The sequence below is a fragment of the Lithobates pipiens genome, unplaced genomic scaffold (genome assembly GCF_037356315.1).
Source record: "Lithobates pipiens isolate NorthernLeopardFrog02 unplaced genomic scaffold, aLitPip1_a1.2 Scaffold_22, whole genome shotgun sequence".
In the NCBI taxonomy this organism is placed as follows: domain Eukaryota; kingdom Metazoa; phylum Chordata; class Amphibia; order Anura; family Ranidae; genus Lithobates; species Lithobates pipiens.
The window spans coordinates 24,639,225-24,692,264 of record NW_027507784.1 but is presented as its reverse complement, the minus strand read 5'-3'; the positions used below and the strand labels follow the sequence as shown (position 1 = coordinate 24,692,264).

At 46.4% G+C, this 53,040-nt stretch overlaps 2 protein-coding genes across 2 annotated transcripts in view; both read right to left on the bottom strand.

The window, feature by feature from the left end:
• Window positions 1-166, bottom strand: part of LOC143923430 (microfibril-associated glycoprotein 4-like) — a 16,342-nt gene extending 16,176 nt beyond the window's left edge. The window contains exon 1 of the mRNA XM_077447091.1: window positions 26-166. Within this exon, the coding sequence (XP_077303217.1) occupies window positions 26-52 (27 nt within the window). The 5' untranslated portion in view covers window positions 53-166. The remainder of the gene's footprint in view (window positions 1-25) is intronic.
• Window positions 167-17,053: 16,887 nt separating this feature from the next.
• LOC143923426 (microfibril-associated glycoprotein 4-like) lies at window positions 17,054-50,992 on the bottom strand. Its single transcript, XM_077447085.1, has 7 exons — window positions 50,859-50,992; window positions 50,533-50,620; window positions 33,803-33,948; window positions 33,613-33,709; window positions 20,355-20,537; window positions 18,193-18,713; window positions 17,054-18,103 (listed from the first exon to the last, which is right to left on the bottom strand). The coding sequence occupies exons 1-6, from the start codon at window positions 50,862-50,864 to the stop codon at window positions 18,466-18,468; spliced, it is 768 nt and encodes a 255-aa protein (XP_077303211.1). The 5' UTR covers window positions 50,865-50,992; the 3' UTR covers window positions 17,054-18,103; window positions 18,193-18,465.
• Between the last annotated feature and the right edge of the window lie 2,048 nt (window positions 50,993-53,040).

Sequence of the window (53,040 nt, the reverse complement as noted above, 5' to 3'; positions counted from 1 at the left end):
CAGAGTTGGGTTAGTGAGTACTCACCGTCCAGGGTCCATCTTTTCCGGTCATATCACAGTACACAGGTATTGGGGTTTTGAGCCCCCCGGGGTAGATGAGATATACTCCATCTGTCCTCAGACCTTGAGCCCACACATCAGAACAGTCATGGGGGTAACAACTTTCAGTACAAATATTAACTGGAAACAGAGGATACAGAAGGCATTAAAGTAGACCTGAACTCAAAAAGTAAAGATTTGCAGAGTTATATGGGAAATTTGAAACATTTATTGTGCGTAAACTGTACCCCGAGAAAATAACAATTATAGAGCGTGGGAAGAGGTAACCAACCTCACGGGACTTTTAACGGTATCGAAAATTACATATTTGTAAAGAAAATCACATAGACATCACTCACGATAAGCTTTAAATAAAAAAATTCATAGAAATGTATTATGAACAAAACAAATAATAACAAGTTTTGCTAAAAAAACACCTGCACAGATACAAATCCACACAATACATGATAATTTTGAAGAATAAATTTAGAACTCAGTCAGTGTGCTATGATGCTCAACATGTTTCACTCATAGACAAGTTTCTTCAGGAGCTTTAAATATCATTGACATGTGTAATACTGTATGGATAGACATATAAAGAGAATTGTTAGATATAAGGTGCATATACAGTGTTATAGTCATGGTTTCAAAAAAGAGACCAAAAATGGATATAAATTACTACAAAGAACAACATATATATATATATATATATATATATATATATATATATATACCACCAGAGCTAACTTTCGCTCTTGCTTCTGGTTTGTTTTTTGTTCTTTATCTCTATTAGATCAGATATGTCTTTTGCACTGTGAATTGAATCCTATTCCGGGTCTGAGTGGCTGGGGGTTATATCTCCTTATGGAGCCGCAGATTGGCTATGGTTGCCCTTTTTTTCTCACTTGTTTGGGTTTTTATCTATTCAATTGATTCTATCAGGTAATTAAACTATTTACTTTTTCAGATCATTTATTTATTTCATATATATCACTAAATCTGCGATCCCAAATGAAAATATCATTCTCTATAGATTATAGTTCTTTTTGTTTATGTATCTAGACTGATACTCTGAAGAGTTTCCCTGCAAGCACTTATTGGCCTGGACGTTCCCCATCTATTTATCACTGAGGCTCTCCATTATGGTTTTCATTTCATTCGGTTATTTTTGATCGAATTACTTTGCGAATATACAGTGGGTGAGTATGGGATCTTCCAGCCCTTTAATCTTGAACGACTTAGATGCCCTAGTTATTGTGTTTATATATATATATATATATATATATATATATATATATATATATATATGTTGTTCTTTGTAGTAATTTATATCCATTTTTGGTCTCTTTTTTTAAACCATGACTATATCACTGTATATGCACCTTATATCTAACGATTCTCTTTATATGTCTATCCATACAGTATTACACATGTCAATGATATTTAAAGCTCCTGAAGAAACTCGTCTATGAGTGAAACATGTTGAGCATCATATCACACTGACTGAGTTCTAAATTGATTCTTCAAAATCATCATGTATTGCATGGATTTGTATCTGTGCAGGTGTTTTTTTTAGCAAAACTTGTTATTATTTGTTTCGTTCATAATACATTTCTATGAATTTTTTTATTTAAAGCTTATCGTGAGTGATCTCTATGTGATTTTCTTTACAAATATGTAATTTTCGATACCGTTAAAAGTCCCGTGAGGTTGGTTACCTCTTCCCACGCTCTATAATTGTTATTAAATGTTTGGGATGTGGTATCTTTAAGTTTTGGTGGCTCCACTTCGTTACGGAAATTTTGTACCCTGAGAAACATGTAAATGTTGGCTTTATGTACAGTTAAATTAATATTCCCATTGAGATACTATGGGGCTTCTTCTATGGTTATAACTTTTGGCTGTATTTGGGTTTTAAATTGTAACACACATAGACATACAATGATTGTGGTTGTTGGGTTTTAGAACATCAGCCATGTTGCAGATGACCTATTTAATAATTGAAGGAAGCAAATGTTTAAAGGAGATGCTGGCAATTGTAATAAAGACCATATCATAAATATCTGATTGTACATACTGTTGTCTAGGTTCCTTGGCACCTTTTCAGCAGCCTGGTAGGCTATGCGTATGACCAGTAGCACAATAAAGGGGGTGAGAAATGATCCCCTTAGACCCATTTTTCACCTGGTGAGAAATGACATGTTTAGGCCTATCATAATGTCAGCCAATAACAGCAGCAATAACTGTAAATACTCACAGAAAACAAGGTGTAGTTTCCTTTAAATTTGCGTCCTGCAACTTAAGTCAGTATGTTGGGTCGTGTCCGGGTTCTGGGTTGGGCTCAGTTGGTACCTTGGGTTGTGTCCTAGTTCTGGGTCTGGATCAGACGATATGTTGGGTTGCGTCTGAACTCCAGCAGCGAACACACGTCATATTTATATTCAGTGTGAGCCTGTATATCACAATAGGACAATGGTTGGGACACCACACCTTGAGAAGACACATCCTTTCTCCGGGTACATGACTTCCCTGTTACATCCGTGTCCTGTTTACTCTGGCGTGCATGTAAAAGATCCTAAAAAATTGGAGAATTTGATTATCAATTAATTTTAAAATAGGTAATAATTGAATTTACTGATGGAATGCAACATACCAATTAGTCCACAGATGCTCCATCAGCACCAAAATGCAAGAGACATTGTACTAATTTGTTATGCAAAATAGATCCAGTAAGGGAATTGCAGGCTCAATAGTGGATGGAGATAAGGCTGAAATGGCCAATGGACCAGCGTAAGGCATAGCTGAATTGGACAAGAACTGAAGACAGGCTTTAGGATGGATCTCAACACCTCTTGCACAGAGATCTTGAGCTTGACAATTTGTTTGCACAGCTGATCAAGTGAGAATTGTCTCCTGTTCCCGGATGCATGGGTCCTACTGTTATGGCCCTCCTGAGCATACTAAAATACTCCTGCGCACCTACAACCCCACCCAGAATACAGAGGAGTAGTTTAAAGCTTGTGGGCCCTGATGCAAAAATTTACCTCCCCCCCACTAATACCTGCTGCTCCCACCACATGCTAAGATACCACAAGTAGCCAAAGAGTTAGTTCCAATCTTTATAAACATATTTAGAGGGTAATTCAAAAGATTTTGGAGAAACTGTCCACATTTTGACATACCTCTCTGATTATTTTGAATACCCTGGAGCAGGGGAAAGCAACCTTTGAGAGGTGGAGATCTACATGAGCAACATGAAAGAGATCAAAGATCACCAGGGTTCAGGGCCGGTGTCAGTAGAACAGTGGATGGTGTCAGTAGAGCAGTGGATGGTGTCAGTAGAACAGTGGATGGTGTCAGTAGAGCAGTAAACAGTGTCAGTAGAACAGTCGACGTTGTCAGTAGGGCAGTGGATGGTGTCTGTAGAGCAGTGGAGGGTGTCAGTCAGTAGAGCAGTGGATGGTGTCAGTAGGGCAGTGGACGGTGTCAGTCGGTAGAGCAGTGGACGGTATCAGTAGAGCAGTGTACGGTGTCAGTAGAGCAGTGGACGGTGTCAGTAGAGCAGTGGACGGTATCAGTAGAGCAGTGTACGGTGTCAGTAGAGCAGTGGATGGTGTCAGTAGAGCAGTGGACGGTGTCAGTAGAGCAGTGGATGGTATCAGTAGGGCAGTGGACGGTGTCAGTAGAGCAGTGGACGGTGTCAGTAGGACAGTGGATGGTGTCAGTAGAGCAGTTGACGGTGTCAATAGGGCAGTGGACAGTGTCAGTAGAGCAGTGGAGGTGGTGGAGGCCATTGCAACCCTTGCAACCCCTGATGCTACGCCAGTGAAACTACCCTGAGATGCTTTTATTGGGTAAAATTAGATCCAAAACACCCTCTGTGGTAAACAAAATGTTATCAAAGATACTGAGAGCCAGTGACTCTTTGGATTTACTCTACAAACAAATGCATGGAAGCAAAAATCAGGCAAACTTTACTTACAGTAGAATTCCAGCCTAACTCTAACAATGTTAAAAAAATGCCCTCCCATCTATCCTGCATAGCCTGTATATAAAAGATCTTTGTACTTATCTTGGGAGCCTATAGGTGACATCATGGCTCCTGGAATTCCCAGCCATTGTTGTATGCTCTCTCCTCTCCCTTGCAGCTGCCGCTCATTGACACAAGAGGATCATGTGACCTGACCGCAGCAGACTACAAATAGGTAAGTATACAGATTTTTTTTTCACAGGGTAGGCAGCATAGGTAGCAGGAGGGGGGGAAGAGACATTTTTAAACACAGTGTTAGGCAGGAATTCCAATTTAAGCATTTTTAATCTTTAATCTCTTTCGTTTTACTCTTGCTTATTGTCTGTTTTGTAATATATTTTCTGTAAATAATTAAAAACAAAATTTCAAATTGGTAATCTCTGAATGCTCTAATTATAAATAACTTTTGTCTCTTTGAAAAAAACAATTGTAATGTAATCTCTATTACTGTCAGGGTCCAAATCTAAACCTGCAACTTCTGCTGTGTCTGGCATTATCTCTACTTTCTGAGCCACCAGGGATGCTTGACAGCCCCCTGCCTGATTCCTTGGACAACCTTGCCTTGTTTTTTGTTTCTGGTAAACCTTGAACCCTTTGCTCCAGGCATGTACTTCCTATTCAAGCCATGCCTTTGCACTTCCTATTAGCCAGATTATTGTGCTCCAGTATGTGACTTTGTGCTGCTATCCGTAATCTTCACTAGCACTCGTTACTTTGCCTTGTTCCTTGAATGTGCTTCTGATTGATTTCAACCTGCAACCACTTGTTACTGACCTTTGGCTTGTTTACTGACTATGCTTCTGCTTGATCCTTACCTTCTGCATCTGCTACTGGACCCCGGCTTGCCCAACTGGTGGGGGCGATCCTGAGGATCATGACCATGACCAGTAGAGATGGCCTTGCGGTTCGCCCGGCGGTCGGTTCGCTGCGAATTTTGCGCGTTCGAGATTCGCCAAACCGGTGGACTTCTGCCGCTGTTCGCGCGGTGGACATATGCGTTTACATTGTGAAAGAACTTTGACCCATGATGACACAGGACAGCCAATTGAAACATTTCAGCACATGGACAATTGGACATACCCCCTACCTTATAAATAGACCTGATCTGGCGGCCATTTTACATTCTGTCTTTTGTCAGTGTAGGGAGAGGTTGCTGTGTGGAGCAGGGACAGACTGTAGTGACACAAATCACTAGCTATTAGGTCCACAAAAGTGCTTTAAGGACTGGTATAGGTGTACAGTATATAGGGTTCTGGTGCACTGCTGCTGATTGCTGTACTGCTGATTGCTGAGTGCACTGCTGACCGATTCTGCAGCTGTCTTTTGTCAGTGTAGGGACAGGACGCTGTGTGGAGCAGGGACAGTCAGTTTAATCACTAACTATTACTATTAGGTCCACAAAGGTCCTTTTAAGGACTGGTATAGGTGTACAGTATATAGGGTTGTACACGTATAATATACTTTCTTTCAAATATAGAAAGCCTATTATACTTGACTGCTGACCGATTCTGTAGCTGTCTTTTATCAGTGTAGGGACTGAGGGACAGTCTGCAAATCACTAGCTACTAGGTCCACAATGGTCCTTTTAAGGACTGGTATAGGTGTACAGTATATAGGGTTGTACACGTAAAATATACTTTCTTTCAAAGATTCAAAGTATATTCTGTATACTCTCTATCACGGTGCTGGTGTGGTGTCAGTGCTCTCTATCTCGGTGCTGGTGTGGTCTCAGTGCTCTCTATCACGGTGCTGGTGTCAGTGCTCTCGATCTCTGTGCTGGTGTGGTGTCAGTGCTCTCTATTTCGGTGCTGGTGTGGTGTCAGTGCTCTCTATCACGGTGCTGGTGTCAGTGCTCTCTATCTCAGTGCTGGTGTCACTGCTCTCTATCTCGGTGCTGGTATCAGTGCTCTCTATCTCGGTGCTGGTGTCAGTGCTCAGTCTCTATCGCGGTGCTGGTGTCAGTGTTCTATCTCAGTGCTGGTGTCAGTGAGGGAGATAGCAGCGGAGGATCAGCACTGGACTGGCACCTCCGGACCACCGCAGTGGAGCCCTGCATAGGTGGGGGTAAGGGTCGGGCAGAGGGAGGGGCTCAAGCACAGGTTGGCACACTGGGACACTGGCACAGGACTGCGCTACCCTGACTGTGGCACTGATCATCTCCTGCACCCCCTTCAGAGCCTGGCCTGACCTTGCCTCTTCTCCATGGCCTTCATGTGCTCCTGAGTCCTGAATTGTCAAATTTTCACAGATAAAAAAAGAATGCTTGTCATTGTTGATCCCAGATTCACTTACTACTTTTGTTATGTCAGTGTCCATGTTGTGGGACTATGTGTGCACAGCTAGTAAGTATTTTGTGGCTGAAAATATGACCTGGAGGTTTTAAAGGTTCGCCTGACATCAAAGTCAATGGGGTCCGCCGCAAACTTTGCGGTTCGCAAACTTTTGGCTGCATTCGCGGTTCATGTTTACGAAACGTCCCGTCGGAAGTTCGTTCATCACTAATGACCAGGACTGAGGACAGTGACCTGGTACTAACAAACAGCAAAACACATCTCCACCATCAGGAGCTCTGGTGAATACTAGTTAGTACTTAGACTCCGTAGCTCAGATGAATCGCTTGAAAAGGTGAACTAGCACCGTACACTCTCCCTAGTTCCTGCTGTACCTCTGGAGATGATTAGCTTTAATTGCCCAGGCAGCCGGTGGAGAAGTCCAGGGGTTTTAAAGCTGGAGCCTTTTTCTCCTTCTTTCCTTAGGGATGTCAGGACTGATCAGAGTGATTCTGATTGGTCACAGTGGTCATGTGTGAGCAAGTAACCAATCGCTCTGATCTGTCCCGGAAGAAGACCGTGGCTATCAAATCCTTGGACCCCTGCACCATCTGCATGGTCAGTGAAAGCTAATCATCCACAGATGTACAGTAGGTGCAGCGGGCACCAGGTGGGGTGAGGTTTGGGGAAGGTTTAGGGTTTCAGTTAACCTTATCACTCTACTGGGGATGTCTGGGCTTCTGGTGGTGTGTTTCTGAATCCAGGTGAGCCTGTTTTCTGTTTGTGCATTACTATATATTGTATGTCTCAGTTGTAGCACCCTCCTAGGTAGTTTTGGTCTTTCTGCTTACCGTGAAGATGGCCAGGTAAAACTTAGAGTGATCTATGCCTACCAGGGAGCAGGATCTATTGATCGGTTCTGCTCATTGTGCTCAGGTGCAGCTCAGCTTGTGTGGCTGTCCCCCACTGGTCCAATAGGGAGGCATATTGGACAGTGGGAAGGGACCTGACAAGTGAGTGCACAGGCTTTGTTATAGTCCTGGGGGCAATTGTCAGAGGAAAAGTGCTGCACTGCATGCTGGGATACTGTATAAAAGCCCAGGGCACATGTGCTCAGAGTTAGTTGAGTTGGGGAGCAGAGGCCAAGAGTGAGGGGGCAGCTGCCCCTCCTCTGTGGAGGCTGTCGTGCCGTCTTGGGTGGTCGACCCAGGGGCCTAGAGAGAGAGGGAAGCTGAACCCAGAGGTCCTGCAAAGCGGACTGGAAGTGCGACAGCAGCAAGGATCTGATTCTGCCTACTGTGAGTACAGATTTGTGTCCGTCAAGGGAGGACCACACCGTTGAGATAGAAGAGTCAGTGGACGGGTGTCAGTAAAGGGGATACTAGAGAGTATCCTGAAGATAATTTAGTGCATCAAATTGCAGTGAGAGTAAGAAGACTTAATTCCTCCATACATGTGGCAGTATGGTTAAAGCAGTGTGTAATTGGCAGTGCTCTGCGCCCCGAGCCTACCCTTTTTTTGAAGCCTATTAGAGCCTCTGGCTCTAATCGTGTGCTTCAAAACCCCCCCCCCCCATTGGAATCCATGCATTTGTCGCCCTGCGTGTAGATTAGGCGCCCGTACGCCCCTAATGGACGGACCACCACTGCCTTCCCACCTTTTAACTTGCTACAATGTTAAAAATGTGACAGCCTTCCTCCTCCATCATCTCATACTAGGCAAAGCCAATGACTGGAGCTCAGAGATGGCTTTTTGACGATAAAAGTCGGAGCTCCGTTGTTGTTGATGTATGTTGTGACCTTTCAGAAATCTACTGCAGACCACTTTAAGATTTCCTAATCCAGATATTGGGAAACTCATTGCATGAAATGTTTCCCGTTGAACTGACTTCCTCAAAAAAAAAAAAAAAAACAATTCTGATAACACGGAAGGGGGAACGTGTGACCTTTATTACTATTTGCTCTGCATTGTGCAATCTGAAGTTGCTCTCTATTTATTCTATGCCAGGTTAAATCCTATTGTCATTATCAGAACATAATTTGCATCGCAGCAAGACAATCAAAAAGTATCAAATATTTAAAGCTGAACTCCCAGCAAATAGCTAAATGTACAGGTGAAGGGAATATACCGATCAGCCATAACTTCGCCCACCCAATATTGAGTAGGTTCTCCCTTTTGCTGCTAAAACAGCCCTGACTTGTTGAGGCATGGACGCTGAGGTATCTGGTATCTGCCACCAAGCTGTCAGCAGTGCCAGGACAAAGTCATCTAAAGCCCAGGGCGATCATGCCAAACTGCCCCCCCCCCCTCCCCCCAAGATGTATGAGCATTATGTGCAAAATCTCCCCCCACAAATAGATCGGGCACTTATCTGCATGCTTACCCCTTATCCCAGTACAAATCTTCCTCCCTTGATAAATTCCTCCATCTCAGCACAAATCTTTGCCCCCTCCCCCAGCTCAAATGCCCCCCCAAAAAAAACAATCACCCCTCCTAGCGCAAATTCTCTACCCTTAAAATTTCCCCTCCAAGTACACATCTTCTCCACCTAAATTCAAATCCCCCCTCCGAGCACAAATTCCCCCACCTAGCACACATCATCTTCCCCCATCCCTTTTCCAACACAAATTCCCCTAAATCACCACTCTTAGCAACCCCCCCCCCCCCAAATTTCTCTTCCTAGGACAATACTTACCCCCTGCAGCCACCCAAATTCCACCTTCCAACACAAATCGTCTCCCCCTAATCTCCTTGTGGCACCCCCCCCTCACATAATACCACAGTGCCCAGGGCAGCCGCTCCTCCTGCCCACCCCTTGTCCTGACCCCGGCTGTCAGTATCAGATCCTATAAGTCCTGTAAGTTGCAAAGTAGGGCCATGTTTTTCAAGCACATCCTTGAGATCTGGGGAATTTGAAGGATAAGTCAACACCTTGAACTTGTTGTGTTCCTCAAACCATTCTTCAACCATTTTTGCATGGCAGGGCACAATATCCTGCTGAAAGAGACCACTGTCATCAGGGAATACTGTTTCCATGAAGGGGTGTACTTGGTTTGCAACAATCTTTAGGTAGACGATACGTGTCAAAGTAACATGAATTGCAGAACCCAAGGTTTCCCCAGCAGAACATTTCCCAAAGCATCACACTGCCTCCACCAAAACAAACATATATTGTTTAGAGCAAAGCGGAAGTAATTCTATTCCTAATGCCAAAAGTCCCCATTTGTAAAGTCCTTAAATGTGTATTGATAGGGTCTGGATATACTATAGGACAGTGATGGCGAACCTTGGCACCCCAGATGTTTTGGAACTACATTTCCCATGATGCTCATGCACTCTGCAGTATAGTTGAGCATCATGGGAAATGTATTTCCAAAACATCTGGGGTGCCAAGGTTCGCCATCACTGCTATAGGATCATCCAGATAGAAAAATCACAGAGGAGGGGGTTGTCCACTGTTCAGGGCCAGCCTTGTATAAGGGAGCACAAGCAATCTCCAAACATGCAAAGCTACCTTACATTACAAGCTAGGTAGGTTGACAAAGGAGCTGCACTATCTCCGATCCCTGAGTATGCATGCTCCGAAACGCGTTGTGAACATGCCAGTGACGCTATTGCTCCCAGCGCTGCGGTTTAGCGCGTGTCCCAGCCCCCGCTCTAGGCTCTCTCCCATTTTACCATCATCCAGCTATGCTAGTGGCAGTGACAGCTCCAGCACATGCCCCTGACTGTCATGGTTATGCAATAGTTTGTCTGCTTACCTGTGTCCATGTGTTCATCTCTAGAGACCAGCCGACCCTCACCTGACTGCTTTTGTAATCCATCCTCTGGCATGACTCCACCCTAGCTCCTATCAGAGAACTCTATATTAACTTGTGCACTGCAGGCCAGCCCTACTGATCAACCATTGTGTATTCCTTTGTGTGTTTAGCTTCCTGTTACCTGCCGTGTGCTCGTCTGTTGTTCCGTTACCGACTTTGGCGTGTCCTTGACTATCCCTGTCTGCTTGTGGCCCCGACCTTGGCTTTGTCCCTCACTATCCCTATCCTCCTGTTGCCTACTGTGGGTGTGAGCTGAGGGACCCTGGGGGTCGCGACCTGGAGACAGTTGCAGCCAAGTCCATCCTCACCACTAGAGGCGCTGGTGAACACCTGCTGGCTCTTAGACTCCGCGCCCCAGGGAATCTTACGCTCTAACCCCAGTGGGATCTGTCTCCCATCCACAGCAGTCAGCCGTAGGGTCCACAACCTTGCGGTGCACTCCTGATCCCTAACGGTGTGCATCTGTCACCTCGCCTCAAGGTGACCTGACACTGACTCTTCATAAACACTGGCCGTTGAGCTATTTGATGTGCCTTTTTTAAACTTCTAACATGTGAGTGCTATTTTACTGTGTGGATTAAATTTGATTATGTTTTACCCTCAGAGGCGCCTGTACCCTTTTTCTGTCATTACCTCCACCGGCTTGCCTTCCTCCCATATTGCATCCTGGTACCATCTCTTCCCCTGGTAAGCGACGCACGCACACCCGGCCATCCACATGATGTAAAACAAGATGTAATTCATCAGACCAGGCCACCTTCTTCCATTGCTGCGTATTCCAGTTCTGATGCTCACATGACCATTGTAGGCACTTTTGGCTGTGGGCACAGGTCAGCATGGCAATCTGACCAGTCTGTGGCTAGGCAGCCCCATATACATCAAACTGCAGTGCTCTGGGTGATCTGACACCTTTCTATCAGAACCTTTCTATTTGAAAGTTGTCCAGAAGACAGTCATTGACACCTTCCACAAGGAGGGTAAGTCTCAAAAGATCATTGTTAACCACTTACAGACCGGACCATTTTGCCGGTCAAAGACCAGACCACTTTTTGCGATTCGGCACTGCGTCGCTTTAACTGACAATTGCGCGGTCATGCGATGTGGCTCCCAAACAAAATTTACGTCCTTTTTTTCCCACAAATAGAGCTTTCCTTTGGTGGTATTTGATCATCTTGTATTTTTTGCGCTATAAACAAAAATAGAGCGACAATTTTGAAAAAAAAACGCATTATTTTTTACTTTTTGTTATAATAAATATCCCCCAAAAATATATAAAAAAAACATTTTTTTTCCCTCAGTTTAGGCCGATACGTATTCTTCTACATATTTTTGGTAAAAAAAAATCGCAATAAGCGATTATTGATTGGTTTGCGCAAAAGTTATAGCGTCTACAAAATAGGGATAGTTTCATGGCATTTTTATTAATAATTTTTTATTATTTTTTTTTTACTAGTAATGGCAGCGATCAGCGATTTTTATTGTGACTGCGACATTGTGGCGGACACATCGGACATTTTTGACACATTTTTGGGACCATTGTCATTTATACAGTAATCATTGCTATATAAATGCAGTGATTCCTGTGTAAATGACACTGGCAGTGAAGGGGTTAACCAGTGGGTGGCAGTGTAGGGGTTAAGTGTTCCTAGGGGTGTGTTACTAACTGTGGGGGGGTTGGGCTTTCATTTAGTGAACACTGATCTCTTCTCCAATCACATGGAGCAGAGATCAGCATCGCTAGTTGCTAGGCAGAATGGGGAAATGCTGTTTACACGGCATTTCCTCCATTCAGCCGTCCCGTGGGACGGTCGCAGGTACGCCCGCGGCGATCGAGTCCGCGGGACCCGCAACCAGACTCACGGGGGTCCCGACCAGCACCAGTGGTGCGCTCGCGATGGCAGGGTGGCATTGAAGATTGGACGTACCTGTACGCCAATATGCCTGCCCGTGCCATTCTGCCGACGTACATCGGCATGCGCTGGTTGGGAACCGGTTAAAGAAGCTGGCTGTTCGCAGTGCTGTATCCAAGCATGTTAATGGAAAGTTGAGTGGAGGGCAAGAGTGTGGTAGAAAAAAAGGTGCACAAGCAACAGGGATAACTAGCAGCCATGAGAGGATTGTGAAGCAAAGGCCATTCAAGAATTTGGGGGAGATGTTGCTCAGTGGTCCAAAGTCCTCTTTTCAGATGAAAGTAAATTTTGAAAATCAAGGTCCCAGGAGAGGTGCAGAATCCAAGTTACACGAGGTCAACTGTGAAGTTTCCACAGTCAGTGATGATTTGGGGAGCCATGTTATCTGCTGGTGTTGGTCTTCTGTGTTTTATCAAGTCCAAAGTCAGTGCAGCCCTCTAACAGGAAATTCTAGAGCACTTAATGCTTCCCTTTCATGAGCAGCTTTATGGAAATGCTGATTTCATTTTCCAGCAGGACTTGGCACCTGCCCAGTGCCCACACTGCCAAAACTACCAATACCTGGTCAGATGATCATGGTTTCACTGTGCTTGACTGGCCAGCAAACTCATATAACCTAAACCCCATAGAGGATCTCTGGGGTATTGTCAAGAGGAAGATAAGAGACACCAGACCCAACAATACAGACGAGCTGAAGGCCACTATCAAAGCAACCTGGACTTCCACCACATCTCAGCAGTGCCACAGGCTGATCGCCTTCATGCCACGCCGCATTGATGCAGTCATTCATGCAGAAAAAGCCCCGACCAAGTATACTGTACATGGACATATTTTTCAGTAAGCCAACATTTCTTTACTAAAAATCCTTTTTTTTTTATTGGTCTTATGCAGAGCCCTGGGGTTTAGTCAGGGAGCTTCTCACCAAATTCCTTAGCAGGGGTAGCTATTATAGTTAAATTGTTAGAGATCCATTGATTTCTCCCTAAGTTTGGCCTTGTACTGTTCTCTTCTACCACTAGGTGGCCAGGCACTTGGTGGTACTAGATATGAGAAGGACAACTCGAGGTCAGGTTATGGGTATATGGGGTATCTCAGGCAATGAGCAGGGATTTTCTTGAATCCATTGGCCTGCTGAGAGAGCCTATACACAGTATTTGGGTGGAGTCAGGTGATCTATGTTCTGTGCCACCCAGACTGCCATCTGCTGGGACATGTGTTGTCTACCCCGGGCTGCTAGGTCAGAGATTGGGCTTATCCCGGGGGCATCTGGCTGCCAGGCTGTGTGAGGGCCTATCCAGAAGTAAGAGGGCAGCGTAGGGTTGGGACTGCGGCTTGCAGTCCAACCAAAAGTTTACGGTTCTATCAGCCGGAGAACCATCAGTGGTCGGAGGTAGAAGGGAAGCTGTCGTCATGACGGGACCAATCGCCTTTACTAGGGACTAACTAAAGTGAGTAACTACAGCAAGTACCGGAACCATATTCTCACCAAAGGGCACAGTGTATAATCAAGAAACTTCAGGCGGTGATCAAGTCAGGAGGAGGCGCTTGCAGAGCAGCCTTGTGTGTTAAGCCAGGGTCCGAGCCAGTTAGCAGGGGTGAAGCTTGAGGAGTATCTTGAGTACCAAGCTTGGGAGCCGAGAAGTGGGGGTGACGCTTAAGGGGATACCACTGCCAACCTTGGAGGAGCTCAAGGGATTCATAGTCAGTGAATCAGTGGGTCTAGTGAGAGACCAGGAGCTCAGTATTGAAGAACTGCAAGGAGCAGGTGTAGTGGAGCTGAAAGAAATGATATGTTGAGTTAGGAACTATTAAAGGACTGTTACTATAGGAGACAGCAATCCTGCACATGCAGAAGTGACGCCTTGCTGGGGCCTTTACTGCTGTCCTCCTATTGAAGTCTCAGAATCTGCCAATTGAGTTTGCAGCTATCTAAGGGTGTCCTGGCCCTGACCCTCTTTCCCCCAAAATATATAAAAAGGACTATCAAAAGAAAAATAAACTCTTTTACATCCAAGAAGTGCCTGGCGCCCAATGACTTTCACTATCTTTGTACCCACTATGCCTCACAACACACCACCTTTTAAAGCAGCCTTTCTCAACCTTTTCAACACAGAGGAACCCTTGAAATAGTTCTCCGGTCTCAGGGAACCCCTGCTAAAAATTTGAAATCTACAACTCATAATGCATTAGTGTGATGGTCAGTGGGACGAATGGTCCTTACACTTGTGGGCATTGGGAAGAATTACCTCCTTACAGATAGTTAGAAAGATCAATGGTGTCAGTGGGAACTTATCTGAGAGCCAGAAATTGCCCAATGCTGAAGGAACCCCTACAACCTCTGGAGGAACCCTGGTTGAGAATCACTGAATTAACCACTTGACCACTGGGCACTTAAACACCCTTAATAACCAGACCAATTTTCAGCTTTCGGTGCCCTCACATTTTGAATGACAATTACTCAGTCATGCAACACTGGACCTATATGAAATTTTTGTCCTTTTTTCACACAAATGGAGCTTTCTTTTGGTGGTATTTAATCACCGCTGGGTTTTTTATTTTTTGTGCTATAAAGGAAAAAATACCGAAAATTCTGTAAAAAAAAATGAATTTTTCTTTGTTTCTGTTATAAAATTTAGCAGATTAGTATTTTTTTCTTCATAAATTTTGGCCAAAATTTATACTACTACATATCTTTGGTAAAAATAAGTACAAATTGGTGGATATTATTTGGTCTTTGTGAAAGTTATAGAGTCCACAAGCTATGGTGCCAATATCTGAAAATTGATCACACCTGAAGTACTGACGGCCTATTTCAATTCTTGAGACCCTAACATGCCAGAAAAGTACAAATACCCCCCAAATGACCCCTTTTTGGAAAGAAGACATTCCAAGGTATTTAGTAAGAGGCATGATGAGTTTTTTGAAGTTGTCATTTTTTCCCACAATTCTTTGCAAAATCAAGATTTTTTTTACTTTTTTTTTTCCCAAAATTGTCAGATTATCAGTTTATTTCTCACACACAGCATATGTATACCACAAATTACACCCCAAAACACATTCTGCTATTACTCCTGAGTATGGCGATACCACATGTGTGAGACTTTTACACAGCGTGGCCACATACAGAGGCCCAACATGCAGGGAGCGCCATCAGGCGTTCTGGAGCACCCAGGCCAATTCTGACATTTCTCTCCTACATGTAAAAATCATCATTTATTTGCTAGAAAATTACATAGAACCCCAAAACATTATATATGTTTTTTTAGCAAACACCCTGGAGAATACAATGGTGGTCGTTGCAACTTTTTATCTCGCACGGTATTTGCGCAGCAATTTTTCGAATGCTTAAAAAAAAAAAAACACAGTAAAGTTAGCCCAATTTTTGCATAATGTGAAAGATGAAGTTACACCGAGTAAATAGATACCTAACATGTCACTCTTCAAAATTGCACACGCTCGTGGAATGGCGCCAAACGTTGCTACTTAAAAATCCCCATAGGCGAAGATTTAATTTGTTTTTACTGGTTATATGTTTTGAGTTACAGAGGAGGTCTAGGGCTAGAATTATTGCTCTCGCTCTAACGTTCGCAGCGATACCTCACATGTGTGGTTTGAACACCGTTTTCATATGTGGGCGGGACTTACGTATGCGTTCGCTTCTGCATACGAGCACATGGGGACAGGGCGCTTTAAAAAATATATATATTTTTATTGTTCATTTTACTTTATTTATTTTAGTTTGACATTTTTTTCCCCAAAAATAAATTTTTTGATCACTTTTATTCCTATTACAAAGAATGTAAACATCCCTTGTAATAGGAAATTTGGCATGACAGGTCCTCTTTACAGTGAGATATGGGGTCAATAAGACCCACATCTCACCTCTAGGCTGGAAAGCCTGAAATAAAAAAATAAAAAAGATTCTGGCTTTGATCGTATTGGCGAGTCGGTAGAAGCACCGGAGGGCGGCGGGAGGGGTGGGGGGGATGTCTATGGCTGGGTATTGCAGGGTATCACCGAGTATAGCTGGGTGTCTCAGAGTATGGCGTTGCAGAGTATTGTGTTGCAGAGCATTGCAGGGTATTGGCGGGTGTTGCAGAGCATTGCAGGGTATTGGCGGGTGTTTCAGAGCATTGCAGAGTGTTGCAGGGTATTGGCGGGTGTTGCAAAGCATTGCAGAGTGTTGCAGGGTATTGCAGGGTATTGCAGAGTGTTGCAGAGTATTGCAGAGTATTGCAGAGTATTTGCAGGGAATTGAGGGGTTAAATTTCAGTGAGCAGCGATGTGGGCACTGCAGATGCAGCCCACAGCGCTGCTGACACCGATCTCTTCCCCCTCCGCTGTACCGATCGGTACAGAGAAGGGGAGGGAGGAACCGGCGTCATAACATGACGCCGGTTTGTTTACAAGTGATCACTCCGTCATTTGACGGAGCGATCACATGGTAAACAGCCGCGATGAGCGGGCGTTTACTGCGATCCGTGATGCGCCGGGTCACGGATGCTCTCGAGTGCGCGCCCCAGGGGGCGCGCGAGAGCGGAATTCTGGGAGGACGTCATATGACGGCCTCCCAGAGTTAAACAACTGCCCTGTAGCCGTCATTCGGCTATGGGCCGGTTGTTAAGTGGTTAAAGGATGTTAGCTATCTTTGGCCTTGTAAGTTTCTCATTAGACTAAAAGAGGTAAAACCTTGCTACACTTTAATATTCAAATTTTCTGAGATACTTTGGGTTTTTAATTGCTGTAAGCCATAATCATCAAAATTAAAAGAAAGAAATGCACTGAATATTAAAATATACAAGTTTCACTTTTTGAATTGAATTACTGAAATAAAGTAATTTGTTTATAATATTCTAATTTTTTGGGGTGCATGTGCTTCTGGGGGAATGGTGCTTTAGGTGAATCTGTTGCTTTGTCTTGCAAGGGCTAAGCTAAGCACATGTTCTTCATTTTAAAATGTAATAAAAAAAAGAAACATCAGTCTCATGTATAAACAATATTTTAATGTGAAGGTAATGCTGTGCAAATCTTTTTGTTCCTGTATGAGTTATTAAATACACATTTTGGGAAAAAAAATACTTTTATATGGCAGTGGTAACTACTGAATGCTGAGAACATTAGGGACGGAGGCATGCAGAGGGGATTACTAAGCAAACAATAGACATAGAATACTGTCTAATGGAACTTCATCTCAAAGAGTAAGGGTCAGTTATTCCCCACAAGTGAATCTTAGTAGCACCATAAAGTTAGCAAGAATGCTCAAGAATTAGAATAACATTATTGTAACAAGGGATGGTTGAGTGACGGTAATGCCGCGTACACACAACCGGACTTTTCGAGGGACTAGGTCCGACAGACTTTCGACGGAGTTTCCGAAATGAACGGACTTGGCCACACACAATCACACCAAAGTCCGATGGATTCTAACGTGATGACGTACGACCGGACTAGAATAAGGAAGTTCATAGCCAGTAGCCAATAGCTGCCCTCGCGTCGGTTTTTGTCCGTCGGACTAGCATACGGACTAGCGGATTTATCGGTAGGAACTGGGTCCGGCGGCGTTCCGGCGGGAAAATTTGAAACATATTCCATTTCTAAAGTCTGTCGGATTTTTGCAAATCAAAAGTCCGCTGCAGCCCACACACGATCGAATGGTCTGCCGGAATTGTTCCGTCGGACCTTTGATGTTGAAAAGTCTGGTTGTGTGTACGCGGCATAACACTCACCAAACATTATTTTACCATGGAAGGCTCCAATGATGGTACCAGCAACACTGAAATATGGCACTGAAGGAACTTTCCATAAAGAATGTCCATTGGATATGAGTAAATGGACATAAATCTCCAATGAATGTCCATTGGAGATGAGTAAATCGATCCACTCAAATCAAAATTTGGTTTGTATCAAACAGGATCTGCAAGACAGGTCAATTTACTCATTGGCTCCATATGCTTTGGATCATTTGGGGAAACATGTAATTGTTTCCTCTAGGGGAGAACCTGCACTCGGTTGTGAATCCCAGACCTCCTGCCCCTAAGGCCGCGTACACACGGGCGGACTGTTCGCCCAACCTTGTCCGCTGAACAGTGTTTGGGCGAACAGTCCGCCCGTGTGTACGCGGCCTTACTTGCCTTTGAGGTTCCTAACCACTTGTGCTTTGAGGAATATAACTGGCTAAGGTTTGGAATCAAGATGAAGTTCCATCGTCAGGGTCTTTCTTGAGATACATCAAGTCATGGAAAATATTACAGTTTTTGGGAAAAGGTCAAAGATTAAATATCTCATGGGATGGTTTGTGGTTGCCTGTGTTTGGAGGACAATAAGATAAAACAGAAAGGAAGTCATAGGTCCTACAGGCAGTAGACATCACAGGTCTTGGACCAAACCGAGGGTTTTCACACACGACGTATCTTCATCTCAGTGGACTTCAGGGAATAATAAAGACCTCGCCACTGAGCCCAGATGACTCCACTGCCATAGGACAGGTGGGCCCCTCGTAGATACGGCCCATTCAAGTTAGCCAGGTGGCAAGCTCGGTACCAGAACCCTCCCGCTGAGAGGGAGGCACAGTTCTGCAGGAAGACATCGCGGTCATTGTCGTAGGTAGAGAACTTCATTCCATTATGGTAGGTCAAGGAATCCCCTGTAGGAGAACAGCATGTCTTAAATAAATCATTCAGAAATCGGTGTGGATGGCCATTTTATTTATATGTTGATGCTTTGTTTTACTAAAAGGAAAGGCAAACGATAGGAAAGGAGAAGTATAGAGAAGAAATTACAAATAAAATGGGATTGGAGGAAATTAGGGATGAAAAGAGGGGGGGGGGGGCAAAAGAAAAGGAGAGAGGGAGAAGAGGGGATAGGAAAGAATATAATAGAAGGTGGAGAAAAGAGGTGGGGAAAGTGAAATAAAAGGTATAGAGAAAAAAGGAGAAATTAAAGAAGAGAGGAGAAAAGGAGGATAGGAGAGAGAAGGAGAGAGTGGGCTGAGGGAAGAAAGGGAAAGGTGCACTTTAGTTGAATGAATTGAGTCACTTGTTTGGCACTTATAAAAGCACGGGTTTATGTGAGCTAATGGGCGGTGCAGTACCGCATTTGGTCACAGGTTCGGGAGCGCCGGGGACACTCGGAACGGTTTGGAGCCGTTCGGAAGTACTCGGAATGACTCGGAAATACTCTGACCCCAAGTGTTTCCGAGCATTTCCGAGCTGTCCCCGAGTATTTTGGAAGCTCTCTGGCGCCCCACCACTTCTGGCCACATTCAGTATTGCATGTATAAGCCCTTGTACACAAGGTCAGAGATTCCGAGATTTTGTCCGATGGATTTTGTCCAAAACTGTTGTATACACACGGTTGGACAAAGTTGTCGGAAAATCCGACGTGATGACGTTATTTCGTTACGACAGGACTACGTTCACACTAGTAGCCAATAGCTTTGGTGTAGGAATTTGATCTGAGCATGCGTGGCACTTTGTCCGATCGGAATTCTCTACACATGATTGGAGTATGTCCGATCGGAGCATTTTGTCTGAAAATTTTACCAACAAGTTGGAAAAGTTGGTCCGTCGGATACTCCGACGGAAACAGTCCGATGGAGACCACACACAGTCGGAATATCCGACAAAACGGTCCGATCGGACACATTCCGACGGAATCTCCGACCGTGTGTACAAGGGCTTAGAAGTCAATGCGGAACGAATTATCTTTATTTCCATTGACTTCTATGGGGAAACTCACTTTGATATGCTTACAAGCGTTCTTCTGGAACGGATTATGCTCATAATCCAAGGTTCCACTGTATTATAGGTCAAACAATAACATTGAAGGTATCACACTAGATGAGCTTTCTTTTTTTGGGGAACACTAGAGAGTAGATAATAATAATAATAATAATAATAATAATAATAATAATAATAATAATAATAAAGAAGATACAGAAGGGTTGGGGATTAAAGCTTTATTGGACCCATTTACTTTATGTTTGGGTCAGCTGATGTGGTAAGAGTGTGAGAGATTGGAATTTTTGGACATAATTACCTGTTGGGGGGATTGAAGTGATCTGTTAGGTCAGGGATATGCAATTAGTGGACCTCCAGCTGTTGCAGAACAAGTCCCATGAGGCATAGCAATGAGGCATGATGGGACTTGTAGTTTTGCAGAAGCTGGATGTCTGCTAATTGCATATCCCTGTAGTAGGGGATTGAAGAGATTGTCTTGGATATTCAAAGTGCTAGACTTTTTGGACTGATATATTTTTGTCATGTTAGCCTGAGTGCTTACTTACCTGCCCCACCATCACTGAAGCCCTCCACGTATAAGGTGTACCCATCCTCCTCTGGGTTGATAGCGTTGGGGGAAAGAGCAAAATCAGCGTACTTGGCGTAGGTCCTGTTGCCTTCAAAATCACCCAGGTCTACTCTCAGCTCATATTTTTTCCGTAGAGTCAGCTGATAAATATTGTGCAGTCCTGGGGGAGGAAATAAAATATAAAGTAGATGATGTATGAAGGAACACACTCCAGTACTGCCTCTAGAAGAGGAAACAGGAGACATTTTCTAGGCAAACTCTAAAGGATCTATAAACCCTCTACACGTCCCACACGTCTACACATCCCACTATATTCTCAAAAGTATTGTGACACCTGCCTCTACACGCCCTGAGGCAATTTAGTTCGTATATGTAGCGCTATACAAGTTATTCATTCATTCATGAACTTTAATGGCATCCCAGTCTTAGTCCGTAGGGTTCAATATTAAGTTGGCCCACCCTTTGCAGCTATAACAGCTTCAATTTTTCTGGAAAGGCTGTCAACGAGAAGGCTTGGCTCGCAGTCTCCGCTCTAATTCATCCCAAAGGTATTCTATCGGTTGAGGTCAGGACTCCGCGCAGGCCATTCGAGTTCCTCCACCCCAAACTCATTCATCCATGTCTTTATGTACCTTGCTTTGTGCACTGGTCCAAATCATTTTGTGGAGGGGGGATTATGGTGGGTTTTTTTTTTCTCAGGGGGTTGGGCTTGGCCCCTTAGTTTCAGTGAAGGGAACTTTTAAGACGTCAGCATGCCAAGACATTTTGAACAATTTCATGCTCCCAACTTTGTGGGAACAGTTTGGGGATGACCCCTTCCTGTTCCAACATGACGGAGCACCAGTGAACAAAGCAAGGGCCATAAAGACATTCATGAGCGATTTTGGGGTGGAGGAACTTGACTGGCCTGCAGAGTGTCCTGACCTCAACCCGACAGAACACCTTTGGGATGAATTAGAGCAGGGCCTGCGAGCCAGGCCTTCTCGTTGACAGCCTTTCCAGAAGAGTTGAAGCTGTTATAGCTGCAAGGGTGGGCCAACTCAATATTGAACCCTACAGACTAAGACTGGGATGCCATTAAAGTTCATGTGCGTGTGAATATAACATAGTTTATTGTTGTGTATAATCTCTGTTGTGTATAATTGATTCACACTGTGTGACTATACTTTATACCTCTCTGGTTCATATTGTATAGCCCAACTTTTTTTGGTTATTGCATGTGCGGGAGTGACATCCTCACAGCTTGGCCATTCAAAAGTCCGGAGCCTGCAAATCTGGAAGTAAGACTGGGTGAAGATGGAAGTCCTGTCAATGGTGAGAGCTCGCCACTAGAGGGTTTTCTTTTACAGATAAGTCTTTCACATTGTGCTAGTATGTGATGCATACTAACACATTATGCCATTACCGTGCAGGGGGCCCGAAAGTGTTTATTTTTATCTTCAGGATTTGCTACCACCTTAAATAAATTAAACTTATCAAATAAGCCCCACACAAAAATCCTCGAAATAAAAATAGATTTTGTCTAATTGGCCCAATAAACAAAACTGTTCTGGTTTACAATTCTACATCTCCGTGGTGCTGACGTGTCATATGCCGCGTACACACGACCGGACTTTTTTCGACGGACTTGGTCCGGCGGACAATCCGACGGACTTTGCAGCTGAGGTCCGCCGGGCTTTCAATTGAACGGACTTGGCCACACACGATCACTTCAAAGTCCGACGGATTCGAAGGTGATGACGTAGAATAAGGAAGTTCATAGCCAGTAGCCAATAGCTGCCCTAGCGTCGGTTTTAGTCTGACGGACTAGCACACAGACGACCGGATTGTCCGATAGAAAGCCGAGTCCGGTGCACAAATTTGAAGCCAGCTTCATATCTAGGTCTGCCGGACTTTTGGGAAGAAAAAGCCCGCTGGAGCCCACATGCCATCAAATTGTCAGACGGACTCTGGAAAGTCTGATTGTGTGTACGCGGCAATAGTCCTCAGAATACTATAAACTGGCCAATGGTAGAGTATGTATAGTATTACTAGGGAAGGATTGTTCATTTATTGTGGGTATGGCCTAGAGAAGCCTTTCTCAACCATGGTTCTGTGGAATCCAAAGGTACCCCCAGATGTTTCTAGGGTTACCTTGAGCCGTGGCTGATTGATCTCCCATCTGATGGTTCCTGCAGAGTTTTGGGTCCAGTGCCCAGGGCCGTCTTTAAGGCAGGGCAAAAGGGGCAGCTGCCCTGGGCCCTGTCATTGTTGTGGGGCCCAAAACAGCTACCTCATACTTGCCAACTATCCAGGTTTAAATTCCCTTGTCCCTTGAAGTTTTAGTCCCTTGCTGTGTCCCAATATCTCAGTGTGAAGTGCTGGTCCTAATGCTGCCCAGCTCTGCCCTGTTGATGTGTACAGATGACTCACCTGCAGACCCTGTGTTTACATGTAAATAACCGGCATTCATGTGTAAATAGAGGCTGCAATACTAAGTAAATAGCTGCGACTGGTGGCATTGATATGTAAATAAAGGCGACATTCATATGTATATCATGCTCCCCTGCAGTGAGGAGATGATGTGCTGTAACCTCTAGCAACTAATCAGTGAGCCGCAATGTGTGTTGTAACCTCTAGCAACCAGTCAGTAAGCAGTACTGATAAGCTGTAACTGCTGGCAACCAATCACAATTGCTGCCTGATCTGATACAGTAAACTGAAGTCCAGCTGCTATTTATTGTATGTCTCAGAGCAGGTGGAGAGTGAAATTGCCTGGGGGGGGGGCCAAGAAAATGTTTGCCCAGGGCCCAATCAATCTAAAGATGGCCCTGCCAGTGCCACTTGGTAGAACCAGCAGTAAGACCCCAATGATCTGTTAAGCTGGCCTTAAGGGTGGCATTCTCACCGCCACTGTAACGGGGGGGGGGGGGGGCATTCTTCACACTGACCACCAATGTAGGGGGGGCATTTTCCCAATGACCTCTGATGCATTCATCTTTGCAGAGGTTTCCTGAGACCTGAAAATTATTTTAAGGGTTCCTCTGTGGATACAAGGTTGGCTGGTCTCGGGTAAGTAAATGGTAAGTGTGGAGCTCGGCAGAGTAAAAGGATAAAGTCACAGCACTTACATTTCTATATGATATATACGAAAAACACAATTTAGTGTACATTGTATAGCAGTACCGGCCACAATTAATGGAGGACAAGCTGTGAGGACAGAGTGCCTCTAAACCCCGTCCGTAGCAGGAACATAATCTACAACACGGGTATGCCATTTACAAACAAACCTAAAATAGGGCATTAAAACAATGAAATAACAAATTCAGGACTTCAATTCCAAGCGTCTTCTGGCAGCAACATTTTCTGAATGTCATCACTGTGGAATTAAAACAATCCCATTTTTGTTTTCTATTTTAAGGCCACTTTTTAAAAGTAGATCATCAGTCATGTTCTGCTAAAATCGGCTTCATTGTTCTTATTTCTCTTATATATAAAACTGCATATCTGCCCAATCAGAGGGGGCCTTCTGAGTTCCAGATGCTTGTGTCCAAGATCTAAAGTTGGGCCCCATCCTTAGAGAGGAACTGCAGTCTGCTCACACAATCTGTAATAAAAACATCTTTACCATTCTGAAGCTTATGGCCACTGGGAGTGGAAAATGTCTAGTGAAAGAATATTATTAATTGTGCCCCATCATTGGTGTCAGTGTAAGGCAATAAGCCACACTGTTGGTATCAGTGGCAGGAAAAGTGCCCTATTGTTGGTGTCAGTGGAAATTATAGTGCCCCACTGTTGGTGTAAGTGGAAGGAATGGTGCCCTATTGTTGGTGTCAGTGGAAGGAATAGTGCCTCCATTGCTGGTGTCAGTGGAAGGAATAGTGCCTTATTGTTGGTGTCAGCAGAAGGAATACTGTCCCATTGTTGCTGTCAGTGGAAATTATTGTACCCCACTGTTGGTGTCACTGGAAGGAAAGGTGCCCTATTGTTGATGTCATTGGAAGGAACAGTGCCTCCATTGCTGGTGTCAGTGAAAGGAATGGAGCCTTATTGTTGGGGTCAGCGGAAGGAATACTGCCCCATTGTTGGTGTCAGTGGAAATTATAGTGCCCCATTGTTGGTGTCAGTGGAAATTATTGTACGCCACTGTTGGTGTCAGTGGAAGGAAAGGTGCCTTATTGTTGGTGTCAGTGGAAGAGTGGAAGGAATACTGCCCCATTGTTGGTGTCAGTGGAAATTATAGTGCCCCATTGTTGGTGTCAGTGGAAATTATTGTACCCCACTGTTGGTGTCAGTGGAAGGAATGGTGCCCTATTGTTGATGTCATTGGAAGGAACAGTGCCTCCATTGCTGGTGTCAGTGGAAGGAATGGTGTCTTATTGTTGGTGTCAGCGGAAGGAATACTGCTCTTTTGTTGGTGTCAGTGGAAATTATAGTGCCCTATTGATGGTGTCAGTGGAAGGAATGGTGCCCTATTGTTGGTGTTAGTGGAGGGAATAGTGCCCTGTCGCTGGTGTCAGTGGAAGTAATAGTGCCCTATTGTTAATGGTGTCAGTGGGAGGAATAGTGCCCCACCCTTTGTATCAGTGGGAGTGTTCCATTGTTTATATCAGTGGGAGAAACAGTGCCCATCATTGGTGTCAGAGGAAAAATATGCCACATTTTTGGAGTCAGTAGTGCCTCGTATTAGTGGGAGGAATAGTCCTCCAAGGGTCAGAGAAATGCAATGAAGGGGCCCAATCTGGTCCTTTGTTCTGTTGGAAATCCTTCTGTCCCTTTTTCCTCCTAAGGCATCCCTCTTTTTGTTCTGATGTATGGACTTTTTTTTTTTTAATGTACTATGTAACTACAGTAAAACCTTTTATTCTACTTCTAAATGATTGAAGTTGACATTTTGAAAAGGTAATATAATTAGTAAGTAAGTAGTGGTAAAAAAAAAGTCAGTTGTAGGGGGCGACCATTAGGGGCGTGTCCTTTGCCCAGGGCCGTCTTTAATACTGACTGGACCCTGGGCAAAAATTTTCTTAGGCCCCCCCCCCCCCCCATGCAATTTCAATCTCCACCTTCTCTGAGACATCCAATAAATAGCAGCTAGACTTAAAATCAGTTTACTGTATCAGATCAGGCAGCGATTGCGATTGGTTGCCAGAGGTTACAGCATTTTATTACTGCTTACTGACTGGTTGCTAGAGGTTACAGCACTCCTTAAGGCTCACTGATTAGTTGCTAGAGGTTACAGCACATGATATGTGCTTGTTGATTGGCTGCTAGAGATTACTGTACAGTAATACTGCTCACTGGTTGCTATAGGTTACAGCACATCTCCTCACTGCAGGGGGGCATGATATACATATGAATGCTGCCTTTATTTACATATCAATGCAGTTGGCCTCAGCTATTTACATATGCATGTCACTGCTATTTACATATGAATGCTGGTTATTTACATGTAAACACAGGGTCTGCTGGTGAGTCATCTGTACACAACAATAGGGCAGAGCTGGGCAGCATTAGTAGTAGGGTTGCCACCTGTCCAGGATTCACCCGGACAGTTCGGGTTTGGAATCATGTGTCCAGGTTTCAGACTACCTGAAACCTGGACACATTATTTAGACTGGACTATGGCAAGCAGGGTTGCTGGCTGCAGTTGTCTAAACTTAGAGTGTCTGTTACACTCTTTCACACTGCCCAAAGCCAGCACTAAGAAATCCCCCCCCCCCAAACACACAGACAGGAGAGGAGAGAGGGCTCGATCTGCACCTCTTCCCCCCACCCCTACCCTTCTGTGTCTGCCCACACTCTAATCCCCAGCACCGTGCCTCAGACAAAGGAAAGTTGGGTCTGGAAATTTGAAGTCCAGCAGCCTCAGATACATCTGGCTGAGAGGTGCTGACTTCCAAGGGGTGAGTGAGTTCACCATCCATCCCTGTCTGTGACTGAAGTGTCTCTCCTGCCTCTGAGTGAGGTAAGGTAAATCAGGGTTCTCAGAGCACCCCTTACTTTAGAGTTCCCCTTTACAACAGAAGCCACAGTGTTCCCCCTTACATCAGTCTTCTCCATACCATATATATCAAAGTGTGATCAACCTGAAAATTCAAATCCGACCACTAACAAGCGCTGTTAGTGGACGGATTTGAATTTTCAGGTTGATCACATTTTGATATATATGGTAAGGTTGGTTTTATAACAGCAGCTAAATATTGAGATTTAATCCCAGGTGGGAGGGAGTTGACCACATTTATGAGCGCTGGGAGCAGAGGTAGACACATCAGACATTGAGTGAATACCCCTGCAAAATATAAATATAGTGTTCTCCATACACCAGAGTTCTCAGCGTTCCCCCTTAAATCAGGATTCCCAGAGCATTCCTTATGCCAGAGTCCCCAGAGTTCCTCCTTAAACCAGAGTCTGCAGATTCCCCCCCTTACAGTGAAAGGGAACTCTGCAAGTTCAGATGTAAAAGGGGAACTCTGTGGACTCTGATGTAAAGGGGAACTCTTGTTATTAACTTTGTATGATTAAAAATGTTATTTAATAGCAAAATATATGTATAGTTTATAGTATAAAAAACATTGCTGTGCACCGCTAAAGCGTTCGGGTTTGACTTGAAGAAAAGGTGGCAACCCTAATTAGTAGCAGCACTTCACACTGAGATATCAGGACACAGCATGGGACTAAAACTTCAAGGAACAAGGGAATGTAAACTGGGGTAGTTGGCAAGTAGGAGGAAGATGCTTTGGGCCCCACAACAATGACAGGGCCCAGGGCAGCTGTCCCTTTTGCCCTGCCTTAAAGACGGCCCTGCCTTTGCCTATTTACATTGTGCCAAAATGTGTCCCTCGTTCTCATCTCAGAAAGTTTGGAGGTATGAATTACGCTGCCTTTGGCTTAATTCTACCAAAATTCATAAGACTGCATTAACAACTTGAACCATTTCCATTGCTAAACAGCATGAACAATATAAGTATCTAAAGTAACAGGCAGCTTCAAAAGTGAAGATTTCCTTATATGGAGTTAGGTTTTATCTCCTGCAGCTTCCCATGTGCACTGGAATGGGAAATATCAAACGATTAACATTTATAAAATATTAAGTAAAGAACTGGTATTTCCTGCAATGGAGGTTGTATCCCAGTTCACAGTTAATACATTGCTGGGAGCAAAAGACGGACCAAAATTCAGACAATGTATTGAAATATGTTTTTTTTTGTGATTGCCTATTTGTAACTATATTTATTGGTATTGGGATATTGGATACAATAATTGGATTGGAACACATTGGATGACATCAGACAGGGATATCCACCTGCATATTTCCATGTAGATTTGACTGATCTGCAGAGAATTACTGTATTTATCGGCGTATAACACGCACCCCAAGTTTAGGAGGGAATTTTAAGGAAAAAAACTTTTAGGAGGGAAGTTTTAAGGGGAAAAAAAACCTTACATTTAAATGCCCATCAATGCAGCCTTATCAGTGTCCATCAGCAGCCTTCTCCACCATTGCAGCCTTGTCAGTGTCATATGCAGCCTTGTCCACCATTGCAGCCTTGTCAGTCAGCCTTGTCCACCATTGCAGCCTTGTCAGTCAGCCTTGTCCACCATTGCAGCCTTGTCAGTCAGCCTTGTCCACCATTGCAGCCTTGTCAGTCAGCCTTGTCCACCATTGCAGCCTTGTCAGTCAGCCTTGTCCACCATTGCAGCCTTGTCAGTGTCATATGCAGCCTTGTCCACCATTGCAGCCTTGTCAGTCAGCCTTGTCCACCATTGCAGCCTTGTCAGTCAGCCTTGTCCACCATTGCAGCCTTGTCAGTCAGCCTTGTCCACCATTGCAGCCTTGTCAGTCAGCCTTGTCCACCATTGCAGCCTTGTCAGTGTCATATGCAGCCTTGTCCACCACTGAAGCCTTGTCAGTCAGCCTTGTCCACCATTGCAGCCTTGTCAGTCAGCCTTGTCCACCATTGCAGCCTTGTCAGTGTCATATGCAGCCTTGTCCACCACTGAAGCCTTGCCAGTCAGCCTTGTCCACCATTGCAGCCTTGTCAGTCAGCCTTGTCCACCATTGCAGCCTTGTCAGTGTCATATGCAGCCTTGTCCACCATCGCAGCCTTGTCAGTCAGCCTTGTCCACCATTGCAGCCTTGTCAGTCAGCCTTGTCCACCATTGAAGCCTTGTCAGTCAGCCTTGTCCACCATTGCAGCCTTGTCAGTGTCATATGCAGCCTTGTCCACCATTGAAGCCTTGCCAGTCAGCCTTGTCCACCATTGCAGCCTTGTCAGTCAGCCTTGTCCACCATTGCAGCCTTGTCAGTGTCATATGCAGCCTTGTCCACCATCGCAGCCTTGTCAGTCAGCCTTGTCCACCATTGAAGCCTTGTCAGTCAGCCTTGTCCACCATTGAAGCCTTGTCAGTCAGCCTTGTCCACCATTGCAGCCTTGTCAGTCAGCCTTGTCCACCATTGCAGCCTTGTCAGTTTTATTTTTGTTTAAAAATGCCGCCACAGAGATACAGAGCCGGATGTCCTGTGTATCTCGGCGGCGCGCGGTAGTTCTCGGCTCTTCTCTGCAGCTTTTGGCCACCAAGAAGGGCCGGAAGCTGCCGAGAACGGCCGAAAGCCGCCGAGAATGGGCGAGGCCGGCCAAAAGCCGCCGAGAAATGGGCGAGGCCAGCCGAAAGCCGCAGAGAAGAGCCGAAGGCGGCTGAAAGCCGCCCAGAGGCTCAGAATTGCGGGGGATCGGGGGTATAACACGCATCTGCGATTTTCCCCTGCTTTTAAGGGGGAAAAAGTGCGTGTTATACGCCGATAAATACGGTAAGTAATCGGGGATTTGGGCCATCAAGATTCATGAAATGTATGATTCTCTGCAGACTGGACTTTAATTTATTCATAAATGATATAGTGCAGCCTTTCTCAACCTTTTCAACACAGTGGAACCCTTGAAATAGTTCTCTGGTCTCGGGGGAACCCCTGCTAAAAAATAGAAATCAACAACTCATAATACATTAGTGTGATGGTCATTGGGAAGAATGGTCCTTACACTTGTGGTCATTGGGAAGAATTACCTCCTTACAGATAGCTAAAAAGATCAATGGGGTCAGTGTGAACTTATCTGAGAGGCAGAAATGGCCCAATGCTGAAGGAACCCCTACAACCTCTGGAGGAACCCTAGTGTTCCACGGAACCCTGGTTGAGAATCACTGATATAGAGGATGGTATAAATAGCTCAATCTCAGTGTTTGCTGACGACACAAAGCTAAGAAGGGAAATAACTTCACAGCAAGACATAGAAATTTTACAAGAGGACCTCAATAAAAGAATGGGCTGAGCAACTACATGGCAAATGAGGTTCAACCACTTGCCGATCAGTGGGCGACCACATACGTCGGCACAATGGCACGGCTGGGCAAATGGGCGTACCTGTATGTCCCCTTTATGAACTTTGTGGACCGTGTACTCTGTGATTCTGCCCACAGGTCCCGCAGGCTCGATGTCCACCGGGGGGCCCACGATTGTGTCACGGAGCAGCAGAACGGGGAGATGCCTATGCTATGTATGCTATTTATAAAATATATAAATACAGCGCTCGCAAACATATGTGAGAAAAAATGATATATAAGGTGAACCAACATAAAGTCCAAGAACAAATCACTGAAAGTGCTCCAATCCAAAGTGAATAAACACTTCAGGTGCACAACACCCCCTTGAGAGTCCCCACTCACCAGATCCACATGACCCCCAGCTTTTCAGTCTGGAGCCTGAATTTTCCTCAGTTTAGGCCGATACATATTCTTCTACATATTTTTGGTAAAAAAAAAAAAATCGCAATAAGCGTTTATTGATTGGTTTGCGCAAAGTTATAGCGTCTACAAAATAGGGGATAGTTTTATGGCATTTTCATTAATATTTTTTTTTTTTACTAGTAATTGTCGGCGATCAGCGATTTTTATTGTGACTGCGACATTATGGCGGACACATCGGATATTTTTGACACATTTTTGGGACCATTGGCATTAATACAGCGATTAAAAATGCACTGATTACTGAAAAAATTTCACTGGCAGTGAAGGGGTTAACCACGAGGGGACAGTGTAGGAGTTAAATGTGAGTGTGTGTGTTTTTTCATTGTAGGGGGCGTGGCCTGGCATGTGACGTCACTGATCATCTTTCCCTATAACAGGGAACAGACGATCGGTTATAGCCACACTAGAAAGCACGGGGAGAGGTTTGTTTACACAGACCTCTCCCCGTTCTTCAGCTCTGTGACCCGATCGCGGGACACCGGCGGCGATCGGGTCCTCGGGTCCCGCGGCCATGCTCATGGAGCTCAGGACTGGGTCGTGAGTGCGCCGGCGGCGGCGCGCGCGCAACCGGTGGCTAGGCTCTTAAAGGGCAACGTACCTGTATGTGCTTGTGCCCAGCCGTGCCATTCTGCCGACGTATATCGGCGTGAGGCGGTCCTTAAGTGGTTAATGGTGATTCTGGCATAGGGAATTAAAGATTCAGTCTCCGGGAGTGTAAGAAGACACAGGGCCACTCATTGAAACTGAAGGAGAAGCAGCTTAGCCTTAAACTGCATAGGGGGTTTTTCACTACCAGGGCAGTAAGCATGTGGAATCCACTTCCACAATTGGTGGTGTCAGCAGAAAGTATTCATAATAAAAAAAAAAAACTCTTTGATGTATATCTTAGCGAGCACAGTATACAGGAATATAGGAAATGATTATGAACATGCACACCGACACAGGTGGAGCTGGATGGACTAGTGTCTTTATTCAACCTTTCCTATTATATAACTATGTAACTCTGGACAAATTTGCTGGACTATATTCAGGCAAATCCAAATAATCACAGTTTACTGATTCACTTGATAAGCAAATTAAATTGTTTATTTCTATCCGAAATGTTTCCATGAACGAAAATTAGGCTTTGTGTTTCCATTTGGCTCTGAGGATGGAATATGCCACGTACACATGATCGGACTTTTCGACAGCGAATCCGTCGGACATTTCGATCGTGTGTGGGGCTCCATCGGACCTTTGCTGTCCAAAATTCTGATGGACTTTAGAGATAGAACCTGTTTCAAATTTTTTCAGCCGGAACTCCGCCGGACCCAGTTTCTATCGAGAAATTCATTCATCTGTGTGCTAGTCCAATGGACAAAAACCGTCGCCGGTGCAGCTATTGGCTACTGGCTATGAACTTCCTTATTCTAGTCCGGTCGTACGTCATCACGTTCGTCTGACTTTGGTGTGATTGTGTGTGTCCAAGTCCGTTCATTCGGAAAGTCAGTCGGAACTCCACCGAAAGTCCGTCGAAAAGACCATCGGACCTAGTCCGTTGAAAAGTCCGGTCGTGTGTACGCGGCATTAGAGTTAAAGAAACTCTGGTCCAATGATTAAGTTTGATCTATGAACGCAATTGTATCAACTTAAAACCTAAATCCATTCCAATCCACAAAAAAAATAAAAATAAAATTGTGATAGCCCCGGCCTGCCATATTCAAAAAATAAAAATGCTTGTCTAAGGATAAGTAATAAACATGAATACTTACATTACACCTCACTCAAGCAGCATCTTTACACCTCTGGCCCTTCACGTCCTCATGTACAACACGGGGGCCTCTAGGTACAATTCTTGTACACCAAAGAAAAAACTGAGAGAGCTTCTAAATTTTCCCCACTCTACCCAAAACAAAATACGCTATATGGCCAAAATGTTGTGGACATTTGGCCATCATATCTTTATGAGCTTGTTGGACATCTCATTCCAAAACCATGCCCTTTAATGTGAAGTTTAACCCCATTTGTGACTCTAATGCCGCGTACACACGGCCGGACTTTTCGACAGCAAAGGTCCGACGGAACGAATCCGGCGGACAATTCGATCGTGTGTGGGCTTCATCGGCTGTCGAAAAAAATCAGACAGACTTTAGATTTAGAACATGTTTCAAATCTTTCCGAAGGACTCGAGTCCGTTCGAAAAATCTGTGCGTGTGCATGCTGGTCCGACGGACGAAAACCGACGCGAGGGAAGCTATTGGCTACTGGCTATGAACTTCCTTATTCTAGTCCGGTCGTACGTCATCACGGTCGAATCCGACGGACTTTGTTGTGATTGTGTGTGGCCAAGTCCGTTCGTTCGGAAAGTCCCTCGGAAGTCTACCGAAAGTCCGTCGGGAAGACCGTTGGACCTGGTCCGGTTGCGTGTACACGGCATTACACTCTTATGCCGCATACACACGATCGGAATTCCGGCCAGAAAAAGACCGATGAGAGCTTTTCATCGGAAAATGCGACCGTGTGTACGCTCCATCGGAATTTAGCTGTCCTAATTTCCGCCAGCCAAAAATTGAGAGCATGTTCTCAATTTTCCCGACGGAAAAACTTTTTGTCTGTAATTACGATCGTGTGTATGCAATTCCGACATGCCAAAAATCACGCATGCTCAGATTCAACTATGAGACAGAAGCTATTGGCTACTGGCTATTGAACTTCCTTTTTCTAGTCACGTCGTACGTGTTGTACGTCACCGCGTTATAAACAATCGGAATTTGGTGTGACCGTGTGTAGGCAAGACAGCTTGAGCCAAATTCCGTCGAGAAAACCATGAGAGCTTTTTCCAACGAGAATTCTGATCGTGTGTACGTGGCATTACGGTCTAATCCGTCGGACTTTGTTGTGATTGTGTGTGGCCAAGTCCATTTGTTCGGAAAGTCCGTCGGAAGTCCGTCGGGAAGACCGTCGGACCTAGTCTGCCGGAAAGTCCAGTTGAGTGTACACGGCATTACACTCTTCTGGGGAGGCTTTCTACAAGATGATTTGGAGTGAGTCTGTGGGAATTTGTGTTCATTCAGCCAAAAGAGCATTTGTGAGGTCATGTACGTTAGCTCACAATTAGTGTTCCAGTTCATCTCAAAAGTATTCAACAGAGTTGAGATAATCTAGCCCACTTGAGTTCCTCCACACCAAAACTCATCAAACCATTTATGGAGCTGGCTTTGTACACAGGCCACCATCATGCCGCAACAGAAAAGGGTGTTCTCCGAAATGTTACCACAAGGTTGGTGGACCACAATTGTGTATAATGTTTTTGTATGCAGTAGCATTAACAGTAATCTTCACTAGATTCTCCTGAACTCCGTCATTCGAAGAGTGGTCCACGTACTTTTGGTAATAAAGAGGTTGGTGTGTTGGTCAGGTGTCCACAAAGTTTAGCCATAAAGTGTAAATTTGGCTTTTACTCGTACTTGCACACTCACCTAACCAGTACTCTCCATCTGCTCGGCCAAACCCTGTCTTATAGTCGGAGTAGCCACGGAAGAAGCTTATAGTACCATTGGACCTCTTTTGGATCACCTGAGGGGACAGTTTGAAGACAATAAATTAGTCAGCCCAAAGTTAATTGAGAAAATGGCATTTATATATAGTTAGCAAATCAATGAATCTCACCGTCCATTTCCCATCATCAGTAGTCATATCACAATACACTGGCACAGCGCTGGATGGCCCCGATGGGTATATAACATAGACTCCATCGGCATCTGCCCCTAGGTCATGGACGTCCTCACAGTCTACTGGATATTGAGTTTCTGAACCTGTTCAAAGACACCAGAAGAAAATCTTGTGCGGTCATTATAATACAACTTAATACACAACTAACAATACTGATATAGCCCCCTGTTCCCAAAAATGGGGTAATATTGTAAATTTAGTTTTTGGCTGTAACCAGCTCAGATTGATTGTATATAGTTTATTAAAGAGGAAGTAAACCCTGATGAGTTTACTTCCTCTTTCATTCCCTGCAAAAGTAAAGCATAATGGACTACTATGCATCGCATCGCATCGCATAGTAGTCCATTATGTGTCACTTAGCTGACACAGGAGCCAGCGATGTCACCGCTGTCCCCTGTAGTCTGGCGGATCCATCTTCTCGGTGGGTCTTGCTGCTCTGCCGCTGTCATTCGGCGAAGCCGCGATGACGTCACTCCTGTGCATGCGCGCGGGAGCCACCACTCGCGGCATATCGCCGTTGACCGCGACGTGCTGTGCGCCTGCGCGTAGCTGAGTACGGCGCATGCGCCGTAGACAGCGGTGTCTGTCTTTCGGAAAATATCTCCTAAACCGTGCAGGTTTAGGAGATATTTCTTGGACCGACAGGTAAGCCTTAATCTAGGCTTACCTGTAGGTCAAAGTTGGTTGTAAGGGTTTACAACCACTTTAATTCTGTCCTGAATTTGACTGTGTTGTGCATTTCCCACTGTTGCCAGTAGGTGTCACTGGTACCACAAGACAGTGTGAGAATAACAACTTCGTTAAAGTGGTTGTAAACCCTTACAAACCACTTTGACCTACAGGTAAGCCTAGATTAAGGCTTACCTGTAGGTCCAAGAAATATCTCCTAAACCTACATGGTTAAGGAGATATTTACTAAAAGACAGTTACAGCTGTCTACGGTGCATGCGCCATAGACAGCGGCACGCAGGCGCACTATCGCCGTTAGCGGCATGCGGCTCCCGTGCGCATGCCACTCACAGTGCCAGAGTAGCGATACCCGGAAGAAGATGGACGCTCCGGACTACAGGGGAGAGCGGTGACTTTGCTGGCTCCTGTGTCAGGTAAGTGACACATATGTATAGTAGCCCATTATGCTTTACCTTTGTAGGGAGACAAAGAGGAAGTAAACCCGTAATGAATATTCTTTTTCCAGAAACAGCCTAGTAGGAGGTTCCTGCCTCTGTGCATTCTGGGAACAGGGCCGGCGCTACCACTAGGCAAACCAGGCAGCCGCCTAGGGCGCACTGCCGCCTAGGGCGCCCGGCCGCTGGTGATCCTACTCCCTCTTTCCCTCAGCAATTAACTTGACAAGCAGCCGCTCTGCTCCCAAGTTCATCCATACAGTATCAGAGGCGCCAGTGCAGCGGCGGCAGGGTACTGTATCCATTATAAAGGGAGGAAAGGAAACATCCCCTGCGCCGCTGCGCTCCCCTGATGATCACAGTGCCACTGCCAGTGAGTGTGACCTGTCTCTGTACCACCACACGCGGGTCTCTATTGTTCCCTAGCGGCGGCAGTGAGAAGAGGAGGGGAGAGAGCTTGGACAAAGAGCAGAGCACCGGCCGGCCCTGAAGTGCTTGCCTGCAGGATACATGGAACCGGCCGAATGATATGGAAGCCCCCGGCTGCATGTAAGTTCGGGATTGGTGCGAATTTCTCCACCCTCCTTCTCCTGGACTGTCAAGATAGTTTGTGAGGACAGGAAGCAGCGCCGCTCTGCTTGGAGTGAGGTTATTACCATGGCGTTCGCACAGGCAGTGGAAAAACAGTACCCAGTAACCTGAATTTAAAAAAAGACTTTTACTGCTGTCAGGTTCATATTGCATTATGTACAGAGGGGGACAGAGTTGTGTGTGTGGGGGGGTTACAAAGGGGGACAGGACAGAGGTGTGGGGGTGGGTGCGTAGAGGAACTGATGTGCTGGGGGGGGGGGGGAGAGGAGAAAAGATATGTGGGGGGAGGGGTTACAGAGGAAAACAAGTGTGTGTGTGCGGGGGGGGGGGGGGGGGGTTAGAGAGGAAGACAGGTGTGTGTGTGTGTGGGGGGGGGGGTTACAGAGGGGAACAGATGTGTGGGGGGGGGCAGAGAGGAATGTGTGTGTGGGGGGGAGGAGGTTACAGAAGGGAACAGATGTATTGGGGGTCAGAGGGGAACAGATGTGTGTGGGGGGGGCAGAGGTCAACGTGTGTGTGGGGGGAGGAGGTTACAAAGGGAAACAGATGTGTGTGGGGAGAGACAGAGGGGAACATGTGTGTGTGTGTGTGGGAGGAGGTTACAGAGGGGAACAGATGTGTAGGGGGGGACAGAGAGGCACATGTGTGTGGGGGAGGAGGTTACAGAGGTGAGCAGATGTATTGGGGGGGCAGAGGGGAACAGATGTGTGGGGGGGACAGAGAGGAACATGTGTGTGTGTGTGTGTGTGTGTGTGTGTGTGTGTGTGTGTGGGAGGAGGTTGCAGAGGGGAACAGATGTATGGGGGGGGGGGCAGAGGGAACAGATGTGTGTGTGTGTGTGGGGGGGGGAGGAGGTTACAGAGGGGAACAGATGTATTGGGGGGCAGAGGGGAACAGATGTGTGGGGGGGACAGAGGGGAACGTGTATGTGTGGGGGGTTACAGATGTGTGGGGGGGCAGAGGGGAACAGATGTGTGGGGGGGGGAAAGAGGGGAACAGATGTTTGTGGGGGGGCATAGGATAACATGTGTGCATGTGTGGGGGGAGGAGGTTACAGAGGGGAACAGATGTAAGGGGGGGGCAGAGGGGAACAGATGTGTGTGGGGGGGGCAGAGGGGAACGTGTGTGTGTGCGTGTGTGTGTGTGTGTGTGTGTGTGTGGGGGGGGGGGAGGTTACAGAGGGGAACAAATGTATGGGGGGGCAGAGGGAACAGATGTGTGTGTGTGGGGGGGCAGAGGTCAACGTGTATGTGGGGGGGAGGAGGCTACAGAGGGGAACAGATGTATTGGGGGGCAGAGGGGAACAGATGTGTGGGGGGGCAGAGAGGAACAGATGTGTGGAGGGACAGAGGGGAACAAAAGTGTGGGGGGGACAGAGGGGAACATGTGTGTGTGGGGGGTAACAGATGTGTGGGGGGGAAAGAGGGGAACAGATGTTTGTGGGAGGGCAGAGGAGAACATGTGTGCGTGTGTGGGGGGAAGAGATTACAGAGGGGAACAGATGTGTGTGGGGGGGGCAGAGGTCAACGTGTGTGTGGGGCGAGGAGGTTACAGAGGTAAACAGATGTGTGTGGGGGGACGGGACAGAGGGGAACATGTGTGTGTGTGTGTGTAGGGGAGGACAGAGAGGCACGTGTGTGTGGGGGAGGAGGTTACAGAGGGGAACAGATGTGTGTGGGGGGGGGGGCAGAGGGGAACATGTGTGTGTGTGTGTGTGTGTGGGGGGGGGAGGAGGTTACAGAGGGGAACAGATGTATGGGGGGGGGGACAGAGGGAACAGGTGTGTGTGTGTGGGGGGCAGAGGTCAACATGTGTGTATGTGTGTGTGTGTGTGTGGGAGGAGGTGACAGAGGGGAACATGTGTGTGTGTGGGGGAGGTTACAGAGGAGAACAGATGTATGGGGGGGACAGAGGGAAACAGTTGTGTGGGGGGGGGGGCAGAGGGGAACATGTGTGTGAGGGAGGAGGTTACAGAGGGGAACAGATGTATGGGGGGGCAGAGGGGAACAGATGTATGGGGGGGGCAGAGGGGAACAGATGTGTGGGGGGGGCAGAGGGGAACGTGTGTGTGTGTGTGTGTGTGTGTGTGTGTGTGTGTGTGTGTGTGGAGAAGGAGGTTACAGAGGGGAATAGATGTATGGGGGGGCAGAGGGGAACAGATGTATGGGGGGGGCAGAGGGGAACAGATGTGTGGGGGGGGGGCAGAGGGGAACATGTGTGTGTGTGTGTGTGTGTGTGTGTGTGGAGAAGGAGGTTACAGAGGGGAATAGATGTATGGGGGGGGCAGAGGGGAACATGTGTGTGTGTGTGTGTGTGTGTGTGTGTGTGTGTGTGTGTGTGTGTGTGTGTGTGTGTGTGTGTGTGTGTGTGTGTGTGTGTGGAGAAGGAGGTTACAGAGGGGAATAGATGTATGGGGGGGCAGAGGGGAACATGTGTGTGTGTGTGTGTGGGGGGGGGGGGAGGTTACAGAGGGGAACAGATGTATGGGGGGGACAGAGGGGAACAGGTGTGTGGGGGGGCAGAGGGGTACGTGTGTGTGTGTGTGTGTGGGGGGGGGGGGAGGAGGTTACAGAGGGGAACAGGTGTGTGGGGGGTGGATACAGAGGGGAACAGATTTTGGGATACAGTGGGGAACACAGGTGCAGGGGGCTACAAAAGATAAACAGAGGTGCGGGGAGGGTATAGAGATAAACAGAGGTGCGGGGAGGGTACAGAGGTGCGGGGAGGGTACAGAGGTGCAGGGAGGGTACAGAGGTGCAGGGAGGGTATAGAGATAAACAGAGGTGCGGGGAGGGTACAGAGGTGCAGGGAGGGTATAGAGATAAACAGAGGTGCGGGGAGGGTACAGAGGTGCGGGGAGGGTACAGAGGTGCAGGGAGGGTACAGAGGTGTGGGGAGGGTAAAGAGATGAGCAGAGGTGCGAGGAGGGTACAGAGGTGCGGGGAGCGTACAGAGATAAGCAGAGGTGCGGGGAGACAGAGATGTGGGGAGGGTACACAGGTGCATGGAGGGTACAGAGGTGCGAGGAGGGTACAGAGGTGCAGGGAGGGTATAGAGATAAACAGAGGTGCGGGGAGGGTGCAGAGGTGCGGGGAGGGTACAGAGGTGTGGGGAGGGTACAGAGGTGTGGGGAGGGTACAGAGGTGCAGGGAGGGTACAGAGGTGTGGGGAGGGTAAAGACATGAGCAGAGGTGCGGGGAGGGTACAGAGGTGCGGGGAGGGTACAGAGATAAGCAGAGGTGCGACTGGGAAGGGGTATTTATTGGACAGATGCCATGTTCTCTAGTCAGTCCTGACCTCGTGGCCCTCCAGGCCTGGAGGCTACACTGCTGCAAGCTGTGCAAGTAGGCCCAGAAGCCTGTCTGGGGTCTACTACTTCCGAAGTGGTCCTTAGGCTGTCTTGCCTGATTGGAAGAAGCCAAGCCAAGCTGAGAAGATCCAGGGGAGGACCCTTGCTGGAAAGAGCCAGGATGAAGGCTGGTCTCTCAGAAGGGCCTGGTGACTTACTTGGAGGACGCGCTTAAATCTAACCTACCCTTATAGTACTGCCAGGTCGGCTTAAAGGTTCTGGTACTGTGCCGCTGTTCTACAATTCAATCAAGGTAATACATTCCTGGCTGCTAAGTTTGTGAGAGAGACTTATCCAGGTATCTGCTGGCTGCTAAGTCCTGTGAGAGAGGCTTATCTAGACATTGTACTGTTTATTAGGTCTGTGGCAGAGACCTACCCAGCTATACAAGATTCTGCTTAGAGAAAGCTGTTTTGTCCTTTATCCTGAAGAGTCTGTAAGTGATCTGCTACAAAAAGGTATCTGCAACCTCCCCTCAACCTCTTTACTACTACTTCTTTCAAGTTCTTTATTAAAGCATTGAAAACTACCTAAAGTGACTGGCGCCCATATTTGTTCTAACTTCCCATTATAGCCATGGACTCAGCCCTGGAGTGAATGTAAGCTCGCTCCCTGTATCTGGAGGTACCCTCTCTTTACTCCCAATATACTCAGGGGGGCGCTACACAGATGGTAGATAGAATTTCCATATTAAACCTAGAATGTCCACAATGGTCACTATATGGGAGGTCCAATATCATTTATATTGCTTTTGGCTGTAACTGGAATTCATAACCAACAGAGAGAAACAATCTTTTGAAATTTTTGATCAGTTGTGGTTCAGTTGAAGTTTTTAAAAGCTTGTCAGCCTCTGAAATTGGGAGTTACTGAAAAGTAAGTCCCGCTGAAGTCAAGAACCTTCAGTGGTGCAAAGGGATGCTAAGAGTTGGGCCTGGCATGTGGCATGAGCCATGGGGCGGCATGGTAAATAGAGCACTAAGCAAAGATTCACAAACGGCATAAGCTGCCACACCACCAAAAATAACACTGAAAGGCAATTTTGGCTTGGGACATCCAACCTCAGATACTCCAAATTGTACCCTCTCTGTACCCTCTTGGGGTCAACTTTAATGCTCAGTAGGTGATAAGGCAGATTACTTGGCAATGAACCTCTTTCTGGTGCAGGAGCTCCTGTGGGTAAACTCCGGCCTAACAAAATACATGAGTGGAAGTCAGTTGTTGAACGAAAAGGTTGCCGTTGGGAAGTGACTTGAGGCAATTGCCAGCCATATTGGGTGTTATCACTCCATGTGGGCGATGAAATCACCGCCTGAAGGAACAACAAGCAGAGAAAGTGGTGTACTAAACAAAAAAGAGGGGACTAATGCCCTTTACACACGGTCGGACATTCCGACCACAAAATCCGTCAGATTTTTTTCTGACGGATTTTGGCCGAAACTTGTGTTGCATACACATGGTTGCACAAAGTTGTCGGAAAACCTGATCGTTCTGAACGAGGTGGTGTCAAACACGTATGTCGGGTCTATAAACGGGCCAGTAGCCAATAGCTTTTGTCTGTCCGTCGGAATTGTCTACACACGATCGGAATTTATGTAATCGGATTTTGTTGTTGGAAAATTTTAGATCCTGCTCTCAAACTTTGTGTGTCGGAAAATCAGACGGAAAAAGTCCGATGGAGCCCACACGCTGTCGGATTTTCCGACAACATGATCTGATCGCACATTTTCCGTCAGAAAATCTGACCGTGTGTACGGGCATTACTGTGAAGACAGAAGCTCCAAAAAAGTACAGGTGGGCTTTTGTATGTGAGGTGTACCTAGGAACCCCTTAGGGGCTAAAGGCAAAGGAGTGTTTTCCCCCTCATTTTGTCATATTTTCTTTATTATTATTTAATACGCTCACTATTATTTTGTATTTACTTCTTTTTTAATAATTAACATACAACCTTTTCATATTTAGCCCTCACAGCTAGTAGGTGGTAAGAAGAGTAAGAGCGGACTACTAAATGACCTAATGAGGGGAGCAATTCTCCAGCCCTTTTTCCCTGCAGTAATGACCCCCTATGGCATTGTCCTTTATACACAGCCTGCCCACAAACATGGACTTTGTATATGTATTCGTAGCACCCTCTAGTGTAGTGTTTTTGTAGAGTAGGTAAATTGTTAGGCTTGGCTGCCAGCCAAGTCTGTGTTTTGACTCTGGGTCAGGATGAGTGGTACAGGAAGGCTGGATGGCGCATTAGGCAGCATCTCTGGTACTTCCCCCCTGCTTGCTGCAAGCTTGGAGAAGTTTCCAGAAGAATGGGAGGGAGGTTAGGAGGAGCTGCCTGGAGCATTGAGGAGGCCCAGCCAATCCCCAGCAAAATCCCTCTTAAATACTGAGAGTCAGGCCAGAGGGGGGCAGTGTGGATTTCAGGTGGAAGCTGGAGATGAAGTGCTGTGGAGGTTGTGAGTGAGTGACTTGTATAGCGCTACCTATGCGAACTGAATCGCCTCAGGGCACTTTCTTGCTACCAGAGTCCATCTGCGGCTTTGCGTGGTCCTTTACCCCGTAAGGTCCTGACATGCTTACAGACACATACAACATTGACATACACATACACACATTAAGGCCAATTTTTTTTTTTTTTTAGACAAGGTCTAATTAACCTACCAGCATGTCTTTGGAGTGTGGGAGGAAACCAGAGTGCCCAGAGGAAACCCACGGAGGCACAGGGAGAACATGCAAACTCCAGGCAGATGGTGTCGTGGTCAGGATTTGAACCAGCGACCCTATTGTTGTTAGGTGAAAGTGCTAACCACTACACCACTGTGCTGTCGGAGGCCCTTTAGGGTAGGCACCTAGACTGGGGGGTGACCTCAGGACTGGGGCTCGGGTGCTGGAGGGATCCTCTTCAGACACACAGAGGAGTCCTGTCCAGAGGCACAGGAGCAAGAGTGAGGACAGCACGACCCAGCTAACACATCCAGGAGATCTCCAGGAACAAGAAGGTGAGTGTGGCAGTCTGGGAGGACTGTGAGAAGTACCAGGAGGGCTGGTGAAAAGGGGAAGCTGCATCCAGGCAGTGCCTGAAGAGGTGGTGCTGGGATCAGTAGCCACAGGAATCTACGTAGCTGGACACTGGGACTTTTTTCTACACACCGAAGGGGCCTGTGGTCCCTGCCTGTAAAAGGGCTTTTGCTTGATCCAGCTGAGTGCCTTGCCAGATCCATCAAACAGTGTTCCAGCTGGGGCTGAGTGGTTCTGCAAACAAGTGATGTGCTGGAGGAAGAGGAGTGTATATAGAGTATATAATTGAAGTGTCCCCTAAGAGACGTTGTTCTAGTCAAGTGGGCATCCCATAATACCCCTACTCCCATCCAAGCTTATTAACTCTCCAGGTGGCGCTCAACCACAGCGGCAGTACAAAGGGAGAGGAAGTCAGGAGGAACATGGTTCCTCTTTGATTTCTTAGGTCACTAGGGCAGCGATCTGGTTGGATGCTGACAGCCCATGTGACTCTGACGCCCACCTTGGGTATTTTGAGTATTTAGGAGGTGAGTGCATACAGTGCATTAGACTCAGGAGCTGACGTTGGTGATTCCATATTCTCTGGCTAGAAGATTTAGTGTGCCTTAAAGGGCCATGGTGGTCTATTCTTATAGTTTATGCCTTTGACGGGGGAATTCAGTTTTCCCCACGTCTCCTTCCATTGTTGATGCCCCATGTGTGTCTTCTGACTTTCTGGTCATCGCCGTCCTCTCCCAGGCATCCAAAGTCACTCAGCACCCACCCAATCAGTCCCGAAGAAGCGAGCATATCTTGCAAAATGCATTGCAATTTGAGTATGGAGCAACTCATTAGCAGCAAATTTGTCAATCTCATTGAATTTTGACCTCAATGGTGGATTCCAACATACCTTTCAACACCGTGACTTTTTTTGTCTTTATACTATAGGATTGGGTATCTGTTTACTCTTTGTAGACTTGGGGTGCTTTTTTATTACCCCCCCCCCTTTTATGATTGTTGTATTTTAATGTATATCTAATAAAATGTGTTATTTTTTAAACAATATCGCCTCATGCTGTGCCGATAAAATCTGTGTTTTGAGAAGCTAAGTTAGCTTCTCTCTCTTTTTGTTATAATTTGTTATAATTGTTATAATTTGACATATTTTATAATAGTTGGTGGGGGTCTTAATTCCCCTATTTAAAGTGGAGTTCTGCCTGAATTTTTTTTTTTAAGTCAGCAGCTACAAATACTAAATACTAAGGACATTTACCTGTCCAGGGAGCCCGTAATGTCCTCACCCCAAGCTGTCCCATCCCTCGGCTCTGGGTGGAGGCGCCGGTATCTTCAGTAAGGTAATCAAGGAAGTGAAGCCTTGCGACTTCACATCCTGGTTCCCTACTGCGCATTCTGAGTGGTCCCTGCTGTCTTCTGGGACCTGACTCCCAAAAAACAGCTGGGGGGACGGAGGAGCGGCCGGACATGGCATAGATCGCCACGGATACTGTGGCAATCTTTTGCCAGAAGTGAGAGCAAATACCTGGATTAGACAGGTATCTGTCCCCCAGGGTCTTAAAGCGGAGTTCCATCCAGAAATTGAACTTCCGATGATTCGGTTCCTTCCCCTCCTCCGGTGTCACATTTGCCACCTTTCGGGGGGGAAAGAACCGATGGGGGAAGGAACCGAATCATCGGAAGTTCAATTTCTGGGTGGAACTCCGCTTTAAGACCCTGGCTCCTGGGTTTGATGCGTTTTTAGCATGTGGATAGTGTAGGGACAGGGTACCCATCTGCCAAGGACAGTTTATTAGTGGCAGGGAGAGATTCCAGATGGCTAGGGAAAGCATAGGGATCGGCCACTCTAAATGGAAACCTCCCCACTTGGGCTTGGACCAGCCAGGCTCTGTCAGTTTGGCTGAGACATGCTCCACTACATGCTGTTGTCATCTGTGAGTGTTCCCGGTTGGGCCTCCTCCTACCAGACTTATGATCTTCTTTACTTTGACTTCTTTATGAGTTCTTTCAATTGCATCTGGACTGAGTGCGTGTTATTGTTCCTGCACCACACAGCATCCACCCATAAACTTGTGACCGCTCAATAAAACAAAACAAGATGAATGGTTATTTTAGCATCATCTCGTTGCCGGATTAAAAATGGAACAGAAGTGAAGATTTGCTATGTTATAGGGAACATCTAGTTCATTTGTGCCTAGAAACATTTTCTGAAACATCTACAGTTTGTTTTGGCTAGAATTCATCCTGAAAAATAAAGGACCACGTCTTGGTATGTGAAGGTGCCTTCAGCCTCATAACTGTATGCCTCTGACCAGGGCTGGACTTACCATTGGGCTTGACTGGGCTCAAGCCCATGGGCCCCGCACAATAGGGGGACCCGCCAAGATACATAGCCAAGTGTACTCGGCTCCGCTCACAGTCACGCCCAGTCCTGCTCTATGATGGGCATAACACAGGGACTGGGCGTGACTGTGAGCTGAGCCGAGTACACTCGGCTACTCTCGGCTTCGCTCGGGACTGCGAGAGGACCCGGGAGCTGCCGAGATACACAGGACTCTGTATCTCGGCGGCGCCATTTTTAAACTTCAAGACTGCAATGACAAGGCTGCAAATAACACTGGGGCAAGGCTTCAGATGGATGGACAAGGCTGCAGATGGACACTGATAAGGCTGCATTGATGGGCATTTAAATGTAAGTTTTTTTCCTTAAACTTCCCTCCTAAAAGTTTTTTTCCTTAAAATTCCCTCCTAAACTTGGGATGCATGTTATATGCCGGCGCATGTTATACACCGGTAAATACGGGGGGCCCCCACCACCCTAAGTCCTGCCCTGCCTCTAACCATTAGTGTGAGCAGATCTGGAGTGGAATTCGGAGATGACATTACTGTGCTGCCCATTGTTCTAACTGGGGGTTCTGAAATGGATAAAGACCTGACTCTACCAACATGGCTGCCCCCAAGCAGAGACACAGGCAAGCAACGGGCAATACTAGTGACTATTCTTTTGCCCTCTATATTTTTGGGTACAATTTCTGGAGTTCAGTTTGTTTTTTATATGTATGATGGGTTTATATAAGTATTTGGTTCATAACATAATAAAGTAAAACATGACAGCAGAGCTAACAATGTTAATGTCTAAGTCCATGTCTCCTTTCACCTTAAATAGTTTGTTTGGGCTATGACCTTTTTTTTTGTTTTTTTTTGAGAACAGGTAAATTTCCAGGCTTGGCTGGCAGCCAAGCCTGTGTGTTCTGGTGATCTGGGTTGGGAGTGGCTCAGAGTAGTGCTGGGTGACTCACAGGTGACGTCACTAGGACCTCCCACTTCTTTCCAGAATCTTCTGGTACTTTCTGGAAAGAGAAGCAGAGAGGGGAGGTGGAGTCACCTGAGGTATTCTGAAGAGCCCTGACCAATCCCCAACTTGAATTTGCAGGGGGCAGGCCTCCTTAAATATTCAGGATCAGCCCAGCTTTTTGCTACTTTTTGCTATAATAAATATCCTCTATTATTATATTTTTAACCACTTAAGGACCGCCTCCTGCACATATACGTCAGCCGAATGGCACGGCTGGGCACAAGCACGTACCGGTACATTGCTTTTTAATTGCTCAGCCGTGGGTCAGGAGCACGCCAGCGGCGGCGCGCTCCTGAGCTGGTCCTGAGCACGTGACTGTGGCCACGGGACCAGCGGACCCGATCGCCGGTGGTGTCCCGTGATCGGGTCACAGAGCTGAAGAACGAGGAGAGGTCTGTGTAAACAAACCTCTCCCCGTGCTTCCTACTGAGCCTGTCACTGATCGTCTCTTCCCTTTTATAGGGAAAGATGATCAGTGACGTCACAAGCCAGGCCACACCCCCTACAATAAAAAAAACACATAACGTCATATATAACCCCTACACTGACCCCTAGTGGTTAACTCCTTCACTGCCAGTGTCATTTACACAGGAATCAGTGCATTTACATAGCACTGATTGCTGTATAAATGACAATGGTCCCAAAAATGTGTCAAAAATGTCCGATGTGTCCACCATAATGTTGCAGTCACAATAAAAATTGCTGATCGCCGCCATTACTAGTAAAAAAAAAAATATTAATAAAAATGCTATAAAACTATCCCCTATTTTGTAAACACTATAACTTTTGAGCAAACCAATCAATGATCGCTAATTGCGATTTTTTTTACCAAAAATATGTAGAAGAATACGTATCGGCCTAAACTGAGAAAAAAAAAGTTTTTTTATATATTTTTGGGGGATATTTATTATAGCAAAAAGTAAAACATATTGCATTTTTTTCAAAATTGTCGCTCTATTTTGGTTTATAGCGCAAAAAGAAAAACCGCAGGGGCGATCAAATACCACCAAAAGAAAGCTCTATTTGTGGGAAAAAAAGGACGCCAATTTTGTTTGGGAGCCACGTCGCAGGACCGTGCAATTGTCAGTTAAAGCAACACAGTGCCGAATCGCAAAAAGGGGCCTGGTCCTTTGGCTGCAAATTGGTCCGGGGCTTAAGTGGTTAAAAAAGCTAATTTTTCCTCAGTTTAGGTCGATATCTATTCTTCTACATATTTTTGTTAAAAAAAAAACAATTGCAGGGGATAGATTTAATGTATAGTATTTTTATTATTTATTTTTATTTTTTTACTAGTAATGGTAGCGATCTGCGATTTTTATCTCGACTGCGGCATTATGACGGACATATCGGACAATTTTGACACTATTTTGGGACCATTGTCATTTATACAGCGATCAGAGCTCTAATATGCATTGATTGCTGTAAAGATTTCACTGGCAGTGAAGGGGTTAACACTAGGGGGCGATTGAGGGGTTAAATGTGCTCCCTGGGAGGTGATTCTAACAGAAGGGGGAGGGGACTGACTAGGGGAAGTGACAGATCATGGTTCTTAGCTAATAGGAACACACAATCTGTTGCTGCTCTCAGAACAGAACACGGATTTGTGTGCTTACACACGCTTCTGTGTTCTGTCCCTCGTGCTCGTGATCGCTCGTGGCTGGTGGTCATTGCGACCGGCGCCCACGAGTATTGGCACCCCCGCAGTGCAGTGGAAGCACGCCTGCTATCCCGATCCCGCGAGCCAATGTATAGCTACGACAGTTCACGGGATTGTGACGACCTGCCGCAGTAAAATGATGGCAGTTGTTCGGCAAGCGGTTACAGTGAAAGGAAACAAGGACTTAGTCTTTAGGTATCTTTGGTGCGTAGCGATGTTGGTGCAAATTGCTCAAGGGTTTAGCTCCAACGAGACTCCATGTTTTCTAAAATAAAATGAAGCAAAGAGCATCATTATACTTTTCCCTTATTCCTTTTGCTGCCAGATCGATACGTTGTACAGTCCTGACAGCGGGGGGGGGGGGGGGGGAGGGGTTTAAACACAATCCTGGTGGCTGCAAGCCCCGTCATTGTGTGTAAATCTGGCAAGCAGACTCCTGCCGCCAGATCCTTTACACACACCCCCGGTAACGTGCCCCCCCCCCCTCCACGTGTGCCCACTCACCGTGTATTGCAGGCTTTGCGCATGCCCATCTGCAGGCCGGGGACCAGCATAGTGGGTGAAATAAAAAAATTGGAACTACCACTATTTTATTCTCAAAGGCAGGGGTCTCCAAACTCTCTAAAGAAAGGGACAATTGACTATCCTTCAGACTTTAGGGGGGCCGGACTGTGCCCATTGGGAGTAAACAATGCCCGATGTTTGGAAACAGGGGGAGAAATAGTTGATGTCAATGCGAGGAATAGTGCCCCATTTTTGTTGTCAGTTGCAGGAATTATGCCCCATTGCTGGTGTCAGCAGCAGGAATTATGCCCCATTGTTGGTATCAGAGGCAGAAATTATGCCCCATTGTTGGTGTCAGTGGCAGGAATTATGCTCCATTGTTGGTGTTAGAGGCAGGAATCATTGTTTGTGTCAGTGGCAGCAATAATGCCCCATTGTTGGCGTCAGTGACAGGAGTAGTGCCCCATTGTTGGTGTCAGTGGCAGGAATTATGCCATATTGTCGGTATCAGTGGCAGGAATTATGCCCCATTTTCAGTGGCAGGAAATATGGCCCATTGTTGGTGTCAGTGGCAGGAATTATGCCATATTGTCAGTATCAGTGGCAGCAATTATGCCATATTGTCGGTATCAGTGGCAGGAATTATGCTGCATTGTCAGTGGCAGGAAATATGCCCCATTGTTGGTGTCAGTGGCAGGAATTATGCCATATTGTCAGTATCAGTGGCAGAAATGTTGCCCCATTGTTGGTATCAATGGCAGGAATTATGCCCCATTGTCAGTGGCAGGAAATATGCCCCATTGCTGGTGTCAGTGGCAGGAATTATGCCCCATTGCTGGTGTCAGTGGCAGGAATTATGCCCCATTGCTGGTGTCAGTGGCAGGAATTATGCCCCATTGTCAGTCGCAGGAATTATGCCCCATTATCGGTATTAGTGGCAGGAAATATGCCCCAATGTTGGTGTCAATGGCAGGAATAATGCCTAAAGGGCTGGATAAAGGCAAGCAAAAAGCTGCAGTTTGGAGACCACTACTCTAGTGTATCTGCCTTCAGAAGATATATCATATTTTGGGGATTTTATCAAGTGCTGCAAGAGAGTCTGGTCACTTCAGTGTGGTCACTTCAGGCTGGTCACTTCAGTGTGGTCACTTCATTCTGGTCACTTCAGTGTCCTCACTTCAGTCTGGTCACTTCAGTGTGGTCACTTCAGGCTGGTCACTTCAGGCTGGTCACTTCAGTGTGGTCACTTCAGGCTGGTCACTTCAGTCTGGTCACTTCAGGCTGGTAACTTCAGGCTGGTCACTTCAGGCTGGTCACTTCAGTGTGGTCACTTCAGTGTGGTCACTTCAGGCTGGTCACTTCAGTCTGGTCACTTCAGTCTGGTCACTTCAGGCTGGTCACTTCAGTCTGTTCACTTCAGGCTGGTCACTTAAGTGTGGTCACTTGGCTGGTCACTTCAGTCTGGTCACTTCAGGCTGGTCACTTCAGTGTGGTCACTTCATTCTGGTCACTTCAGTGTCGTCACTTCAGTCTGGTCACTTCAATGTGGTCACTTCAGGCTGGTCACTTCAGTGTGGTCACTTCAGGCTGGTCACTTCAGGGTGGTCACTTCAGTGTGGTCACTTCAGGCTGGTCACTTCAGTGTGGTCACTTCGGACTGGTCACTTCAGTCTGGTCACTTCAGTCTGGTCACTTCAGGCTGGTCACTTCAGTCTGGTCACTTCAGGCTGGTCATTTAAGTGTGGTCACTTCAGGCTGGTCACTTAAGTGTGGTCACTTGGCTGGTCACTTCAGTCTGGTCACTTCAGTCTGGTCACTTCAGTGGGGTCACTTCAGTGGGGTCACTTCAGTGTGGTCACTTCAGTGGGGTCACTTCAGTGTGGTCACTTCAGTCTGGTCACTTCAGGCTGGTCACTTCAAGTTGGTCGCTTCAGTGTGGTCACTTCAGTCTGGTCAATACAGGCTGGTCACTTCAGGTTGGTCGCTTCAGTCTGGTCACTTCAGTCTGGTCACTTCAGTGTGGTCGCTTCAGGCTGGTCACTTCAGTGTGGTCACTTCAGTCTGGTCACTTCAGTGTGGTCACTTCAGTCTGGTCACTTCAGGCTGGTCACTTCAGTGTGGTCACTTCAGGCTGGTCACTTCAGTGTGGTCACTTCAGTCTGGTCACTTCAGTGTGGTCACTTCAGTCTGGTCACTTCAGTGTGGTCACTTCAGTCTGGTCACTTCAGTGGGGTCACTTCAGTCTGGTCACTTCAGGCTGGTCACTTCAGTCTGGTCACTTCAGTGTGGTCACTTCTACATACAGAGTTTCAATCATTGTTCCTACTCTGGTGGAACCCATCCAAATGGATGGAATTCAGTAAATGTTCTGAGATCCGTACAGCGTGTGGATTTGGGGGAAGGCTCTGTCTGTTACACGGCTAGACTTACATACTCAGACCTTTTGGAAGAAGCTGCCATGGAGGCTCTGATTGGGCTACAGACCCCTGGCGAGGTCAGGTGGATTTCGGAAAGTCTGCGTCAGGAGTGACGAGACGTCGGCGCTCAGGTGGGGTAAGCCCGATGTCAGCGCTAGTTCACCAGGAGAAAGAACAGAGTGTCACTAAACCTACGAAGGTTGGCCGTGGCGGAGGAATTTGGCCAGAAAGCGGCTTTACCCCGTGCAGATGTGAGCGAGAAGCATTGAGTCATTTAGATATCGAATTACTGCCCGTTCCCCAAACACAAGCAGCCGTGTACACACATAGCAGAGGGAAGTCATTCCGTAAACTCAGTCTGCTACGAATGTTAATGTCACACATGTTGGAATGTTTAGTTACGAAAGGCATTTGAAGAAAACAATAGGAAAGAAGAGAACGGAAGGGTTAATGATGGAAAAAGAAAAAAAACGATAGCCAGAGCGCTCGTCTTTGGCTGCCCTTGGATTGGGGGAGAGAGCTGGAGCGTAGTTCAGCTACAGTGCAGATGTCACAACTCAAAAACAATCCAAAAACTCATCCCAAGAAACCTGCTTTGTACGTTTTGTTTAGTTTTTGGAGCAATGACTATCCAGCTGTTTGCAGGGGGATGTTGGACCCCACTCACCGTTCTCATGGTCCGTCTTTAAAGTTTGACTTTGTGCCGGCTTCAGGACCACCAACAGAAGGAAGAGGAGACCCAGGCGTCCTGGAACCTGCAAGAAAAAAAGCCAAAAATGTATGATGGAACCTCAAATCCCCCTTCATTTTAAAGAGCCGCGACTACTCTATCAGTCCTGACATGACCCTTTGCGAAAAGGGATCCTCGCTGCAAACCCCCCCCCGGGCTTCCTTAATTCCAAGTCGTTCTTCCCCCCCACCGTCCCCACCACAGCTGGAAAAACTTGGGAACGGGAGTGAGATTTGGCAGGCGTGAGCCCCTGGACTCCTTACCTCCATGCCTGCAGTCTGCAGAGTGTGAGTTTGCTATTTAAGGTCTTGTATTTATATGTTGCGTCTAGTCCAGAGAATCCCTCCTTTCTGAGACTTCGCTGCTCCGGGTTTCTAATGTGAGGGGAGGAATGAGAAAAAGGGGGGGGGGGGGGAATGTGCAAATTGTGTGCACAGGATTCAGGATGGTGAGGCTGCAGCGGACAACAAGACGCACAAGGAGAAGATAGGAAGACGTAAGCAAGCTGATGGACTAGGGGGGAAGAGAGACAGAAAGAGAGGAGATGAGCCAGAATTGGAGGCTCCAAGCTTAGGGTGCAATCTACAAAGTCGAAATATATTTGTTTTTTTACCCGCCCAGAAGAATTTGTAATTCCGGTCAGCCGGTCTTGTGATTTACACACATCAGCCAAGGCAGCACATCTATTCAGGTTGTTCTTATGGCTGCCACCAGAATGCCGATTGGACAAAAGAATCTGCGTCCTGTTGGCAGGACTCTGATCCAAGGAAGCCGTGAATTGATCTTTCTGGTTAAGTGTTTAAATCGCAAAACAGGCTGAACAAACTTACAAAAACCCTTGGCGTGCAAAGCAATAAATAAAGATGTATACATTGGTTGGAAAAAAAAATACAAGCCCATTGAACTGAACCAACAGAGATATAAATAAATAAATAGAAAACCTCCATTTACAGAACTCTATATCCACAGTTAATCCAGACGAAGTAAAAAAAAACAAACCCTAAAGTCGGCCATGCATGGATAGAAATTCAGCCGGTTCAGCAGAGACCAGTTGAGATTCAATCCCTGTATCGGCAGGCTGATTATACCTAAGTTGGTCCATTGACTAGGGTACAACCAGCCTGTTGGATTTTTTACATACAATTACAACGGCTAGTATTAATCTTTGTGTTTTGCCAGCCAGGAAGGCTCCACGTGCCCCCCAGCAGGCAGAACACAATAGCTCTTCACAGTGCTGGGACAAGGTGATCCAGCGCCCAGGGCAAAGACGCCAAATTGTGCCCCCCCCTTTCCCTTAGGGTTAGGGTCAGGGTGCCCCCTACCCCTGCAATAAACCTGCCTACCCCTTGTCCCGGCCCTGGCTCTTCGGGAGGCATTCCCCCATCAACACTGTGATTTGGTTTCAACCTTGGAGAACAATAAAGCTTTATTCAACTTTTTATGTGATGTTGATACGGTGCCACCCAATACTTCTTCTATTAGCATATATTAAATAAATCTTTTGGGATAAGTGCCTGGGATTGACACAAAAGACACGACTACCTTCTAACTGCAAGGAAGCGAGCAATTGACCATGCACATGCAGTGCACATTCTATGCCAACCATGGGCAGCCAGAGCAAAAGGGGCATAAAATTGGCGCAGGGCGATACACCCAATCTATGTCATGCATTAGGTGAGGGGGCCACAGTTCTCCATCCTTGCCATGGACGCTGGGTGAACCTGTCCCAGTACTGATCTAGAGATACGAGATGTAGACCTGTTACCTACAGGAAGGGCATCCCAGAGGCCCAGTATCCCTTGAAGGGAAATGCATATAATCCCATGTACAAAATTCCTCTAGCTTCCCCTCTAAGGCGGAGCTACATGGAGATGTCTTCCTACCTAGCTGTTGCTCCACTCCTGGCCCACAGACAGAGAATACAATCACACTGTCCCGATGCTTGGAAGCTCTCCTTCTCCTACTTAACTTCTAACTGTTCAGCATGCAGCAGTTGGTGACGTCCCAAGGGGGTGGTGCCACCAGGTGACGTCACCTTTTTAAGAACTGCCAAATGGCCGAGCAGGCATTTGGTGGTTAGCCTTCCTTGTGGGTGGATCGTTTTTTTTTTCCATGTCTGGTGGTGCAGTAAGCATTGTGATTGACCATGGATCTATATGGGGAGCATTGCTTTTTTTTTTTCTTTTTTTTTTTTTTTAATAAAGCAATTGTCTAAAACCGCCTCCTGTCTTTATTTCTTTTTTACTCTTTTTTGGTGAATGGGTAGGTGTACAATGTACCCCATACTCATTCACATAGGAAGGGGGCTGGGATATGGGGGCTTCCAGATTCTGATAAGCCCCTTGCCCGCAGACCCCTACAACCACAGCCCAGGGTTGTTGGGAAGAGGCCCTTGTCCCCATCAACATAGGGACAAGGTGCTTTGGGATGGGGGGGCGGACCCCC

Coding starts and splice junctions, on each gene's coding strand:
- LOC143923426 (XM_077447085.1), bottom strand. Junction 33,710..33,802: donor CTGATGATGGGAAATGGACG/GTGAGATTCATT, acceptor CTGTCCCCTCAG/GTGATCCAAAAGAGGTCCAA. Junction 18,714..20,354: donor CTTCAGTGATGGTGGGGCAG/GTAAGTAAGCAC, acceptor GTTCTCCTACAG/GGGATTCCTTGACCTACCAT.